Source organism: Phycodurus eques, chromosome 10 (assembly GCF_024500275.1).
Source record: "Phycodurus eques isolate BA_2022a chromosome 10, UOR_Pequ_1.1, whole genome shotgun sequence".
Classification (NCBI taxonomy): Eukaryota; Metazoa; Chordata; class Actinopteri; order Syngnathiformes; family Syngnathidae; genus Phycodurus; species Phycodurus eques.
The window spans coordinates 7979912-8041459 of NC_084534.1; the positions used below are offsets into that span (position 1 = coordinate 7979912).

Below are 61548 nucleotides of genomic sequence, written 5' to 3' on the forward strand. Positions count from 1 at the left end.
AATCCATTACGGCATAGTGTGTTTCCAGCTGCCTTGAGATCATTAACAAGCTCCTCCCTTGTAGTTCTGGGCTGATGTCTAACCTTTCTCATTATCATTGAGAGCCCTCAAGGTGAATCCCGCGAGGAGCCTCAGACCGAGGGAGATATTTTATGTTAATTAAATTTTCTAATTATTGCACTGCGATTGGCTGGCGACCAGTTCAGGGTGTACCCCGCCTCTCGCCCAAAGTCAGCTGAGATAGGCGCCAGCACACCCACGACCCTAGTGAGGATAAGTGGTTCAGCAAAATGGATGGATGGAATTATTGGACCAGCAGCTGTCTCCTTCTCACCCAGCCTCTGGCCACTGGTCTTGTAGCCCATTCCAGTCTTGTGCAAGTCTACAACTTTGTCCCTGATGTCCCTAGAAATTTCTTTGGTCTTGCCCAGGATTGTGAGGTTGGTGTCTAATTGACAGGTGTCATTACACAGGTAACAAGTTGAGATAGGTGTGTTTCATATAGATACCGAGTTTAGATTAGGAGTACTTCCTTCAAGAGAGAGGAGTAGTCTACAGGAGACAGAATTCTTCCACTGTGCAGTATGAAAACACTGTACAGCATATAAAAACTACCAAAAGCTAACTGTGTTGAAATAAAAAAGCATGCCGTCATTTTTGGTTCAGTGTGTCCTGAATTTACCTGAGAATATGGCGAATTGAGGTGGACACGTGGAAGCACTGATGCAACTCATCCTCAAACAGTGGCAGCCCTGCAGTAAGCTCAGTCTGTCAGCTCAGTCACACAAGGACTGTATGATTACAACTGACCATTTATTGGCCGAGTCTTGCCTGCAAACACTTTCTATGTTGGAGGACTCCATTTGTCATCTTATGCTCTTCAATTAAATGTTTAATTCTTTATTTTATCATTTATACAACAATGGCTTTTGTGTACACATACATGATATCAACTGTTTTTTATTTTCATTTAAGTCCATCTCTATCTGTCATATACTTTATATCAGTTACTACTCCTGAAATGCAATGCGTGGTGAAAGTGAAACCATCACAAGATACCAGAGTTGAAAATGAAAGATACATTTTCAGCCATAATTACCGTATACCTAGCAAGAAATTGTTGTCTTGCTGACAATCACATTTACCACTGGAGTGAGGAGCCATGTAATGGATATGAACACAGTGCTGGTGATGGGAGGCGAGAAGACAAGGTAAGAAGCGAGGGATGAGGGATACTGAATTTAAAAAAAAAAGAGAGGAACTTAAATTCCAACTGAGTAATCAATTCACGTGCATCATATTATAAATGATGACAAATGACTCCTCTTTCCATAGCTCTACTACTAAATGTGATTTATGTTTTTTCAAGCTTTTCAGACTCTCCTCACAGGTCTTTATAGTTGCACGGACTATAATTCAGTCTTGTGTGGCAGTGACAAGCGGTTTCAAAATATCAGTATTTCTACTTGGAATGACAGAGATGGGTAGAGGGTGGGGATCATTTACAGTTTATTAGTAAAAGATAAATAATTGGTGATTTGACTTTATTTTTCCTCTGCACAAAGGAGAGAATAATCTATAATAATAATAATAATAATAATAATAATAATATTTGTGAGAAATTTTATACCCTGAATAAAACACCATGTCAGGCTTGTGTCACTGTAAACAAGTATACTAGTACAACCCCAATTTGAATGATGTTGGGACGTTGTGTTAAACATAAATAAAAACAGAATACAATGATTTTCAAATCATGTTCAACCTATATTTAATTGAATACACTACAAAGACGAGATATTTAATGTTCAAACTGATAAACTGTTTAAATTGTTTTTAAAAAAAACAACAACAAAAAACTGATAAATTGTTTTTAGCAAATAATCATTCACTTGGAATTTTATGGCTGCAACACGTTCCAAAAAAGATGGGACAGGGTCATGTTTACCACTGTTACATCACCTTTTCTTTTAACAACATTCAATGAACGTTTGGGAACTGAGGACACTAATTGTTGAAGCTTTGTAAGGTGGAATTCTTTCCCATTCTTGCTTGATGTACAGCTTCAGCTGTTCAACAGTAAGGGGTCTCAGCTGTCGTATTTAATGCTTTCATATTGCGCCACACATTTTCAATGGGAGACAGGTCTGGACTGCAGGCAGGCCAGTCTAGTACCCACACTCTTTTACTACAAAGCCACGTTGTTGTAACACGTGCAGAATGTGGTTTGGCATTGCCTACCTGAAATAAGCAGGGGCTTATGGCTTTTGCTTTGCATAGTAAGAGTTTGAAGTTGCACTTACGGATGTCGCGCCAAACTGTATTTACTGACATTGGTATTCTGAAATGTTCCTGAGCCCATGTGGTGATATCCTTTACACATTGATGTCGGTTTTTGATGCAGTGGCGCCTGAGGGGTCGAAGGTCACAGGCATTCGATGTTGGTTTTCGGTCTTGCCGCTTACATGCAGCGATTTCTCCAGATTCTCTGAAACTTTTGATGATATTATGGACCGTAGATGATGAAATCCCTAAATTCCTTGCAATTGCACGTTGAGGAACATTTTCCTTAAACTGTTCAAACTGTTTTCTACGCACTTGTTCACAAAAAGGTGAACCTTGCCCCATCTTTGCTTGTGAATGACTGAGCAATTCAGGGAAGCTCCTTTTATAACCAATCATGGCACCCACCTGTTCCCAATTAGCCTGTTCACCTGTGAGATGTTCCAAACAGGTGTTTGATGAGCATTCTTCAACTTTCTCAGTCTTTTTTGCCACCTGTCCCAGCTTCTTTGGAACCTGTTCCAGTCATAAAATTCTAAGTTCATGATTATTTGCTAAAAACAATAAAGTTGATCAGTTTGAACATTAAATATATTGTCTTTGTGTTGTATTCAATTAAATATTAATATAAAAATAATAATAATTATAATAATAACAATAATAACAATAATAATAATAATATTAAGTGCTAGTGGACTCTGCATCTTTTTGCACAATTGTTAAAAAAAAAAAAAAAAAAAATTTACCGGCATTACCAGATTCCGGCATTACCAGATAACTAGCAACCCTTTATTGCTCAGTGTCTCAAAAGTGCTCTCTGTCAATTGACTGTCTGTTGTCGTACTCGAGCGGCTCCAACTACCGGAGACAAATTCCTTGTGTGTTTTTTGGACATACTTGGCAAATAAAGATGATTCTGATTCTGATATAGGTTGAACATTATTTGCAAATAATTTGATTGTTTTTCTTTATGTTTAACACAACGTCCCAACTTCATTGGAATTGGGGTTGTATTATGCATTCACATTTCACCATGTTTCGCTATCAGTTTATTTTTTTGTGTGAAGAACAAATATGTGGTCAATTCTAAATACTGATTGATGGTTTTAATCCAGTTTTTTTAGAGGAAATATCCAAGGGTCCTGCTGATGCATTAATTCAAAACTATGAAAAGTAATCAAAACGTAATCAAATGTAATTAGTTATATTACTCTGAGCAAGTAAGTGAAATAGTTACACTACTATTACATTTTCAACTGGGTAACCTTTAACCAACTACATTTCCAAAGTAATCTTCCCAACATTGATTACCACCACCTACAGAATTGGATCTTATCCTGGACTGGTGTCCAAGTCAATCAAAAAATGCATTAAGAAATAAGCAACCACTCACACCATTCACAAGGTGGGACTGAATCCAAGGTGGCTGCTCAGAACTCAGGCGAGTGTAGTTTATTTTCCCTTAAAAGGCACAGAAATCATTTTTCCATTGCTCCACAGAATGATTGAACCCGGAAAAGAAAATTAGTGCTGTGCAATTTGGACAATGGATGACTGAATAGGTACATTTCTATCAATTCCTTAAATAATCAATGACACAGTCACGCTGGAACATTGCAGTCAATGGCCTAACACTTGAAACTCTTACACGCTGTGTCGCATTACATTTTAATAACTTGAACCACCCAATCATAAGAGGGACATCTTCTTACATGTGTTTTTGTTGTTAGCTAAATTAGTCATAATCCTCAATTGGGAGAGTGCATTTCAGATTATCGTAAGTCTTTTCTGCCAAGGACGTGAGGACATGAACATATAATGCACTCACACAATTTAGTTTCCTGGGAGAATTTTCAATATACATGGTCACTCTTCTCCAGCACCATCAGACATCACAAATTACATAATACACCACATTACAATGTTGAATTTAGTGTCCCAACTGCAAATTCAACATTGTCTGCTTTGTTAAAATGCATACATTTTGTGGGGTGTGTTTGGCAAAGTGTTTGATGAAAGCATGTCAAAAACAGGACAACATGCTGAGAAGGGATTAGCACATCTTCTTCACAGTCAAAAGAGTACGAGAGGGTCTGGGTTTGAATCTCAGCAAATACTTTCCTGTGTTGCGTTTCCACGTCCTCCCCATGTTTGTGAGTTTTCTCCAGATACTCTGTCTTTCTTCCACATTCCATAAACATGCATTTTGGGTAAACGGACCAAGTCAACTTGGACAGGGTGGACCAAGTCAACTTGGACAGGCTCCAGCTCACATGCGACCCTAATGAGGACAAGCGGTAAAGAAAATGGATGGATGAATGTTTTAAATTGTGAATGAAAATACATAATCAACTTTAAACACTTGACAGATCAAGTAATTTTGAGTAGATTAGATGTAATCGCCTTGTGTCTTTCTTGTGTTTTAACATGTGCCACAAAAGAGACTGCTTGTAGCCGGATATGGTTGTACACTGTTGTGGCATGATCAATAGTTTGAGTTTCACGTGATCTGTCTTGAATTAAATCCAGTCACCTTTCCCAGAAGTGCAGTCAATGAAGTTCAAAGAAAATGGACATATGATTGGTTAAGTAGAAAGAAATGGGTCTTTCAACTCTTTGACCGTGCCATACTCAAACCAGTGGACCACTCCAAGGCAAACAATGTTCTCCGAGGAAGTATAGATTATAGAAGGATATGTTTATGTCCATGAAAGGCATTGAACAAGGATCCGCTACAATTATGTAAGAAATATCAAATGTAGAATACAAGCCTGGTTTTACAACACTTAGGATTGGACATAGAATCAGAGTAATTTAAAATACCATTAAATCCTGATTCAAATAATAATAATGGTTCAATTCTGTCAGCGCAAACTTGTAAGGACCCTCTGTATTTCATCACAAGATCCCAGGCTAACTCTCAAATAAGTTTCTCTATGAATCAAGTCTCCATGTTATAATAAACTCTAACATTGAGGAGCGGCAATTATTTATCGTTCTAGGGATATTATGCCATAAGGGGTAGTTAATTAATATGTACCGTACTGTAATTGTCCTCCACAAAAAATACACAAAAAACTAAGAGTTGCAGTTTTACATGCAACCGCTTCTCATTGTTGCAATATATCATTATTATTGTGTGTTCTTTCACAACACAATGTTGCATAGAAGGTGATGTAAAAATGGGAATTTGTGTCGTTCAGTGTCCAGACAATAGAAGGAAACACGCAGCCAAACAAAATTACTTCTTTGGCACTGAGTCTCCATTTGTGTGCTTCAATCTACTGTACTCGTGAGGCAGACTGCAAATTAGGAAGAGCTGCTTTATCTAATTAAGAGAGTGTATCATCAGTAGGCAGGCCCTTTGGCAGCAAGCTCTTCATTTGTGTGCCTGAGAAGAACAGAAGTTGGTGCAAGCGATATCTGACACCAACACAAAGGAAGGCCAATCAGGAAAGGAACATAATAAACTGAGTGATATTGTACTTATTAATGTATTAATAAGTGCCACAACTAGTTACATACTCACTGGATTGTTTTTTTGTTTTATTTTTTTAACATTGCTGCCTCATTAAAGTTAAGAGGCAGGCTACACCCTGGGCTGGTCGCCAGTCAATCGCAGAGTTCATATAAACGACCATCCACATTCACATTCATACGTATGGGCAATAGAGAGATTCCGATTAACCCAGTTCTCAGTGAATCAGACTATACAAATGTGGTCTCTTCCAATGACGATATTTCAGACTACTGCCATAAAATCCTGCTGTGTCTCGGTCAGTACACTGGCAACAATACATAACATATATTACAATATCACTGTATCAACCTCTTTTACAGTCATTGGGCTACTCTTGTCAAATCAAGCTGTCGTGAGGACAAGAACAGAAAACGTGTCAACGCTACCGGATATAACCATTACCTTGGCAGCAAAAACAATACTAGTTTTGACTGCGGCAATGTTTTTGAAAAAAAAAGAGAACAAAAAGAAGAAAAAACATATGGTGTCGTCCCTAGATGCGCCGAACAGGATGGTTTTGTCCCTTTTTCAAGGAGAGCTTGCGGTAATGCTCACATATTTTCAATACCATTAGCAAGCAGGCAACATAACATTAATGTGGCTAGCTAGATAGCTAGCTAGTGCTAGCACAAACATTTGTATGTAAATGTTACTGGGTTTTGCCGGCCTTTCTGTCGATTTATGATGTAAAGTTTCGGTAAACATTGGTTTGTACATGAAAATAAATCAGAGAGGCAAAACGCTGTTATTTGTTGTTCGTTGGTTATTGGTCGACATCAAGGTGCAATGTCGGAGCATTTGCGTTGACATGTCACACTACACGGAAGATATCCCAAAAATCAAACACGCGGGACTTTTCATTTCAGCGTCGTAGGGCTTTTCCAACACTAACTGGTTGATGTCATACAATAAGTAGTATATAACAAATAACAAATCGGGCCAGTCACTGGGCTGAAATCCTGGCGTTTGATCCAGGCATAAGTCGTAACATCGTAGCTGATATTTCATTACATATGTGCAGCATGTTCTTTGCTATACGGTTCAACTTGTCTTATGGGAGCTCAGTGATGGCATTTTTTATGCTTTGAGGTTTTGGAACAAGAGGTTTGTCACACGGGCTCCAACATAAAGGTCTCCTTTAAGAACACACATTGCTATAGTGTGTGCATATCTGCCCTGAAAAGATACAGCATGTTGAACATTTATCTTAGTCAATTTAAATTCATATTTCAAAGTCCATACTGTACCGCAATAGCCTGAATACGCTCATGGGTACATTTTCTTCTCTCCCTCTGTATCATAATGCATATTTGTCGAAAAAGGGAAAATGATTAATACAAGCTACTATACATATTCAGTTTTGTGGATCTCAGGATGCCATCTTGCAGCAAACCGCAGGCACTCACCTCAGAGAGTTCAACTGCTTTCAGGTCCTACAAAGCCTTCTCGACAGTGAGTCTTCCCCGCTACTCCCAGTTGCCCCGTCTTTCAGGGTGAGTAAATTAAATCCCCTCTCAATATTATTGAATGCGTTGCGAGAACACGAGATCGGGGCACTTTAATTTCAAAGATACCCCCTCAAGGTTTGGGCCCAGCCTCATCATTCCCTGTTCAAACGCTCAACCTCCCTGCCAAGATGAGAAAGAGCAAAGCATAACCACGCAGTTTTTCCTTCTTGTCCCATCCCGACTGTCACTAAATCCCAATTTCACTCAAATCAGTAAATATTTGAGGCACTGAGAACAATACATTTGATGGATTAACTGCAACTCATGAGGCCAATAAAAGAAAAGATTTTATGAACAAACAGAAAAATTCTGACAATGACCGATGCTCCTCTAACGTACTTCCATAGCGATGAACCCAAGAATACGAACAACAAACACTCTGCTTATAAATACTCAGAACATAATGCAGTTTTAATATCATTTGTGCCCAAAAAAATTATGAGATAAATCGGTGAGCTGTGAAATTGTGTTGTCAGACATTTGCACCATCTAAATGAGACCGATCGAGAATGTGTTTGTGAATAAGATATTACAATGCGCATTTGCAGGCCCGGCATGGGTTTGCGGGACATTTGATATGATTTCAATACATGTAAATATGCATTAAAAATTCAAAAAAATAGGTGCATTGACTTAATTGTGGAGCATGTTACACAATACCTTTTGTCTCCATTTTCAGGTTACAGCTGACCAAAGAGAAAATGATGAAAATCAATGGATTGTTTTCATTCTCTGTGAGGCAAACTAAGTGAGCTTTGGTGCATAATTTAACCTAAAACTGACATGGGGCCTTTTAGCTCATTAATACCAAAATAAGTAGAAGTACTATATGTAAATGTTTCATCATGTTTGTATTCATATTCTCTCCCCTTTATATTGCAGCAGAAGTCTCAGAAGACACATTTAGAAGTTATGTCTCGATAGGAGCTCTTGTGCTTACACATTACACGCATTTGCACAACAGTAGCTAAGGATGCACTGTGAAACTGAAATAGAAAAAACATTTCAGTAAAGGCAAAGACCTGCATTAATTAAAATGCAGTATGCATAATTAAAGTGGGCATAACCTCGCTTTAACTGCAGCTATGAGTAATGCAAATAGTTCAAAAACAAACCCGAAGCTCTTTGCCACTCAGACAGCCTATTATCTTGAGCTGAGGCTTCAATTTGTGTTTTGGAACCTTTAAGTGGTGAGCCGACTGAAAGGGTGTTGGAATTGTTTGGTTTCACTGTGAATTAATTCTGCAGGCCCAGGGTTAAACAGAGTCTCATGAGGTTTATTACATCCATCATGATTTGGAAGAAAAACATTTTACTCTTACTGTTCGCCCTCCAGAAGTGTTGATCAAAAAGGATTATTGCTCTTTTTCATGGTATGAATTCATTTTATCAGCTAATTACTCCTGCTTTTTACAGTTAAGTGATAGTTGTCTTTGAAGACCAAATTTAGATTTGTAGGAAACATTTGGCCACATCAGCCAACTGTGTTGAATTCGAGGTGACAACATAAAAACATTTTCCATTTTGATTAGCTCCATTTGTGGTTATATTCATATTGATTTAGGAGTTGTGTTTTTTCATTTCATTCCAGTTATTTAAACTGGTATATACTATAATCTGGTTTGAAGTTACTGCATTCTAGGTTATGTTCAGCAGGAAGCAAGCCTTCAAGTCCAGTTGTTGTATGTTAACCACATGGCACATGGCAAGTAAATGTTTATTTGTATTTATTTTTTGCTACAGAACTTCACCCACCTCCCGGAGGAGACGAGGGAAACTGAGTCCGAGTGGACCATGTTCCGTGCCTCCATTGTTGAGGCGGCCGACCGGAGCTCTGGCAGTAAGGTTGTTGGTGCCTGTCATGGCGGCAGTCGCCCAACCCGTTGGTGGACACCAGTGGTGAGGGATGACATCAAGCTGAAGAAGGAGTCGTATTGGGCCTTTTTGGCCTGTGGGACTCCGGACGCAGCTGATGGGTACTGTCTGACCAAGCGGAACGCAGCTTTGGTGGTCGCTGAGGCAAAAATTCGGCCGTGGGAGGAAATCAGTAAGGCCATGAAGGACTACTTCCGGATGAGGAAATTTTGGTCCATCATCCGGCATCTCGAGAGGGTGAGTCAGACCTCGTTTACCCCAGGCTCCCCTGCTCCTTAGAACTAAGGGAGTCCTGGCCAGCTCTCCATTTAAAGGGTTAAAGCTCCCCATTGTTCCTGCTTGTGACACAGTGAACCGTAACCGGCGACGGGAGCTTGCTTAAACCGGTGTTGATGGAAATTCGACTAGGTTCTCACAGCCAATTGTGAAGCGCCGTGCCCGCTCAAGTTAGGCTTTACTTTAACAGAGTAACCTTTATAGATGTCAGATAAAGCTCTAACCACGCTCCTTTAAGGCTGGTCTCTCCCATATGGTCTAAGACACTTGTAATTGACTGAGGTAGACTTAGACGGTCTTAATACGAAAGTCAGGACCTGTTATTGTGTTTAAAATCATAGCTGAAATAACCTTTCATAAATAGAGTTAGAATAATCAATGGCTGTGTTGATAATATGTTATTAGGTCTGCTAACATTGATAACACTGAACTCATTACTCTTAAAATAAAAGAAGTAATTTAACTAACAGAATTTAGCAAGGGCAAGGCTTCAATTAATAAAAAATACAAATAAAATTCACAAAATGGAACAAATAATAAAAATGAAAATAATAAAACTCACAAAAAGGAACTGGGTGAGAAACATCTACTCACTTAAAAATGAGACGAAATGTTCCAAGCTGGCCCTTTGTGATAAAAACCAAACCAGTCAGAAGAGGCTCAGAAAATGGATGGATGGATGGATGCTTTGAACAAAATAATGTGGTTTACCTAAGAATGTGATTCCCTTGGTAACAGTAAGACTCACAAGATGTTACTAAATGCCACATGTACTTACAGTATATGCACTGTTTGCCTGCACATTATATCACGGCATCCAGTACTGGTCACACACGCAGCTGAGAGCAGGAGCTGGGGCCACCACCAGTTCAATCGGCAGGAAAGTTACGAGCGCACAACGAAGGGACAACCTTTTTTCTTCTTCCGCCTCTTTTGTTTTTATTTTATTTTCCTCCACATTTTTCTACAACTAAACCTGGTTCGTTTCCCTCCTGAGATGTCCGGAGAACGACCACCCCCACCGACCAACTGACCTATGGTCGTGAGTACCACAACAAGCGTAGCTAGGATGTACAATATTAGTGCCTATTCATTTTGGGGAAATTACGAGCTCCACACAAAATCCCAATTTTGCTCTCTCTCTCTCTCTCTCTCTCTCTCTCTCTCTCTCTCTCTCTCTCTCTCTCTCTCTCTCCCTCACATTTTCAACTTTAGTCCAGCAACACACGGTCCTATCTTTCCTTTTCGTTTAACCTTGGTGTTATTTTCTTTCTGTAGTTAGACCCTGCTGTGTGTTTCCCTATAGATCACTCGTAAATATTCTATAAAATTCCACTCCTTGTTGTGTTTTGTGTGTGTTTTGAGTTTAATAATGAAGCCTCTAATCTAGGATTCATATTTCATAAAATGTAGCAATCTTTAGATTATGAGACTGATAAAAGGTTTCTTGTCGCTTTTCCTACATTTTACACAGGAAAAAAAGAGACGTGGTTCTCTTTAAATACTAAATACTGTCATAACTTTTCTTTGAAAAAAAAAAGGTCACTCTTGAATATTGCTTGTCTCTTGTCATTTGTTGGAATATTAGTTGTGAATTAGCATTTCCATTTGTAAAAGTTAACAGTAAAAATGTGTTTTAATATGATCAGCGGCACGGTGGACGACTGGTTAGAGAGTCAGCCTCACAGTTCTGAGGACCCGGGTTCAATCCCCGGCCCCGCCTGTGTGGAGTTTGCATGTTCTCCCCGTGCCTGCCTGGGTTTTCTCCGGGCACTCCGGTTTCCTCCCACATCCCAAAAACATGCATTAATTGAAGACTCTAAATTGCCCGTAGGTGTGAATGTGAGTGCAAATGGTTGTTTGTTTCTGTGTGCCCTGTGATTGGCTGGCAACCAGTTCAGGGTGTACCCCGCCTCCTGCCCGATGACAGCTGGGATAGGCTCCAGCACGCCCGCGACCCTAGTGAGGAGAAGCGGCTCAGAAAATGGATGGATGGATGGATGAATATAATCACAGTAGATTAAAGGTGTATTTTTCCACGATTTTGTGTGCCACCTGAAGGCATGCCGCACTTAGCATCTGGCTATGTTGCCTAATGGGTGAGATGGCCCTGGTTTAATGCATGTTAACAGCTAGAGGAGAGCCAATCATGACTTTTCTTGATGTAGTGCTTTGGGAACGCATGGAATTGACCATATGTCAATTACTTCTTGTAGACGGTCATGGTGAGCATTGGTGCTCAGGTTATTTTATAATTATAAATTCTACCTCGTTTCATTCATCCGCCTTGTCCTCCTCTTTTGAAATGAATAAAACTGGTATGACTTATTATTATACTTATTGATGGTAATTATTAGTGAGCAATCTGAGTGAAATATATGCATTGAAATGTATATGCATAAATGTATTGGTTTTTTTTCTTGTTTACTCTGAGGAAAAAGTTGACAATATACACATACACATACACATATACATAAACATAGCATTCATTTACATTCTAGAATGCGTTGTGTGTGAAGTGTGCATTTTAAATTTGAATCTCACTTTAGTGGAGCTTTTAATGTGAGCATGTAACCCCTATAAAAAGTACAGCTCTAGGTTTTTTTTTTGTCTCCACGTATATATTTTCATTTAAATGTCTAAATTCCTATTGTGGAATATGTTGAGATAACTGAATAACTAAATACACTTCTGTGTTCATCTTTTTACTAAGCCATCCCTCGCTTCTTGACTCAAACCTGATTACAATATTGAAGTGTACACACAAGTGTTACAAGCACATCAAGTTGAATTTCTCAAGGGCCTACATCTGACAGCTGGACTAACAAACAGCCATACTCCACATCTCTGAAATAAAAAGATAATTACCCCAGAAACATGTCTGCTTGTCGTCTGATTGCAAAAACAAAAACTAATCATTTTAATGAACATCAACATTCTTTGCACCATCAGACCCACGTGAAAAAAATAATTGCCGCAGTATCTTTCGGTAGCAGACAGCATCAACCTTAACACAAAATATGAGCGGTGAAACTATAGAATAGCCCTGTGAACTTAAAACCACTAACTTTGCATTGGAACAAGCCTCAAAGTATAACCGAAAGTCGTGGCTTCTTTTTTATCAGCTCGGAATCTGGAGACTGACGCACAAAACAAGCCCTGATCAGATGACCTTCTGTTAGAAACCAAAGGAGAAGACCTTGGAAAGATTTACCATTGATAATAAGGAGAAGTGATGCCAGAATATGAAAACAAATATACTACATATCATTTAGCATATGAACCCTTGAAGATCCATCTGTTTGGTCCTGTGAGCAGAGCTGCTTAACTGCAAGCCATATTCATAAGCATTCATGATCTTACGAATTGGGGGGGGGGAAGGACTCATGATGTTTACCAAGTGTTTCAATTTGTGCAGCAGTTCCTCTCTTTCAGTATACAATTTGAGTATGTAAGTCCATGTAGGGTGTGTTTGTGGTGGGGGGGGGGGGGGGGGGGGGGGGGTCATGTGAAGCACCTGCGTATTCAGCTTGCCTCTAAGAGAGGCAGACCTAGGGCTCCCAGTTCTTTGTTTAATCACCTCTCCAAGGGATACACAGACCCACAGAGCCAAGTAAGCTTCAGGCAGGACACATTCACATTGTCTCTCACAAACAGACACACAAACACCGAACCACAGTTAAAAAAAACAAAAACATTTTGCCCACTGATTAAACAAGGAGCCATATTTCCTTTTCTTGGTGTTCTGCATCTCTATTGGCTTCATCAAGGTGAAACATTTTCTTCAGCGCTACATAAAATGAACAAATAATTGCTTAACCCTGTGTTAGTACATTTGTTTAATTCATGAATTAATTATATTTATACATTTCTAGTTATTACTGTGTGATTACAAGGAGCACGGGTTTTGTTTAATAAGGTAAGAAGTAATGAGTTAAGGTCTTCAGGGATAGCAAGGCCTTCTCTCAGGGCCTAAATACTATCAGAAGCACTGACCAACATTTGCAACCACGATTCTAACATTTGCTCCATGAAACTGTATTAATTTATTCCTGACAGTCTATTCCAGTTATACTTATTAGGCTCACCGGGCGCCTATTTGTGGCCCCCTTACATACAGTATACATAGAAAATCCATCCATCTATCCATCCATTTTCTTTACCGCTTATCCTCACTAGGGTTACAGGCTGCTGGAGCCTATCACAGCTATCTACAGGCCCGAGGCGGGGTACACCCTGAACCGGTAGCCAACCAATCGCAGGGGACATAGAAACAAGCAACCATTCGCGCTCACATTCACATCTACGGGCAATTTAGATTCTTCAATCAACCTACCGCGCATGTTTTTGGAATCTGTGAGGAAACCGGAGTGCCTGGAGAAAACCCACCCAGGCTCGGGGAGAACATGCAAACTCCACACAAGCGGGGCCGGGATTTGAAACCCCGTTCCCAGAACTGTGAGGCTGATGTGCTAACCAGTGGTCCACCATGGCGGCACATAGGAAATCGTAATGGTAAATTGGCTTTCACTTGTATAGCGCATGTCTACCTTCAAGGTCAATGTCCACATTCACCATCTAATGACGCATCAGGAGCAACTGGGGGTTCAGTATCTTGATCGAACCCACAACTTTCAGGTTGGGGGACAATTGCTCAACCACTTGAGCCATGCTACACCTTTACAGCCCTTCCCAAGATCAGACGAACTCGTGCGAGTTGTAGAAAGCCACACTTCCCTTTGCACAGCTCCTGGTGTATGTGAGGCTGCAAGGCCTGAGGTGGCCGCCTACCACATAGCAGATGTGCCTAATAGAAAAATGTTTTCCTTAAATATGTGCTTTGTTTGCATAATGCAACCCTACAGGTGGCACAAGCCAGTGCAAACTGTAGGCTGGTCCCAAGAAATTTGTTTTCTGTTTTTTTTTTTTTTTTTTTTGTCCTGTTTGGCTGCTAGGTCAAGCAGAATGGAAAATCTGTATCCCTTTCATGCCAGAACAGTTTTACTGTGTCACAGTGGCATTTTTAAGCTTCCACTGTGGTTTCTTAGTATTATAATTTAGGTTTATTGAGAATCAGAGTCGATCAGTCGAACAGAACAAAGTTTCTAGAGGGGAGAGAGAAACAAAGACAAAAGACAAAGCACTAATTGTAAACAGGATGAGAGAAGTAAGTCATTACATTATCTACAACAATGAAACATTAAATATGAGTGTTGCATGGGGCTGTAGTGCTACACCCTGTGAGGGAAGGATAGGACAAGATAGAACAGGACAAGGACAGGAGAAGAAGCATGCAGGACAAGGGTCGTGAACCTGGCTGTACAACTGAAGTGCCGTGGGATTTTTATTTTTTAATTTTTTGTCCTCACTAGGGTCGAGGGCGTGCTGGAGCCTATCCCAGCTGACTCTGGGCGAGAGTACACCCTGAACTGGTCTCCAGCCAATTGCAGGGCCTTCAGTGAATCATTAGCAAATAAAAGTACGAGTCCTGTTTTGGTGCTAGCCAGTAGCCAATCAGCAGTAGACTAGGGCAGGTTATCGTTCCATAAATACAACACTTTTTTATGGACTCGATAAATTGTTGTGGTAACACCCGGCGCGCCGCTCATGAAAGCAGCGAGCCGTTGGCGGAACGGCGTTGCCAACCGCTTTGGGTAAAGTCAACTATTTATTCATTCATAAACCTCAGAACTGTGAGGCAGGCGTGCTAACCACTTGGGCGCCGTGCTGCAGATGGATAGATAGATAGATAGATAGATAGATAGATAGATAGATAGATAGATAGATAGATAGATAGATAGATAGATAGATAGATAGATAGATAGATAGATAGATAGATAGATAGATAGATAGACACACAGACAGACAGACAGACAGACAGACAGACAGACAGACAGACTTACAAGGTGGGGGCTCCTGGGCTAGCTCGCTAGCTCCACTATAGCCAAAGTCACCAAGAGCCAGGATGATTTTGACAGCTCACACTTTTCTTTGTAAATGTTACCCAAAATGAACAAGTCCTCTAAGTTAATACGAACCAAACAGCCACCGAGTGTCCATTTCCAACAAGTCCCTTTTAAACCGGTCGCGTGAGGGAAGTGAACACGTTCATCCATTAGCCTGCGTGTTTTTAGCCGGTCAACATACTGTGACAGTAACTTTCCCTGCGGTCCTTTGCGCTTCGCATATTGTTGTGACCCTTTATTCATTTGTTGTGCTGTGAACTGAAAAGGTTGCTCAGCCCACTAATTTGAAATCAGCCGTGGCTTCTCTCTCTCCCCGCATTAAAAATGTAATTCTGCAAAATAATCCAAATTTGTATTAAATGTACCTGCAATCTGATCACGTTTTTTTCTGTAACTGCACTGGATTACAGTTACCACTACTTTTTTTTTTTTTTTTTTGGGGGGGGGGGGTCCTGATTATGTAACGTACATGTATTCCATAACTCCCTAAGCTTGTGCAATTGCCTGGGGCCCTGAAATTTCCAGGACCCCCAAACGTAATGAGTTTTTTTGGGGTGACAACTCCGACGAATGTTTTTGCCCCAACACAGAAGGACACTTGGCCTAAAATAGGGGCACTTCTCCAAAAGGTGGGGGGACATGCCAAGCCATGCCATCATTCAAAATTTTGAACTATTTTCACAGTTCCAAAAATGATCAACAGTAGTTCATAGCTTTTTATTTTTTTTATTTTTTTTTTAAATTTGCCCAATGTGTTGCTGACGGGCTATTACCCTCAAAATACTGGAATTTCATTTCCCCATTGTTGCCACCCTTTCATTCCATACTAGCTCTCAATCTCAAAAACATGAGGAAAAAAACGTGTTGCTTGAATGGGCTTTTGTCCTTAATGTACAAAAATGCTGCAACATAAACATTAATGGCGGCCGTACTGAATGGGTTGCTAAATATGAGGTTTATCCCCCGACATATGCCGGGTTTTGTCGTGGAAGCCCCCAACAAAAGCTTGCTCTTGAATGAAGATCAACTTTCGTTCAAAAATGAGCAAGTTGTCAATAATGTTCATCAGGCAGAAATGAACTGAGTTCAGTTCACATACGCCCACTATATGAACTAGTTCATGAACTTCCGTTCATTGAACTCGTTCAGGTGGTACAACACTGTATAAAATATGGTGTTCCACTGATCACCCTTTTTGATTCTTACCAAATGATAGGCATTGCCCAAATGGAGCTTGCTAAATATAGTGACCGAGTGTAACGGGACAAATGCCGAGTTCCTGACGGGTAGCTGGTTCTTGTTCTTGTATCATTATTATCATCTAATATCATTAAGCCCATGGTTGTCAACACACGGGAGCAGAGGCTTGTCATTCTTGTCCGTGAAAAAGAAACCGGCACCAGAAGGCGACAAATGAAGGACGAATGTGACGGGCTACTAGTGACAAGGAAATGATCTAGAAGGATGAAACAATGTTTGAGTAAAGGGGCACTGGGTGTTAGCTCAATAACACAGTTGTGCGGACGGTGTGGGGGTGACAACGGGGCTATATCTTTGCTGAATAGGGCTATTAGGTCATTGTACTTCACTTTTACATTGGACAAATGTATTGATTAATTTGACGGAATAAATAAAACTGGTCTTGACATTGAATCTAGTGTATGAGAAAAAATAGACTCATAATGCAATACAATCTGAGAAGGGACCAAAACGCCATATACCGATTTTGAATAGTTCGACACTATTGGAGTCAGTATGACCGTGCAAACTTTACCTTACTTTAAGTAACCTCTTACTGGATGTTCTGCATTAAGAACCCTCCCCAAGCTGTGTGTATTTTTCTCATGCAGTATTTCATCATTGTGTATAATGTAACAATTGTGCAAAACATTAGAAGAGCTTTAATTGCTTTATTTCTGCACAGGACTGATGCTGATGGGATTTTTTTTATTCATTTAAATCATTCACTTTGTGCACTCTGCAGACATGAAAATACTGTATGTGTATTATGCAACTTCCATCCATCCATACATCCATCCATTTTCTGAGCCGCTTCTCCTCAGTAGGGTCACGGGTGTGCTGGAGCCTATCCCAGCTATCATCGGGCCGGAGGCGGGGTACACCCCGAACCGGTCGCCAGCCAATCGCAGGGCACACACAAACAAACAACCATTCGCACTCACATTCACACCTACGGGCAATTTAGTCTCCAATTCATGCATGTTTTTGGGAAGTGGGAGGAAACCGGAGTGCCCGGAGAAAACCCACGCAGGCACGGGGAGAACATGCAAACTCCACACAGGCGGGGCCGGGGATTGAACCCCGGTCCTCAGAACTGTGAGGCTGACACTCTAACCAGTCGCCCACCGTGCCGCCTATTATGCAACTTATTTAAATAAATAATTTGAGTGTCGTGTTACTGCAGTTTGACTACTTCAAGCAAAATCTGATAATTTTGAGATAGCTCTTTTATTGTATTCTACTACAATTTTTATTGTAATAATAAAATAATTAAAATAATTTATTATTCTAGATTTTGCAGTGTCCCTAAAGTTCCAGCCACTTGACCACACAATTTGAATGCAACTGTGCAATGGAAATTAACACAACCTGTGTACCTTATATCAAATCAATATGCCTCTTTGTAATGACCCAAATTTCCATGAATCAATTGCAGCCCCCAAGAACCAAAATGTATTTTGTTATATGTTTTCAATGAAGAAAAATAGCACTTTACAGTGGCGTGTAAAGCCCCAGTGGTGCCTGGGGCGAAGAGATGTATTTGATGCCCCCAAAATCAAAATGTTAATGATAGGTGGTGCTGGTGTCATTTGTATGCCTCGAAAAAAAACTCATCAACGTGGGCGGGAGTTGTCAGATCGAAGTTTTATGCCCCTGAAAACAACGATCCCCACCAAAGTCCGTTTTGATGCCCTCCCCCCCCCAACCCCACCCCAGGTGGATGCCAGGGGCTACTGCCTCGTTCACTCGACCCCCCTCCCCCCATCCCCACCTTTGTCTTTGCACGTCACTGGCACTGTATTATGATAAAATGTAAAAAGGGTCATTACTGCGTGCCTGAGCAGTCTACCCTTAAGGGATTGTGATCTAGTGAGGGATGTCAGGGACATGGCTGGTTATTCTCTTTGTGAGCATCTTGACATGAATTCTGGGCTACTGTACTAGATGCTTAAGAGTGTTTTCATTTTGTGTGTGTGTGGTGTCTATAAAAACACGACACTCAGTTTTTACCTGACATTTCAAGGGTAGGGACTTTTCAAGTTATCCATCCATTTACAACACCGCTTATCCTGGTTAGGGTTACGGGGCGCTGGAGCCTATCCCAGCTGACTTCAGGCAAAAGGCAGACTACACCCTGAACTGGTCGCCAGTCAGTCACAGGGCACATATAGACACAGACAACCATTCGCACCATCACTGAGTGGGAAGTGAACCCACGCTGCCCGCACCAAAGTCAGGCGAGTGTACCACTACACCATCAGTGACTCAAGTTATCCTATGTAGCTATAATCAAACATCCAACTTTGCAGTAAAAAAATAAAAAATAAATAAAAAATACAATTCCCTTGAGAATTTTGCAAGGGGCTGTAGAAATGCAAAAAAAAAAAAAAAAAAAACATCAAATGAGGTTGCCTCACCAGTTCCCATGTCACATCACTGTCACAAAATCAAAACACAACACAGAGCGTAAAATGATGAGATTTGTGGGTGTTTACCCCAGGAAATCTCATCTACAAATTACATATACAATTGGTTGCCTACATTTACATGGCCAGCCCTCAGCGCTACAATAGCAAAAAGAGCATTGTTGTATGAATAGAAATGACAGCAATATCTTAAGTGATTATTAACCTGCATTTAACCTCTAAGAAGTAATAAACATATCTGGATGACATTTTGGGCAGAAATGGGTTCTGCGCCAAAATATTTGAATGATACTTGTAAAGTAGATCTGCATGAAATTTTGTGTTTACTTTGATCTGTTGTATATACTGTAAATATCACACTTTGGCTGCTTGCATTGGACCAAACATGCATAAATATTGATTCAGCGTGGCAAATTTATGTACATCAGGCTTACACACACACACACACACACACACACACAAACAATTCTCTAATTAGATGCATTAGAATTAGAATTAAATGCAGATTAATAGTCGTGGTTGACCTATTTTTGTTTTTTACACTGATATGGCTGTTAATTTCTCCTTTAAGGAACATTGTAACATTATTGTGTATTTTTTACCATTTTGAAACAGTTAAAACTGTATCTTAATAAAACGTCACCTGTCACGGTTAGGGTTTTCGAAGACGAGGAAGGAAAGGCAAAAGCGTGGATGACCCAAGTGCAGGGAAGCAGGGAGGCAAGGCAGGAGTGCAGCAGTCTCAAAAAATTATATTTAATTTCCCCCAAAAAAAGGCAAACAAGGAACATGTATAAAGAAAACTAAATAAAGTCCCATAACAGAAAACCAAAGTAACAAAGAAACACTTGAATAAACCTAAAACTGGAAACAAAACATGACTGGTGAGTAAGATGTGGACCAGACAGAGACAATGACATTTTCATCCCACAGCTGACAAGGACATGAAAAACATGGAACACAGGAAAACAATGAAATTATATTTAACAATTAGTGTGCCGGTCTGTATTACATGGGAAAGGATGACACGCTGTGGCGACCCCTAACGGGACAAGCCGAAAGAAAGTGTGCTGGTCTGTGTATGCGCCACATGCAGCGGAGACACGTCGACAGCTTCACCAGCAACTCTCTCACAAGACACATTTTCAAAAATAGCCAGATAATAGAATATTTACTTGGTTGTTTAATTGCATACTTGATGGGTGGGCAGGCACTCCAGATACCAGAGCTCTCTATCAAAGCAATTAAAAAGACAATTTTCCATGTGTCCCCTTTGAAAAATATCTGTACAATTAATAAAGGTTTTAATGATGGTGTCAGAACCTGTTATGGATTTATTCTATAGCTATAATTTCCTATTATGGAAAAAAAAAATCTTCAGATTCTTCTTTAGATTGGGTTAACACCTCATTTAAGCATTTTCAATATAATCTGAATGCAATTACCCAAAATGAAGGGAGTCCTAAATGCACCGCAGCAGATTTATTTTTGTGTACCAAACAAGTGAGTAGCAAACCCGAATGCCAATGACAAATAAGAGTGTTGGCAGGATGAGGACAATGTTCACACCATTGGCATACCAAGCAGATGCTGATCAGCATCAGCTTTCGGTTTCCTGCGTGGACCTTTGATGATCAATGCCAGGCGCCGCTCAGCTGATGGAAACGTCTGCTTCCTGCTCAGCAGACCAGCAAACACACTCAATGGAATATAAAAAATCGTTATATCAGAGAATGATAAATAAATATCAAAGTGTTGGCTGGCAAAAATAGTGTTGTGGCAAACATTAAGGTGATTGTTCAATATGAATCATTTTACCTGACTAGAGGACACCAGCCAAATCTCATGAGATCCAATACAAGAGCGGTATTAAAACTTCTGGATCAAAATCCAGTCTTAAAAAGATCCATCCATCCATTCATCCATTGTTTATAGTGCCTGTCTTTATTAGGGTCATGGATGGGCTGGAGCCAATCCCAGCTGTCTTTGGGCAAGAGGCGGTGTACACCCTGGACTGGTAGCGAGCCAATTGCAGAACTCCCTCCACTGTCATTTAAGTGCAGGGAGATTATTGTTTTCTGTAAAAGGCATAATTATTGGGTCTCATTAGATTATGTCCAAGCCTTTTCTGAGTGTATATACTGTAACTACAGTATATGCATGTAATTATTATGCATGCATATGTGTATGTATGAATGCAGAAATGCATAATATGTCTCAGTTGTGTTGCATGCAGTACTTTTCTGAATTATTAAAAGGCAAAAGAGGTGCTTTTATTTTCTTTTAATTCTTTGCTGTTTCAGTGCGGGCTTTGAGCAGAACAAAGCGGTACATGATACAATGACAATGACTCGAAAATATAAAAAGTTATAAATAGAATAAAACTCAAGCACTGAGTAGTGAATTATTTAGTGAGGGTTCTGGAGCAAAGATCTGACTACTTGCTCATTTTACAAGATTAACAGTTGTGGCAAATCACTCGGTTGTCAATCCTCACAGTTCTGAGTTAAAGGACTATGAATAAATTGGCTTTTCATTTCTCCACTGGGAACTATTTGTCCCTTTTCCTTTTTTTTTTTTCCTCTGGACTGTACATCTGAAGATTTTTTTCAACGGATGTATTTCTTAGCCAAGAGAATTGATGGCCTTGTGTTTGCGCTTTGCTCTGTGGCCTTATCTCATTCATTCGTATCCAAAGACAACGTTCTGAAACAGTGGTCTCCCAGTGGGCAATCATACATTTTGTACAAAACAGACACCGTCATCTCATCGTGACATAGTTCTTTATAATACCTCATACTCAACTTTAACATCTTTTGCAGTTTGCTCATGTGAACCATTAATTTAATGCTTGCTTCTTTCCCCCCCTCCCCAGTCCCACTTTACTCCTTACTGTCACACCTTTTACAGCCTGCCGTTTACCAGAGGAGCCCACACATCCAACGAAGACACCTTCAGAGTCATTAATCTGCCACTGGCCACAGCCTTGCCTCACGGCCACAGATGTATGAGCCAAGGAGAACAGGAACTGCAACCTCTTCCACCTTTCTTTCTGACATTCAGTGCCACTTCTTAAACTCAAGGCCTTGTGCAAAGATAATATCTTGTCTGTTGTACAAGCGGTACAAGTGATGAAGATACGGATAACCAATATCCTCAACTTTGGGCAAAGGAGGCCATTGGTATTCCTTTAAGCTCGTTCTTTGATATTTCTTAGCCTCATCCGTGCATCTATTTTCTCTTGCATTCGTTCTCATCGGGGTCGCGAGAGGCGGACTAAACCCTAGATTGGATGTCAGCAAATCGCAAACAAACAACAATTTACAGTCACATTCACCCAATAGACAATTCAGTCTTCAATTAACCTAACATGCCAGTTTTGTAAAGAGGTGCAGAGAAACAGCACACAAGCACAGGGAGAATATCACAAGTCCAATCTGAGGCAGACATCCTAACCACTTGGCTCTCATGATTTGTGTGGTAAATGAGATTTTTCAAAAAGTCAACAGTTCCATCTGAATCTATCATACAAGTAAGCTCTTTTATCACTTTTGATTAGTCTTATTAAAGCTTCTGGCGCTCTGGTCATTGCCGTAATAAAGGCATGCACAGCAGTAAGAAGGGAGACAGAAGTCAAACAAAGCATGTTAAGCTATGCAGAGCCTATTCAGAATTGACAAAAAGTTGGGTACAACTCGGTCAGAACAACAGTCGACTGCAGAATATTCATCCAAATCAAGCTCAGACTGAAAAGAAAAACCATCAGCAAACATTTTTTATACAGCTTGCTCTGTTCAGGGTCACAGAGAGGTGGAACCTGTTCTAGATGACTAAGTGTGATAGAAACCCATTTACACTCATTTTCACACCAGATTCACAGTCTTCAGTGAACCTCACATATATATTTTTCGACCGAGTGACGAGGCTGGAGAGAGGACCCCTGGTAAAGGATCAAACCCGAGAACTAAGGCGACAGTGTAAACCAGTGGTGGTCGTGCCCCAAGAACAAAACCCATTCATCTTTTTTCGCTCAATAATGATCCCGTTCAGGGTTGTAGGGTGAAAGAGCCTCTCCCAGCTGACATGCTGCAAAATCAGTCAGAGTACCTCCTGGACGGGTCGCTGGGCGATAATGACAACATAAAGAGGTGGTAACTGTATGTACAAAGTCTATTTGACTCAAGACATTAACTCTCTCAATTGTGGCTCCTTGTACGCTCAGGTGACAGGGGCATTAAAACACCACTACCCCCAATTGTCTCATTGTCATTAGCCACAAAACGTGGAACACAAGTCCAATGAATTAAAGTGCAATTATTCAAACGGGGGATCTGTCGCACACAAAATGAGATAAAGGCAGAGAACAAACAGCCTTTTTTAAATATGTTCCACACAAGCAGCAAATTGGCTGGAAATTAAAAGTAATGAGCAATTACCTTCCCAATGAACTTCTATTACGGACGCTTTTCCCAATGCTGCTCAGTAAATCCTGATTTCATCCTATTTGATTAATCTGAATTGGAAAAAAATCTTGCTTAATCTCTTATTGTGATCATCAACAGCCAAGAGACACAATCTCCAAGTTGCTCTGGACAGACTGTGACTGCAGAAGTCAAACATTTTCCAAAAAGGCAGGTTTGGTTTAAACTATAAAATAAAAAATTATATTTAAACTATAAAATAAAAAAAATACATATGCATTCATGTTGCTTCTTTCCCCACCCTCCCTACCTATTTTAATGTCAGGTCAAAGATAGCGACCCCTTTTGAAAGTTCTTGTTGCCCTCTGCTTGAACTGACAGCTTGCTTCTAATTGAATCTTGCATTGCCGGCTGTGCGACTGCAGATGAAAGACCATTCAGCAGCGGACAGTCATGGCTGAATGTGTTCACAAACAGTAATATCTAACTAACTAATCAATTAGTCACTCACCCGCTCTGGCATGACTGCTGGTGGTGCATTAAAGAATAAGCATGTGTGATGCTGCAATGATTTAATTCTATTAAACGGCTTAAAAGCAGGTAAGTGAAAGATTGTTGTGTTTTTTTGTTTTTTTAAATGCATATATGTGCATTAACTCTCTCTGCTCTTGCGTGGGTTTTGTCCAGGTACTCTGAGTTCCTCACACATTTCAAAAACATGCACGTTTGGTTCACTGAAGACTGCAAATTGTGAATATGAGTGTGAATGGTCGTTTGTTTATGTGTGCCTCGTGATGCCCGAAGTCGGTTGGGATAGGCTCCGGCTCAGCCGTTACACAAAACGGTATAAAAAAATGAATATTCACTAACTTTGTCTATCGAGGGTACTTACTGGCTTGTACATGGAAATTTGCAAGCAAAACTACCAGATCACTACCGCCACCTGCAGATCACAACCTCTAACGACACTTATTAGATTCAAAAGGAACCCTCACTGTGTAAGTACCCTTTCTGTTGTTGCACTATTAGTTGGTGATTCAAAGACCGTGCAGCTTGTCCTCACTTATCAAATACTGTTTAGTCCACCACTTGAAGACCGTTGTCACACCATAACAGTAAGAAACAGGAAAGAAACAGGCACAATCACATTAATTAAGGCTCCATTTCATATTAAGAGTAGCAGCGTGGAAGACAAACACTAAATAATTGTCATTTTAGCAAAGATAAACAGTCTCGTTATTTTATTTTTTTTCTGGGTGTCTTCTAAAATAATGACTATGATATTCTGTTTATGGATGGTCATTATAGCATTGCAAGGACTGTACACTGAACGGCGCCACGGTGGATAACTGGTTAGCACATCCGCCGCACAGTTCTGAGGACCGTGGTTCAAGTCCGGCCTCGACTGTGCGTAGTTTGCATGTTCTCCACGTGCCTCCGTGGGTTTTCTCCAGGTACTCTGGTTTCCTCCCACATCCCCAAAACATGCATGGTAGGTTAATTGAAGACTCTAAATAGCTTGTAGGTGTGAATGTAAGTGCGAATGGTTGTTTGTTTATATATGCCCTGCGATTGTTCGGCGACCAGTTCAGGGTGTACCCCGCCTCCCGCCCGGAGATAGCTGGGATAGGCTCCAGCACGCCTGCGACCCTAGTGAGAATAAGCGGTGTGGAAAATGGATGGATGGATGGATGTACACAGAACATTATGAACAGTGGCAATCTAGCTGTATTAAGAAAATCCGTTTTTAAAAGACAATGTTGACTTGATTGAAACTATCGGGGAGGTTTTCATTTAAGAATATGGTTATCATTGTGGTTGTAATTGTAAGTGGTGCAATACTATTCCATCATACTGAGAGCCGTTTTAGTCTTACATCATTGAGCTCTTTTGAAGGTCAAAATGTTTAACTCAACAGTAAGGTGGAGTCGCGGTTAACACATCTGCATTACAGTTCTGAGGATCAAGCTTGGAATCTAAGCACTGCCTTCATGTGTGGAATTCACATTCTCCCAGTGACTGCGTAGGTTTCCTCCAGGAACTCTGGCTCCCTCCAGCATTCCATATCACGTGAATTTTAGGTTATTTGAACACTCTGAAGTCTAAATTGTCCTTGCGTAGGAATATTTGTAAAATATTTTTTTAATATTTACATATTATATATCTATAATATGTGCCCTCTGCCCTGCGGTTGGGTGTCAACCAGTCCAGGGAGTACATCTCGCCCAAAGTCACTTGGGAAATGTTCCTTCTCACCCGTGACTCAAACGAGGACAAGAGCTATGGACACAGCAATTCGGTAACAAGTGGGAGAGACACAGGCACAATCATATTACTGTAATTAAGGCTCCGTCCCAGATTGAAATAGGGATGTAAAGGAATATACAGTAAATAATTGTCACTTTAGCATAGCGAAGCATTTTATTTTAATTGACAAAATGGTCATATACAAATTGAAAGAACGTGTACGGCGTATAGTATACTAGATAAACTGTTTCATTATGTTGTTTTTCTGGGTGTCTTCTAAAATAGTGACAATGAAATTTCATTTTAAAATGTTCATAATAGCAAAAACAACAATGTTCCTGGTGGCCAAGAACTTTGAAACAGTAACCTTGTGACAATATAACCACTTGAAATCTAATGAGATCCAGTAATTATGAGTTGATTGACCACTATAAGGCTGGTTTCATTTCAACATCCATCTAGCCATCCATCCATTTTCTGAGCCGCTTATCCTCACTCGGGTCGCGGGCGTGCTGGAGCCTATCCCAGCTGTCATCGGGCAGGAGGCGGGGTACACCCTGAACTGGTTGTCATTTCAACATATCGTTTAATATTTTTTCTTGGAGCTGGCAGTGGTGCTGCATTGCAAACTTCATTGCATCATACTTTCTGAGTCCTGCATCTTGGTTACATCATTCAGCAATTTAGGAGGGTCAAAATATTGAACACAACCCTCAGTATATATAATGCAGTGCATTTCTCCACTCCAAACTACCAAAAAAACACAATATTAACACACTCTGTTGTTTAGATTTGATACATCTTATTAGAGACACCAGGGGAAAAAAAAAAAAAAAAAAAAAGTCAGAACAAACACTACCTTACATACGACAATGCTGCGCCCTAGTGGTAAAAATTGTAGTGGTTTAAAAAAAAAAAGGGGGGGGGGGGAGTATGTGTGTGTGTGTGTGTGTGGGGGGGGGGGGGGGGTGAAGATGATCTTTTTATGCATTATTGTGCTTTAAGACTATGCATCCTTGGCATATATGGTAACTGCATGCTGTTACCCTTTTCATAGATTAGCTACACAAATCATGTATTTTTTTTTTCACACCTTTGATTGCTTGTTTTTCTCACTCCCTTTGGTGTTTAGGCTTTGTTAGTATTTACTTACATCATACATGAAAAAAGGCGGCACGTTGGACGACTGGTTCGCACATCCGCCTCACGGTTCTGAGGTCCCGGGTTCAAATCCGGCCTCGCCTGTGTGGAGTTTGCATGTTTTCCCCGTGCCTGCGTGGGTTTTCTCCGGGCACTCGGGTTTCCTTCGATCCGCCTGTCGATCTCCCCTTCCATTCTCCCCTCACTCATGAACAAGAACAGATTCTGATTGGGGGGGGGGGGGACGATGGAGTCCCCCTCCAAGGACTCCAAAAAGGTTGGGTACTCTGAACTGCTGTTTGGTACATAGGCAAAAACAAGAGTCAGGACCCGTCCCCCCACCCGGCGCCGAGCCGGGGGGCAATAAGTATGCCCACACCTGCTCGGCGCCTCTCACCGTGGGCAACTTCAGAGTGGGAGAGAGTCCAACCCCTCTCGAGAGGACTGGTACCAGAGTCCAGGCTGTGCGTGGAGGCGAGTCAGACTATATCTAGTCGGAACTTCTAGAGAACTCCTCACAGACCAGCTCGGGCTCCTTCCCTGCCAGAGAGGTGACATTCCACGTCCCTAGAGCCAACTTCTTTAGCCAGGGATCGGATCGCCAAGGTCCCCGCCTTCGGCCACCGCCCAGCTTGCACTGCACCCGACCCCTATGACCCCTCCCACAGGTGGTGACCCCATGTAACCCACGTTACCCTTTTGGGATGTGGGGGTGTGTTTGAATCCGTTTCCTGTACATGTGGGAGGTGTAAAACGATATACCGGTACAGTATGGCAAAAGGTGATCCCTCCATAATTGCAGAATTTCACCTATTGCAGGTGGGTCTGGAACATTTCCCCATTTTTGTATTAAACGAGGGTATTATTTTAAACTTTTAACGATATTATTTCTACAATTCTACCCAACATTAGCATGATTATATCATATTATTAGTGAGAATGTCAATAAAAATTGAATATTGTTAGCTTTGTACAGGCAGCTTTTGTAGATGATCTCACAAGGAATGTTGTATAGAGTTTATATTCCGTTTTCTGCTGTTGTAAACGTTAACTTGGTGTAAAAACGAAGGACTTCATGTTCTAAAGTTATTTACCGACCGTAAATAATTCAGTTACAGATGATTGTCTTGCACAAAAAGTCACACTTAAAATAGCAACCATAAGTTCAAAATAATTCTTCCGAATACACATTGAGACAGTTCACATGATAAGATTTATGGCAAGGAAACAGCCATAACAGTGGTATCACCAATGGACTTTTCAAAAAGCGTTATAAAGACTTTCTCCAAGGCTGATTCCAGTCCTGGAAGAGAAGCATGCTGCTGGGGGAGTTCTGTGATGACATGATGCACGAGCTGCAGGAGGCTTGCTGTATGCTGTAGGAAATTGAGTTGTAAAAGACAGGGTTGCTGTGACTACCCTCCTGCTCACAGTGGTACTGAGGTGGGCTGCTCTTAATGTCCAGGCCACAGCACAGGCAGCAGACCAACACATGGAATGGTTTAGTTTGCTTGGAGTCCTCTGCGTGCTCAGATAAAACAAGTGGGTGCTCCTCATCGGGGAGTGGAGGAGGCTGAGGCAGCTGCTGCCCACTTCAATGGGCAAACTCAGATTGCATTGGCTGCTGAGGCCAGCATCACATTCTTTGGTCTCCCTGTCAGATGTTTCAACGTCCCCGTGTGGTTGTGCAACTCCCTACTCTTCCCCTGCCACTTCAGGTGGTACGTGAGGATTCTCAGTGCTAACAGGGAGAAACCTCAGAATCACCAGGTTAAGAAAAGCTCCAATAACTGTCAGCCCAACCAGGATGTACATGAAGCTGAAGGCCACAAATGGGGAACGCTTTTGGAGAGCATCTTTTTTTGCAGAGCCACAAAATCCCCAAAACAAATGGTGGTGAGTGTGATGAAGCCGTAGTAGTAGGCATTTAAGAAAGTCCAGTCCTCAAAGTGAGCGAAGGTTGCTGCTCCAATACATAATGTGATGATGCAGGACAGCAATCCCACCAGGACCATGTTGCCCATGGATACATCTGTGTTTTGTAAGCCCAGGCTCTTCTTGGCTCGGCGCAGAAAAAAAGCGGACTAAAGTGTTGATCCTCTCACCGAGTCTCTGGAAAATGGCTAGTGCCAGAGGAATACCCAAGACAGCGTAAATCAAGCAGAAGGCTTTGCCACCGTCAGTACGTAGAGCAGCATGACCGTAGCCTACAAAATTCAGGACACATCATTGTCAATGATTATACTAAACTTGCATAGAGCTATTATCACAGTCGTATCATACCCAAATCAATTTACACATCACTCAGCACACATCAATAACAAAATAGTCGCTTTAGTCTCGTGTGGCCGCATTCATGTTGCCAAAAGCTGAGGTGCTCGCTTCGTGTGACATCACTGACATATAAGCCTTCTTGAGAGCCACAGCCAAACTCAAGCTAGAGAGAAATCCAGCCATCCATCCATTTTCTGCACCGCTTATCCTAACCAAGGTCGCGGGTATGCTGGAACCTATCCCAGCTAACTGTGGGCAGGAGGCGGGATACACCCTGAACGGGTTGCCAGCCAATCGCAGGGCACATAGAAACAAACAACCATTCACATACACATTCATAACCTACCGACAATTTAGAGTCTTCATTTAACCTACTGTGCATGTTTTTGGGATGTGGGAGGAAACCGGACTACCCGGAGAAAACCCACGCAAGCACAGGGAGAACATGCAAACTCCACACAGGCAGGGCCTGGAATCGAACCCCGGTCCTCAGAACTGTGAGGCAGACGCTCTAACCAGTCGCCCCCCATAAAGACATTGAGACAGTCACTGAGCAATAAAGGGTTGCTAGTTATCTGATAATGCCGGTACAATTGATTTTATTTTTTTATTTTTTTTTTACAATCGTGCAAAAGGCAAAGTCCTCTACCACTTAGAGCTAGTTATTCTCTCATTTTGAATTTGATGCCTGAAACTTGTTCCAACAAAGATGGGACAGGGGCAATAAACAACTGGGAAAGGTGAGGAATGCTCAAAAAACACCTGTTTGTAACATTCCACGTGTACTGGTTAATTGGAAACAGGTGAGTGTCACGAGGCGGCACGGTGGCCGACTGGTTAGAGCGTCAGCCTCACAGTTCTGAGGACCCGGGTTCAATCCCCGTCCCCGCCTGTGTGGAGTTTGCATGTTCTCCCCGTGCCTGCGTGGGTTTTCTCCGGGCACTCCGGTTTCCTCCCACATCCCAAAAACATGCATTAATTGGAGACTCTAAATTGCCCGTAGGCATGACTGTGAGTGCGAATGGTTGTCTGTTTGCATGTGCCCTGCGATTGGCTGGCAACCAGTTCAGGGTGTACCCCGCCTCCTGCCCGATGACAGCTGGGATAGGCTCCAGCACGCCCGCGACCCTCGTGAGGATAACCGTGCCGCCAGCAGTTCTTATTATTAGTCTAAAATATCCATCAAGTTGAGTCTAAAATGAAACCTATTTCACCATTTTAAAGTTATTACTCAAGACAAAATCCTTATACTAACATGACATACTGGGGGAAAAGTGATTTCAGTGCTGTACCGTCCTATTCTTAGTCACTTGGATAAGAACCTTGTGGTTTGGTGACTGTCGAAACGAGTTGTCTTTTCTCATATTTTTGCATTTTTGGTCCTGCAGGACAGCTCGTGCATCTGTTTATCTGGCACAGGAAGACATTAAGGGCAGGATGTCTACAAGCTGGAGTCGAGACCCTCATCCATCCAATTGCTGTTCTCTCAGAAAATGAGGCACTGCAAACACAATGCTATCTTTACACAGATAAGAGGAGGTTATTAGGGTGGCTATATAAAGACTGACATTACAGCTGGCATTTAGCACATCGAAGAAAAAATGCTATACTTCCAAGTTTGTTCAAGCAAAAAGAAATGGAAGTGAGGCTTTTATTATTGGACTGTATACTCCATTTCCTTTTGGATCATCCCCTGTACTGAACGTAGCCTTCCATATTTGGCGGCAAAGATGGCTAAATGTGATTGCAAAGAAAAGGTGCTACTTTTCATTTCATCATAAGATTTACTCGAAAATGGAAGTGAGTATTATCTTGAGAGCATTAATTAGTGTCAAATTTGGTCATTTCTTGTGTTTGATAACAAATAGAAATTCATATGGATTGGGCTTTTTTTGTGTGCCATGCAGTATCATTTCCTCCTGAGCATGTGCAGACGATGTAAAAGAAGTGAAAGCAAACACTGAAAAAGGATTAACACTTTAACAGTCTAGATTTAGAGGAGGGAATAGTCAAAATTTGTTCAAAAGTCTGTTATTTAAGTACAAATCGAATAACTACATGCTGACTACGAGATGGTTTATATGGAACCATCATTTTTAAGTCCAGGCCCTCACAACACAGGGATAGCACTTGTGGCAGATTTTTTATTTTACAGTTTTTAATTCGAGATTTTGCCGTGATTATTTTTCCACACTGACTGATACTGCAGACTCGCGTAGCAATAAGCGTGAGCCAGGAGTAGAGTGCTAAAACAATGTCCAAAGTTTGGGATAATTTCCCACTTAAAGGACCTATAGCGTCTACAGTAGATGACTTATATTTCACCAAGAAGTTAGTTTTATTTCAAATTGTTTTCAAACATTAACGGCCTTTTTATGCCACTCCATTTCAATCGGATTCAAGTCTGGACTTTGACTAGGCCACTCCAAAACCTTTATTTATTGATTTTTTTAAATCCATTCAAGAAGTTGATTTGCCGGTGTGTTTTGGATTGTCATCGTGCTGCAGAAACCTAGTGCGCTTCAGCTTGAGGTTACAAACTGATGGCTGACGATTCTCCCTCAGGACTATCTGTGAAAGAGCAGAATTTATGGTTCCATCAATCAGTCAGAGGTGGGTAGCGTAGCCAAATATTGCACTCAAGTAAGAGTAGTTACTTTAGAATAATATGACTCAAGTAATAAGTAGTCATCCAAATAATTACTTGAGTAAGAGTAAGAAGGTACTCAATAAAAAAACTACTCGATTAATTTGTGAGCAACTTTCGAGTTTTTGTTTTTTTCAGAGAATGAAGATCAAATAAAAGAAAACAAGATATGGGCGTCGACACACTACTGCCACCATTTCAATTTTTAAGTCCCCAAAAACCAACAGCACATGGATTGGGCCGTACAGAAACATTATTTGCTTTATTCACTGAAATGACTTCATGAAGAAGCTGTTTGCTGAACAGACTTGATTGTGCGTGTGTGCAACACCGTAGGGATAGTGCTAATTTTGCCATATCCACTGCCAAAACAACAACAGAAACACCTGCAATTTACCGCAAGGTGTTTTCTCAAGTTAGAAGTGGGTTGAAATATCCAAGTTCAGGCAATCACAATTGTAGAGCTGCATGACAAAGCTGTTGTGTTTTGGTCTGTAAACACACTTGCGCGGCTGCCCCCCCCCCCCCCTCCAAAATGAGTAAGTTTGATTGGCTCGCAAAGGCTACGTGCGCGGTCATGTGACTGCCTTGTGTCGACTTATTGGTGAATTGGAGTCACATGACACTAGTGATCCCGTTTTATTGACGCAACGGCCGCCCTATGCGGAAGTCGAAGATGGAGTCTAAAAATAGACACCCACACGTATGCGTGGATAAATAAAAGTAGCGAACGGCCTGTCGATCATTGTAACGAAGTAGAGATCCTTCTTCACATAAATACTGAAGTACAAGTAAAGTGTACTGTGCATTTAAAGTACTCTGACAAGTAGTTTATCTAAAATGTTGAGTAAGTGTAGTGTGTTACTACCCCCCTCTGATCAGTCATTTGTCCAGGTCCTGATGGAGCAGGGCAGCCCAAGACCAGCAAACTAAAACCACCCTGTCTGACTGTCAGTATGTTCTTTTTCTGAAATGTTGGGCTCCATTTACTCCTGAAGTAACGACACACACACCTTCCAAAAAGCTCAACTTTTGTCTCGTCAGTCCATATTATACTCTCCCAAACGTCTGGTGAATTATTCAGGTTTTTTTTGCTCAGCAGTGTTCGCCTTGGAAATCTTCCATGGATGCCCTTTTTGCCCAGTCTCTTCCTTACTGTGTCGTGAACAATGACGTTAACTGAGGCGATACAGATAACATTTAAATACAAATATTTGGCATTTAGATCTAAATGTTACATATACAGTATGTGTAACATTATTTGGCTTTAACTATTTAAGTTGACAAATATTGTTGCAAATTCTCAAAAACGTGACTCTCATAATTATGACAAAACGTTACTGTTATATTCAGCCTGAGTCGACACCACACATAAAAGTCCGTAAGTATAAAGACAAAGTCTTTGTTGCTCTTGCTTTGTTGTACCGGCCACACACGTGCAGTTCATCAATAAAAGCACCCCGTATTTTGTTTTGACTTCATTATGACGACAAGGGCTGGTATCAGACTGTGTGATCCAAGCTTGGGACATACGTTGCAGATTGGGGTCAGACTATAAGGGTTGTTTTTTCTAACATCTTGTCTGTTTGGAATCACGTATGAATCTGCCAGTTTGTGGTCTTTTTTGGGAGCAAATCCAACCACCCCATGATGTAGCCTATAATTCTCCTTGATTAGGAAAATGTTTATTTTGCGTTTTTAAGCAAGCTTTGCCTATATTAGTAAACACATTGACATTGGGCAACATTAGTCAGGTAAAAAATTGAGTCAAATCCATGTGATCAAAAATGTTTAATTGATTTAGTTGCAACAAATGATTAGGTACTGCGCTGTAGATAAATTTAACTTTTTCCTCATAGTGCGCTATAGCCACAGTTCTAAGCAGTTTAGTTTCAGATCGATCCAGGGTATATGGCTTTTATTTTGTCTACTTAGAAAAGTATTAAAAACATCAGTATGTACAAGAATACATTCATATTTACATTTGTTGTGTGATTCAACACAGAATTCTTTTTTTAAACTGGGTTTGACTCAGTAGCTATATCACACACTCCAAAGGCATGTAACTCAAATGTCCTTCAGTTATGTTTCGCAAATGTATTAAACAACTTAAGACAGAAAATACAAATGCTGGAACCTATAGAAATGAAATACTGCCATTGTCATTCACAACAAAGATTTTCAGTGGTTATAAATTATGTCGCTCCAAGGTTAACTAGTGTAGATGAAACACACTAGGATGAGTTTTTATCACTTCCTGCAGTCTTTTCTTTCTCCTTAGATTTTTCGTGTTTGCTATTTTTCTCTTCTCTCCTTTCTCTAGTTCTGCTCGTTTCCTGGCGGTCCTTGCCACGGTCTCTTTCACGGTCTTTATCTCTGTCTCTGTCTTTCTCCCGGCCTCTGTCTTTCTCCCGGCCTCTGTCTTTCTCCCGGTCTCTCTCTTTCTCCCGGTCTCTCTCTTTCTCCCGGTCTCTGTCTTTCTCCCGGTCTCTGTCACGGGGTCTGTCTTTATCTCGGCCTCTATCTTTTTCTCTCTCTCGGTCACGGTCTTTCTCTCTGTCTCTATCTTTCTCTCTTTCTCTATCTGGATCTTTATCTCGGTCTCTATCTTTTTCTCCATTTCTATCTTTGTCTCGGCCTCTATCCCGGTCTCTGTCTTTATCTTTGTCACGATCTTTTTCTCTATCCTTGTCTCTATCCCTCTCCCGGTCTCGCTCTCGATCCCCGTCTTTGTCTCTGTCCCGCTCCCTTTCTTTGTCTCTGTCCCTTTCTTTGTCTCTGTCCCTTTCTTTGTCTCTGTCACTGTCCTTTTCTTTGTCTCTGTCTCTACCTCTATCTTTCGCCCGATCTCGGTCTCTGCTTCGGGACTTGTCACGTCTTTTGTCTCGCTCATGGTCCCGTTCTTGCTCTTTGTCACGGTTTCTTCCCCTTTCACGATCGTAATCCCTTCTATCAGACTCCCTGTCCCTGGCTCTGTCCTTTTCCCTCTCTCTGTCACGCTCTCTTCTCTTATCTGTGTCTTGATCCCTGTGTCGCTCGACCTCTGCCTCCTTGTGTTTCTCGCTCTCCTTCCCTTTGCTGCGCTCACGTTCTCGGCTAGATTCACCATCGATGTCCCTCTCTCTACTTCTGTCCCATTCTCGTTCTCTACTCCACCGCTTGCCCTGACTCCTCTCCCACAGGGATCTCGCAGAGGGAAGGATGTCCCGGTCTCTGTCTCTCCTGCATTCACCGGAGAGTTCCTTGAGTCGTTCTTCTAATAATTGGGAAGAACTAGAACTCTGTTCTCTGAGTCCTACATCAAAGTGACTGAAGGGTTCTGTGCTTCGCGGTTCTGAGCCCTCTCGGTTGGTGCTGGTTCTCCTCAGGACTTCAGGAGAATGTCGGCGCCAGTAGTCCTCTCGCCGTATATCTGGACTGTGACCTCCCATGCGACCTTGAGGACCAGTAGGAGCCTCTGTGGGGGTCGGTAGCAGTGGGCCACTGTGACGAACAGGTCTTGCCTCATCTGAAAACCTATCAAAGCGGTAACGTTCAGAGCCACCAAAAGGCTGAGACTGATCTCTGACCGCTCTGTTCTCCTGAAGAGGAAGAGCCATGTGCTCATTCAAAGCTCCTCGATGTGGTGGTGAGTGTAGCCTGGGAACCCCAAACGTATTATGTGGATTGATGTGTTGTCCGCTAATGTCCACACTAGAAGGTGGGCCTCTTGACTCGTCGTACTGGCTAGGTGGAAGACCCCGGTGAGCTGCAGCATGGCTGTCTTTGAAAACATTCTGAGGATGATTTTGGTGTTGGTCCACCTGTGTGAATGAGTGAATATCTTTACTATACTGCTCCCGAGGGCCACGGCTTTGGTCTACCATTTGGGGTTGGATTTGGATTGGAGTTAGATTTTTATGGTCACCATACGGCGATGGTAGGGGACCCCTTGGCGCTGAGAAGTGAGACAAAGGAGGAAGCCTGTTATCAAAATGTCCTGGTGGAGGCCCTGTAAAAGGTGGAGGAGGACCTCTGTTTCCTGGGAAATTAAATGGTGGAGGTGGCCCGGTAAATCGTGGAGGAGGCAGCTGATTTGGGCCATCAAAAGTAGGTGGGTTTGGAAAGCCTGGAGGAGGGCCTTGTTGTCCACGATGCTGCGGGGGGACTAGAGGATCAAAAATTTGAGGTGGAGGACCTCTCTGGCCAATTGGTGGGTAAGATGGTGGTGGTGGTACTCTGGGTGGAATAAGGTTCTGGGGAGGTGGTCTTGATAGTGGCTGTTGTGGTGGTGGTAGTTGGGTGCGTGTCCACTGGTTTTGATAGGGAGGGAATGGAGCTGGAGGCAGGCCATACGGACGGGAGCTGTCAGCTTGAATTGGAGGACCAATTACCGAGGAAGGACCACAGATAGCTGATGGTGGTCCTTGCATAGACTGCGGTACAGTGATTGAAGAAAGACCTTGTATGGGTGGTGGTATTGACATTGGTGGAGGCCTCATCATGGGATTCTGTCCGTGTATCGGTTGAGGTGGTAGAAAATTGGATGGTGGGGGGATGTCAGTTGGCGGTCTATACTCATTGTCAAAGTCTGCTGTTGACCTGTGATGTCGCGGATGATGGGAATGAGTGTCACTGATAGCTAAACTTTGAGTGAGGACTGGGATTGTGGAAGTAATTGAGGAGTTTGGTGGCTCATTGTACGAGCTACAAATTGCGGTGTCTTGGCTATTGTCATCATATTCTGAATCCTCACTGCTTTTTAAAATACTTGCAGCATTTGGCCAAATACTGTACTTGTCTGTCTCTATTTTAGCCTGGACCGTCTTGGTTTGCTCTTCTCTCATTTTCACTTCTTTTTCATGAATGTAGTCATACTCCAGATCAGGTTCCATAGTCTCTCCTAATAAAGGAATTGACACTTCTGCCTTTACAGTCTCCATGAAGGGCAGTGTCTCATATTTCTCTTCCTCCATGGGTAATGCAGTCTCTGGGCTTTGTGAGGCGTCTGGAAGGTGAGCAACAGAAGGCAACTGTGGCTCTTGAATTGACTGCGGTCGAGGAGAAGAGCCATCTGATGACAACTCCTCTTTATCGAGCGGTTCATCTGTTGTTTTTGTTGTGCTACATGCTGTCTGGTGAGATTCCCGGCTCTGTCGAGGATCTCTCCTCTGGTTGATAGTGGGTACAGCTGATGAAGATTTCACAAGCTCTTCCACTTTTTTGCCTAGCTGCAGTAACTGACTGCTGCCCAAAAGCTTTGGAGGAGTCTGTGAAGCCCCAGTCGACTCAGTGGATGGCATATACTCGTCATCCTGTTTCTGGAATGTCGAATTTCCTCTCTGTTCAAGGCTATTCGGGATCTTTTCAGAATCTGTTATATCTTCAGATGAAGCTTTTCCAGTTTCATCTGATACAGTAGTTTTGACTTCATCAAATATTGAGTCATCTTCAGGATCATATGCAATATCATCACCTTCACTTGGTACCACTTCAGGTTTGTTTACTACCTCAATCGGTTGATTAGGAATACTGTAACCCATACTTGGGTCATACTCTTCCTCTGGGTCATATGGTCGGTCATCTTCATCCTCCTCTACCGTTTTTTCTTTTGAAATCTGTGCAAACTGCTGCACAATTGGATCTAGCATTGTCGATCGTGGGGTAGAAGATTCCGCAGCCTGATCAGATGGAGAGTTGGAAGCGTCCGAGTCATGCTTTTTCTTCCCAAAAAGAGTGTTGAGGATAGTCTGAAGAGGAGTGGCAGGGGCTGCAGTGGCAGGCATAGAACCGGATGAGGATGGGGATTCCACACCTGTGACAGAAGATGCGGCAGGTGCTTTAACAGATGACAAAAGAGTAAAGACAGATGGAGTGGCCATAGCAACACTTGGTGTCTCAGAGGAGCTGGCAGGAGGCGACCCTGGAGGAGTCGTACTGAAGGGAATTTCCAAACTTTGACGTGTGCTTCGCTCTACTTTGACAGAGAGAGGCGGCTTTGGATGACCCGGGTCATCAAGGTCTTTAATTTGGATCTTAGACCGTTTCTCATCCATTTCCAATGGAATACCAGCACGCTTTCTGTCCTTTTGACAGATGAGGAGCCCTAGTAGAAGGTTGGGCCGGGCTGGCTCAAGTCCTGCAAAATAAACAGGAATGTTTAATATATCCAAGTCAATTAACGAACATAAGATTACCCTCCAATCTCCAACAAGCAAGAGACACATGGAACTAAAAATGTATAATTTCACATTTCCTTTCTCAAAACCGAAGTACTGTACATAATCTGCTGTTTTAGACAGCTGAAGACTGATACCATTTTTAAACTTTGCATCCCTATGATGGAGCAGGATCCTTTTTCGCAGGGGTACTCAAATACAAATCTTTCTTTAAATGAGTGAAAGATCCATTTGTTGAGGTCAAAACAACAACTCAAATACGAATTACAATAAAATGTCCATTTTGACAAATTAAAATTAATAATTGACTAAAACAAAACATGAACCCTGTCATTAATCCTAAACAAATGTCAGGAGGGGATTAAGAATGCTTTTCTTGTTTTTAAACAAACACAACAAACCAAAAGAAATAATTCCTGTCCTATTATTCAGGAGCTTCACAGTGTGTGCGTGCGTGTATGAAGAGAAATAACCTAATACAGATTGGTAAGTAAATCCAAACAGGATAATAATAATTACAATCAAATCAGTGCACTTACAAATGATATCTATCAAGAACGCTGTGATCAACGTTCACACAGTAAACATAGCACTTCCTTTATTATGTTCTTATTCTGAAAGATAAAGCCCACTTCCGGAAGTGCATTGTGGATTAGTGATTGACACAGTAACTTAATTAACATCATATAAAACACTCTAAATAACACATTATGGTGCAAAAAGTAATTGCTAATGCTAACAAGTCTCTTCCAGGATACTTGAATTGTGTCTGGCTACTCACACAGCCAAACAAACTTAGAAACGAGTAGACGTACTATAGACCGAGCTGCACCAACTCCAGCTACCATGACGTCACTGCCCATTAAAAAGCTAAGTTAAACAGCCCGCTCGAATAACAAAAATACAAATGAACACAAAAGTTAAAATTGCTTAAGGTACCTAAAATATAGGGATGAACATAAATAATTACCGCAATAATGAATAACTGAGAATGTTTTCAAAGACAGCCATGCTGCAGCTCACCAGGGTCTTCAACCTAGCCAGTATGACGAGTCAACATACATATTCACGGCAAAAATTGAGAATGCAATGTAGTTTAAAAAAAATAAAATAAAATTAATTTATACCAAATGCCATCGCGAACCAGAACTAAATAAAATGACCTGAAGTGCTCCACGCTGATGTTGTACTTATTTTACTAGATCTAATTAGGAACATGACAAATGGCCAACATTTTTGTGGAATTTTGTAAAAAAAAAAACATGAGAGGATCACTTCAAACGCCTTTAAAATCCATCCATTACAAATAAATGTATGAAAAAAACAATTGACCTACGCTACAGACCACACTGGTCCTGTCACCAATAATGTTCCATTTTTAGGGCAAGCAACGCCTTTTGAACATGTCGACGTCTCTGAATTTTGGCCCGTACGAGCGATCGGTGGATATATTTAACTGAAACTTGTCAGCCAATCGGAAAAGGGATTCCCTGACTAGTAGACTAAACGAAAGGGTCAAGGAGATATATTGCCCAAAGTATTTGCTCACCTGCCTTTACTCACATATAATTTTAAGTGATATCCCATTCTAAATCCATATGGTTTAATACAGGTTTTTCTAAATCCATATGGTTTAATACAGAAATGCAAACACCAAAGGCATGACAAAGATGACAAAAAAAAAAAAAAACATTGTAGGGGTGGTCTGAGCGGATCTCCGAGCCCCCGCAGATAATTTTTTTTATTTTTTTTAACATAAATGAAGCAATCTTGAAGACTCTAAAGAGTACAATAAGGCAAAAACATAATAATAATAATAATAATTCTTCACGCAGAAAATTAATTAACCTACCACGCATGTTTATTTATACCCACCCCCCAGGAAAAACTCACCGGAGCTATACGATTTACGTAAATGGCCTATTTTGAGTTCAAAATGGCGAAATAACAGCTTCAACTCTTGTGGGAAGGCTTTCAACAAGGTTTAGGAATGAGTTAATGGGAATTTTTGCCCATTCTTCCAGGAGAATATTTGTGAGGTCACACACTGATGTTGGATGAGAAGGTCTGGCTCACTGTCCACTCGAAATTAACCCAAAGGTGTTCTATCAGTTTGAGAGCAGGACTCTGTGCAGGCCAGTCAAGTTCGTCCATACCAAATTCTCTCATCCAAGTCTTCATGGACCTTGCTCTGTGCACCAGTGCACAGACATGTTTGAAAAGGAAGGGATAATCCCCAATTTGTTTGACTGCCTAAAATCTCTTGCTGTGTTGAAGCATTCAGAGTTCCTTTCACTGGAGCTCAGGGGCCAATATTTTGGACATTTCCATTTTGGAGATGGCCCCTTCCTGTTCCAACATGACTCTGCATCATTGAACAAATTAAGGTTCATAAAACATAGAGATAGATGAGAGTTAGATGTGGATGAACTTGACTGGCCTGCACAATCCTGACCTCAACCCTACAGAACACTTTTGGATGAATTAGGGTGGAGACTGAGAGCCAGGCCTTCTCCTCCAACATCAGTGTGTAACCTCACAAATGCACCTCTGGAAAAATGGTCAAATTCCCATAAACACGTCATATTGAATGATACAAATGGATTAAGAATGAGATGTCACGTAAATTCATATCTGAGTCAAGACAGGTGAGTAAATACTTTTGGCAATATAGTGTGTGTTGAGAAATAATCAAATTGTATTCTTTTGTATAAATCTGAAGACACTTTTTAACTGGATTTTCTATCAGCGCTATCACTCAAAAACATTCCTAAAAAAGGGATTGTTTTTTTTCCCGACGGAAAAAACTCAAATTTCTCCCAAACCCATAATATGATTTTTAACATTTTTGGTGCGTTGTATACAAGTTGAAGTGAATTACACCCAGATGCAGCATTTTGACAGACTGTCGTTTCTGGCAAATCTTGTCCCAATGATAAATTATATCATCCACAGCACAGAGCAAAACATATGCTATGTTACAGCATATGCTTAGAATTAGAATTCGCTACAGTACAAACAATTCTGACAGCCATCAAGTCCTATTAAAACCAACAAAAAGGCCACGTAAACAAAACTCCAGTTGAGTCTCTGTGTAAAAGCATACCTGGGCCATCAAATGGTAAGAGTTTGGAAGGTAATGGGTCCTTTGAGCTCAAAGGGATTAGATAAAGGTCTTTGATCCGCCTATTGCTGATGGCTACGACACCAAATCTTTTCCTGCTGCTGAAGTAACAGAAGAGAGACACGTAAGCTACTTCCTCTTCCTCTGTAGCAGGCTGGAATCGGATCAGACAAAGCTCCTGTGATCAGCAAAAGTGACAAGATCAATGCCCTGCATCAAAAATATTATTTTTATAATTAAACATTTGTACAAACCAACCTTGGACAATGAGGTTTTCAACTTTCCAACATAGTCCCACACGGTGCTTGGAGAGATACGCCCTCCAACATGAATGGTGTCTGGCAAATCCTGCATGACAATTGACAAGACATGAGTTACAATTTTCAAAACACAAACATAATAAATATTAACTAAAGACATGAATAGAAAATGTAGACTTTTACTAACCTCTTTTAGGTACTCAAAAGAGCCTGAAACCAGGTAAGCTTTAGTTACAAACTTGGCCACAGATTGCATGTTGATGAACCCTTTCCAAATCTTCTCTTGACCATGGAGGAAGATTGCAGTCTCCCCCTCAGGAGGAGGCTCAAAGGTACTGGGAAAAGCAATACCATTTTTCAAAAAAAAAAAATCCTTTGTTCGTTTAAAAGAAGAAAGCATCATTTTCTAAGGTGAAATGCAAAATTATTAATCAGGTTAGGGAAACTAGGTCAGGCAGCTTTAAAACCACCTTAATAATATGCAGCTTGTCACAACATATAACTCCAACACCACACCTCAAAATTCAATACTAAACATTCTCAAATTAACTGAGAAATTGATACATTTGAGTTAATCAGTTTTTGACAACTGTAAAACAAGTTAGTGTAATTAGCTCATCTTAATAAATTAGCTTTTAATTTGACTAAGTACCTTGTTTTAGATGGTTTGGACAAAACCAATGAGGGTGGAGGAGCAGGAGGCATAGGAAGGGGTGCCTTTGCTCCAACATCCAAAGGAACAATGACAGGAGCTGGGAGTTGCTCTGCCATGTTGTTTGTAGGTTTTTCTGGGGCAGTGTAAGTGACAGTAACACCGGAGCCATGTCTGGCCATGCGCGGGTCTCGGCGTGTGATGCTAACAGAGGAAACAGTGGGGGCGATGGTCGGGGGGATCTGCAAAGGTGAGGCCAGATTATTAGGGTCCTCTTGGTAAAGTTGTGGCTGTGACTCTAGGACAGCCGGTTCTATGCCTGACTGATAGGGTGGAGGGATGAGCTGGTGGTGCTGGTAGACCGTGGCCACTTGCGGTTGGCTGACAGCACTCGCTGAGTGTAAGTCTTGTCTGGTTGGGTCGGGTTTCTTTGTGGGTTTGTTTTTTTTGGATGCAAGCTCATCTTCAGTCTTCTGACCTAAATAAAAAGAGAGGTGAGAAAGACATTAGATGGACACACTGTTGGTAGTAATGTCCTACAAAAGTAATGTTACTTGCAATACTTTTTTGCTATAATGCTGTAATGTAAGCAATTACTAATATTATAGTAATTTTATACCCATTACTTCCTGCAGTCTGACTGTAAAGTCATAGCAGGCTTTTCATTATTGACGCATCATTGCAATAGATGTACAGTATACCATTAAAGTCCCACCACTGATTGGTTGTGATGACATTCATTGACTGTACATAGTAATTATTGCGAGCTCAAATTGTAATGCTTACATTACTACATAGTGTCAGGCAAATTGTTTTTTGGCTACGCTTTGAATAGAGAGAAAGCTTCTGTAGTCAAGACATTCTGGAATTTGGCGTTTGGTAAGCATATCAAGAGGAATGAAACTACATGTATTTTAGCTAGTAGGCCTAATAAAATTGTTCTCATTTGTAAAATATAAGTTCAGAATTCCAATTGTTTTAGTCCAAATAATTAAAAAATAATGTGCAAATGGTGAAACATTCCAATTCGGAGACAGTGATATTTTAAATATAAAAACATGACTAAATACTTTGAAATAACAGTAAACAGTAATAATTAATTGCTACAAACTATCCCCTTCTGACTAGACTCATTTACCTGTGCATATTTTACAGTTGAGGTCAAACAGATGAGTTCTGTGCTCTGATGTTGTGTCTTTGAGCATGCTACTGAAAATATCATGCATACTACTGCTTCCCTCAGTAGCAGACGGCTGTGGTGCAGCTGAAGGAGTGAGGCTAGACTCATCTTGGTCCTGAGAAAATACAATAGGTTTATGTTAAATCCTACAAACAACCACAATAACTTCCCAGACAACCACAATTAATTGCAAAGGAGGTGCAAGTATGTTGAGTGTTTTTTTGTGTAAAGATACAAATTTCAAGAGGAAGCCCAAAAAGATAAAAGAAAACTACACCCGGGCTACTGTATTTACTTATACATGTGAAGAAAAAGTGTGAAAGCTGTAGAAAGACAGTGTGCCACCACTTACTACAGCAGAAGCCATGCGAGAAGATGAAGCTGTGGCAGAGATACATACATCTGTATCTGATGGGGGTGGTGCATCCTCCACGTCCATGCTATGAGGCTCGTACCTATTGCCGGGTTTGGAATGACCTGAATGGGACCTTCCACCTGAGGACTGGCCCTGTGGGTAACAATGTGTAATGTTACGATATTTCATCATGTCATTGACTATCTTTCTTTGGAGTTTGAAGGTTAAGAAACATTTACTTGATGCGGATCAGGCTTCTTCCACTCAGATACCTCCTTGGAAATCATTTCTTCAGCACTCAGCCTTACAAGTCGGAAAGGGGATACCTCACCTCCAATTACCCTGTAGAACAGGCCCTGAAACACAACCAACTCATTTAACTTCTCCAATCAAAATCTGAAAAGTATATATTTTTTTAACACGAGAGCAAGCTTTACAATCATGTTGACTCACCTTGTTTTTTGGGTCCTTGAGGTTTAACATGAGCAACCGATACTTGTTTTTGTACTTGCTATCAGTGCTGAGGCAGAGGTTAAACATCTCTTTTTCAATGGCAACAGCAAGCCGCCCGACTTCACTCTCTGTCATTTTCAGATCATCGCTGTCACTCACCCTGGTGGTAAGAAGTAAAACAGTTATTCTAACTAAATAATTGCTCTACTAGAAAAACTTTTTTTTTTTTTAAAGGACTCTCACCTCTTGTAAAGAATGTCTGTCAGAGAACGACGGATGTTCTGTCTCATCTGGTGGTTGGGGGGCTGTGGTATAGGGGATGCAGAGGCTGCCGAGACCGCAGAATGGTGAGGCCTTGGGGATAAAGAGTGACTGGGGGGAGCTGAAGACACTGGAGATGATGGGACTCTTGAGGATGGATGACGGGACGGAGAGTCTTTTTGTTGAGGCTGCTTCTTTGGAATGGTAAAGTTGGTCTTTGTGACTCTTAGTGCCCCTGTGACATGGATTGGGCCTGGAGGGTACGGAGACGGGGGAGGGGGGGCTGCTGTCCGTAGTTTCTTGGACCTTACTGCAGATTTACTGGGAGGAGTCGCAGACCTCTTGGGTCCCTTGGAGCTGCTGGACTGAGGGGATGGCTTCTTGCCCTTTGGAGACACCTTGGACCCTCGAGTGGTCATGGTCTTCTTCACTTTGGTAGGGGTCTTGGAATCACAAGAAGGTTTTCCACGAGATGAGACTTGCTTCTTTGTCTGCTTCTCTTCTTTGGGCGGAGCTGCAAAACAAGAAAACATCAGACACTTTAAAATATGCTACTAATCACAATATTGATGAATCGTTACGGTGGCGTCATTTTTATTTTGCACAGCTGAGAGCACTCAAACCACATGAACAATTTCAGAGACTTTAGTCACTTGGTAAAAAGATGAACAACAATAATTGTATTTTGATTGCATATTAAAATTATAACTACCTAAGGTTTTATAGGCCACATTGGTGATGTCAGCCATGCTGTACATCTCCCCTTGGCCAAAAATACGACATAGAAGAGCTTCAATCTCAGTGGCTGAGCAGCATTGGTTTCCACATAACGAGCTTTTCCAAATTTAGTATTACGTAAACTTGTGATTATTAATCAATAATGTTATCAGCATTCACCAGTTAAAAAACACTCCACCTACATTACTTTCTAAAGCTGCACTGGTTTGGAAGTCTGAAATTATATATCACGATTATGAAAGGTAGTCTTTTTATAAAAAAATTTAAAAAATCATTTCGACACTGATGAGCTCAGCTAAATTCCATAACCATCCTATTAAATCTGTCAATCAAAGTGCAATTATTGCTCAATCACGATTCCGCAGTTACACATTGCACATTTTCTTACAAATTATCATATGTAAAGCAACACGTGCCCATAATTCATCAACAAGGTGCACTTCTAAACTTTATACTTGCACTGCAAGAAAAACGATTTAAGAATTAAAAGCCAAGTAAACCAGTGGTCACATTTTTCAAACACAAATATGTCCAAAACTGCCTTGTGACAGTGGGGAAGAATGACTTATTCTTTTGAAAAGTGCCCTAATTGCTCATGGTCTGATAAAATGACCTGTGATGTCCCTCGTGGCACTCAAGAGAGAAAATGTGAACACAACCATACTGAGGTGTAGACAGTCTCACTCATTTTATGCCATAACCCCTTCAGTTAGTCTTGGTGGAAATCTCGTGAAGGTAAATCAGCTTCAATCTTCTAGCATCGCCTCTGAACTCCACTCCAGCCTCTCTTCTTTCTTTTCACCACCCTGGATAGGAACACCTGGTAGATTTGTTTCAGCTGCTTGCCATCTGGGACACCATCGTCTGCACAATCTCCACCGCCACGGTTTTTCTTTTTAACCAGATGTAATGCCTTTTCGTTGAACTTCATGATATCCAGTAGCAAGCCAACACTACTCAGAAACTCAATCAATGAAGGGATCCAAAAATCTGTCTGTCACATCATCTTTTATTTTAAGACAATTTCCCACTATAAATAAATATTTAATGCGTTGAAGAGGTAAAAAAAAGATCATGTTAAACTAGGGGACAGTAATTCAACTATGTTGACCTTAAAAGGTTAATGCAGCATGATGTAATGGTTTGGGGATGGTGGAGTAGCAAGACGTACCTGCTGGAGATATTACCCGGTGTGGTGATGAACCCATGGAGGAGACAAAGTGGTAATTTCAAATTACCCTACACACACACACCAATCTTATCAAACAATCTAAGCGTGATTTAACCATAAAATGTAAATTTAATGTCTGAATTTAAAACACAGGGATATCCCAGTATTGTGCTTCCCCCCCCCTCCCCTGAAACAGGGATACCCAAATGATGCAGCAAAGGCCAAAGCATCCTCATTTAGCTAACTAGCTAAACCCAGATCGACAGAATCTTCAAATACCAAAGTGTAATTTAGCAGGACAATTACGGTCACTGCCTGATGTGCACTGGCCTATTCGAGGATTCCCCTAACGACACTACCAGGGATCAATTTTGCAAATTTGGCCAGTCCTTAGAAGGGACTGACATCACCTCTACAGCTTTTCAATTAACCTGATGTCGAGACTGTGGAGTGCTTCTATTGAAAAGTTTACTATTCACCAAAAAGTCACCTGACACACTTACCTTTTCAGCAACTGCCACTATTCCATTCCAAAGCGCACATCATTAAATCACACTTTAACAAGTCATGATTAAGGCTAACACAGAAAGTTCATAAATGTCCTGTTTTAAGTTATGCTAGCATGAAAGACACCACTATTAGGGAAAAAATTAACTATTTTAACAAGAAGACCCTCAAAGAGATACATACACTTTTTGTTTAACACTGTTGCTGATATGGATGTAGTCTTTTCTGGTGGTACTGCAATGTAATTATGGTCGCTGCACCAGGACGCAGTGGCAGGCGCGGGTGGCTCTTCCACAGCATGTGCATCTTCATCATCCTCATCTGGAACGTAGTTGTCATCTTCATCGCTGTCTGAATCCTCCCTGCGGTCCTTGTGGGCCCTCGTCCGGCTGGCAGCTCCCCTCTGACCGGATCAAAGAGACGCACATTAAGGCAGTTTAGTGACGGCATCCACTGGTCTAAACAGCACAATCCATTCATGTAATCCTGCAATTTGTGACCATGTCTCTTTACTTAACTAAATCTATTCTGCAGTAAATCAGCTCTCTCTCATTCACCACGGTGCAATTATAAGGTCAATGCTAGGCAGTTTGCCAAAACACTTCAGGTATTGTTTAAACGGAATGTATCGTAGGAATTTAATTTGGTATTCATTGTTTTTCTGTAGTTAAAAAAGGTTAACAATGTCCAAACAATAAATCAATAAGTGTGCATTTGCAAGTATGCATCATTGACCTAATTTTGCACCAGGGATATTAGTATTATATTTATAGATCTATTCATTTTCTATACTGCTTGCTTTTATTTGAGTCACAGGTAAGATGGAGCCTACCCAGCATACGTTAGATGATTGGCAGGGTACATCCTGCACTGGCCGCCAACCAATTGCAGGTATTATATTTATGTACAGCACTTTGTTACAGCTGCAATATTTTTTTAAGGGCTCAACAAATTGAGTTTTTATACTTAAGACAAATAGATCACACTGAAAACTTGAAAGCTATGTCATAAGCCGTTTTAAGAATCTTATGATATTCCTTGTTTAAAATATGAAAATCCACTTGCACATCAAAACCTCCAGTCACCATTATCTAGTACAATTGGAATGGTAATTTCTTTGTTCACGTTTGAAAATTAGCAACCTCATGTTTGCGATAACATTCAAAGAAAACAACAAAAACCTATGGGCAGTAATCAGGTTGTTGGTGAAACAACCACTTGATATAAATGCCAACAGTATCGATCCTTTTGGACCGCTGTGGCTCAGTAGGTAGATCAGGTCGGCTAGTGACCCAAGGGTAACTGGTTCGAACCGGCCACGACTGTCCGCATGTCGAAGTGTCCTTGGGCAAGCCACTGAATCCTAATTTGCTCCAAGTGGGCCTGGCAGCAGTCGCCCATTGGTGTATGAATGTGTGTGAATGTAAGGCTTTGTAAAGCACTTTGGGCACTGTGATGGTGTAGTTATAGCACTATATAAGTGCAGTCCATTTCCCAATTTTTTTTTTTTTTTTTTAAATCCTCGACTACACTGGAGCGGGTCCAAATACAGACGAAGAGTGTGCAAACTGCACACAGCCAGATTACAAATGGTGCACATTTTTACTAACAGATGACCATTCACCCAACACTAACAATAGAGCAGCATGAATATTGAACAAAGGCTGTTGTAAGATATTGTACTACAATTTGCAATCAGAATGATCAAAGCACATTCTTCATCACAAAGCGCTTGTTCAAGGCATTTAGTCATGTTATACTGAAAATTTGAAGTATTACCAATACACAATAAAGATTAGATATTGCTAATTACACCAGTACAAGTTATTTTTGTGCTAAAGCTTTACGTGGCTATGACTTTGTAGTTCATGTCCACTAAATGTGTTAGTAAATAGGCTTGAGCGGAGCTGCCATCTTGGTGATGACATCATCATTGAACACAACTGTTAAGCAACATGAACACTGTATGTACCTGATTCACAATTCAACAAAGACAACTGGTTTATAAATGTATTCACTTCAAGAAGCTCTACTGCAGATCTTTTCTCAATTTAAGGTAGTCTAAATTACCTTTGATGCAGAGGTGGATTTCTGAACTTTGCTCTTAGGCTCTTTGACTTCAGTGAATGACTTCATGGCCGCAGCAGCATGTCTCAGGATACAGTCATTTCCACAGTACACAGAGTCTGGCTGGGCATTGCTCTCGCAGCCAGGACCGATGCATTTAGGAAGTGAAACATCCTCCGGTTCCAGTGACTTTCCAACCTCTTCCGCCTCAGTCGTCGTTTTCACCTCCACATTTGAAGCCACTTTCTCCTGCTCCATCTCTGGTGGTGCTTTCAGCTCTGGTGTAGGGCCCGCAGTCTTTTCTGGCACTGGCGCCCCCTTCTGGTCAGCGTTGAGTGGTGTTTGCTGCTGTATTGTCTGCTTCAAACCAGTACACAATAGCTAATGATGAGCAGTCTGATTTAGGTGGTGACAAGTGTTTTGTCAGCCATCTTAGAAATGTCATTATTCATAATTTGACAGTATGCTCATTCCCACAATTATTTATGACACCAATCAAGTCGTTTGAGAGTATGCAACATGAGCAACACAACACAATACACAGAGAATTGTCTTTTTACACTTTTCTGTCATATAGATTGAAAGAGGTGTGTGTTCTGTAAGAAACATGAATCAAATTTTAAAGCCGTGATTATTAGTTGTAAAAATGTTCAGATTATTTGTCAGACCTACCGGCTGAAAGATTTTTATCTTCTTTTTTCCCGTAGGATTTGTGGCTTTCTCGATTCTGCCTTTGATCCCAATATCCTCCACTCCTTTCTCGTCTGAACCGGCAGATGTTGAGGGTGGTTGTGCTGCTACCACTAAACTTGCCGTGAGACCAGAGTCAGCAACAGTGGCACCAGCAATAAGTGGAGTTGCAGCGCCGGCATTGGTCTTCACCATGTCTGTGCTCAGAGACAGCATGGGGGTGGCAGGCCTGATCACCTGGCTTTTTTTAGCTGTGCAGTTGGGGCAGATGTAATCCTCGGCATTTCTCTCCATCAGACGCCCCCGAGCCTCGGTGATGCCCACACAGTCTCCGTGGAACCACTCCTCACAGCGGTCACAGCAGATCATGAACCTAGTGAGCAAGGACACTTGTAATGGCAACCTAGTCTGAGTCCCCTCATTATTATTCCTGCTTCTTAATATCAGTGGTGTACATTCTTACCAAAACATTAAGTGTTAGTAATGCTTGTCTGATTTGATTATGTTATCCAAGTTTATGCTTACAAATGCTCATGGGCTAGCCGAACATTGTCATTTATTCGGATACCACAGTATCCCGTCTTTTCCGATCACTGGACCGTATCTTGTCAAATCAAACTGTGTTGGGGAGGCGTCACCTTTCACCACAACCGTTACCATGGCGACAACAAGTTATCAAACAATGGATCGCCGTGGCAATGTTGGGAAAAACTAAAAAAAAAAAAAAAAAAAAAAAGGGAAAAAAATGCACGCCATGACCAGGTGCTCGGCAGAGGACGTGTTGGGTTCTCCATTCAATGATTTCTTGAGGTATGTTCACGTAACCTTAACACGATACGGCTCCCAAGAAGGTGACAATTGTTATGGAGCCTAACAAGCTAGTGCTAGCACTAACGTTTGTTGGTAAACAAGCCAGCGTTCTGTCGAATCATGCTCTAAAGTTTCAGTAAACAGTTTGTGTGCGGGAATAAACGTTGCCATCAGCGACCAAGTATGTTGACAACGGCAAGCACCGGCAGCGATGCGCCTGTCACAATACGCACTCCTAATGGTCGACGTCAAGGTGCGCTGTGGGAGAGTTCTCGTTGATATGTCACACTACACAAAAGATACCCCCCCCAAAAAAATAAAAAAATAAAACATGCTAGACTTTTCGATTGTGGCATCGTAGGGCTATCATAGGGCCAAATCGTTGGTCGTGTACTGTCAGTTGTGTTGTTCCCGCCAAAATATGTTGTTCCCGAAGTGGGAAATCGCCCACAATAGCAAGTCGGTCATATATCGGGCTAAAATCCTATAGTCTAATACAGGCATTAAGATGCTACCCCTGCAACACACCACAGATGTGCAGAAGAAAATGGATGGATGGATGTTAACTCAGATTCATTAAAGAATCCCACCAAAACTCTGGACCTGGCTGCTAATGTTTTTAATGCATCATACTTTTACTAGTTTGGTCATGGATTTGGTCTTTTCACGTATGTTAAATTTAACATGAGAAAATCAGATTTCGCCTCACCTATTATATTATCAACTATGATGTTCACTTTGTGGAAATGATGAAAGAATGCACAATGTAAAGACAGAGTGTAAACCAGTGTTTAGTGGACCCCCACGCTAGGGGACAGGGACCGAGCCCAACCGCGAATATAAAAAAATTTGCAAATTCATGCTCCCCTATAATTGCCATGAAAACAAACCAAGAAAAAAAAATTCTGGGGAAAAAGCAAATAAGCAGGGGTTTCGACAAATAACGGGGTAGGTTTGTTTCGTTCCCAAAACAAATCAGTGAATAGGGGCTTTTGCGACTGCCATGTAGTCTTAATGTTTCGTCAACAACAACAACCACGCTAATGCATTCCAAGAGAACAACTTCCTCTACTAATACATATTGACTGTAATTCACTGTAGGGCTATGGGGAAGGGAGAGGGAAGAAAAATAAAATATATAAAATCATCTACACTGTCTAAGTCAACCACAAAAATTGGTAGACACTAAAATGTATGCCTCGAGGCAATACAAAAACAATGAAAGCATATTTGCGCTGCCCGGAACCATGTTTGGCCACTGTCCATGTTTACTACACACACATTTGTTGCAGATAGACCCCATGTTGAACAAGTGAAAACATTGCCAAAAACGATTTTGAAGACACTGTCAGAAAATGGATGGATGAATGTTAGATTTGTAATGTATATATAACATGATGTATGAGTGACCTGAATGGTAGTTAGTGTTTTTTTTACCTAAAATGGTAATCGCTAGCATGCTAATGGTAATTGCGATTGCTAACCATTTAGCAAAAGCTAACTTTATTGTCTCAAATTCTGTAGTTTATACCATAAACTCAATATCAACGTATGCAGTATAAGGATCGAAGTCCAGTCCTCATAAATTACAATATAATGAATATTAGTCGTAAAAATATTTTTTGGGGGTGGAGTTAAATCAGAGTACTCGATGGAGTAGTCGATAGGATAATCGATTCAAAAGATTCTATAGTGACAGCGTTAATTTACTGATTAAAAAAAGGTGTAGTTCAACTTACAATCAAACTTATTCTTTCCCACACCTATTTTTTACAACTTGATTTTATTGATTTCTACAGAACCACTTATTTGATTTATTTACATTTAGAATAGTTAAAACATTGTGAGATTTGCCACGCAATGAAGCATTCAAAACAAACCTCTTGTTGTGTTTCTGCCGACAGATGCAATAAAGTGCATTGGGGTCATATCCTCCATCAGAATCAGATGACGAGGAAGAATCATCATCATCATCACTGTCCTCCTCTGCCCGAGGCTTGTTTGTCTTGCCAATAGCTAGCACAGGATTCGATGCTTTGACACCTGTAGTGTTCACATTTGCGGCCTTTTTTTTATTAATGTATGTTCTTATTGGGCCGCGCTTTACCAACAATTCAGGTTTTTCTGTGGTCTCCTCATTTTCTGGGTTCTCCTGGGTTTCCCCTTTGATATCTTGCTTCGTTTCCTCATCTTTTCTCTCCAGATCCAACTCGGGCTGTTGCTGTTCCTTATTGGTGTTTTCATCATCTATTTTAGCAACAACAGGCTCCTTGCCTGTTTTCTCAGTATCTTTTCCCTGCAGCTCGGTGCCATCTCTGCTGTCCTCATTCTCAGAGCTCCCTTCATCTTTGACTGTGGCGTTGTCACTTTGCCGTGTCCACCTGCCAAGTTGAGATGCTTTTCGAGTCTGCTCCCTCGTGCTACTTCTAGTTCTCCTGTCAGACGACTCATGCTTGTCCTCCACCGTCTTTGTGTCTGCATTACCATCAAAGCTGGCCTCAGAGGCCGTTTCTGCATCAGTTGGGGTTTGCGAAGGAGGATCACCACTTTCTAGGGTTGGGGGAGCGCTCTTTCTCAGCACTCTTTTAGTAGTGGAGAGGAATTCCTCCAATTTGTCAGTACGCTTTGACTGTCTGCCACTACGGCGTACAGGATAGCGGCTCTCGGCAGTGTCAGTTGCTGCCTCCACTGGCATCTCTCTTTTAGCAACAGTGGACCGACGGAACGCCCACGTTTTCTTTAAGTTGGCTTTGGTAGATTTTTCTCGTTTCTCTATTGTCTCCTCTACCACCTTTTCACTTTCTGTTGGGAACGTTTGCTTTTGCTCACTGGGCCGCTCTTCTCCATCACCTGTAGACACATCACAGAAGGCAATGGTAAAATTAATCACGGGACTAACTCCAGTTTCAGAATATCTTAAAGAAGCAACTTCAGATTATTTTAAAAAAATCTATTTTTGGTAAACTACAGACGTGCTCAACTAGATTTCTCTCGTGTGCCTTTTATTTCCACCCACCTAAAGTTGTCTAAGCATTATACAACCCCAATTCCAAAGAAGTTGGGATGTTGTGTTAAACAAATAAAAACAGAATACAATTATTTTCAAATCATGTTCAACCTATATTTAATTTAATACACTACAAAGACAAGCTATTTAATGTTCAAACTGATAAAATATTGTTTTTAGCAAATAATCATTCAATTACAATTTTTGGGCTGCAACACGTTCCAAAATAGCTGGGACAGGTGGCAAAAAAGACTGAGAAAGTTGTGGAATGCTCATCAAACACTTATTTGGAACATCCCAGAGGTGAATAGGCTAATTGGGAACAGGTGGGTACCATGATTGGGTATAAAAGGAGCTTCCCTGAATTGCTCAGTCATTCACAAGCAAAGATGAGGTGAGGTTCACATCTTTGTGAACAAGTGTGTGAGAAAGCAGTTTAAGGACAATGTTCTTCAATGTACAATTGTAAGGAATTTAGGGATTTCATCATCTACGGTCCATAATATCATCAAAAGTTTGAGAGAATCTGGAAAAATCACTGCATGTAGGCGGCAAGGCCGAAAACCAACATTGAATGACCATGACCTTCGATCCCTCAGGCGGCACTGCATCAAAAACCGACAGCAATGTGTAAAGGATATCACCACATGGGCCCAGGAACACTTCAGAAAACCAATGTCAGTAAATACAGTTTGGCGCTACATCCGTAAGTGCAACTTTAAACTCTACTATGCAAAGCAAAAGCCATTTATCAACAACACCCAGAAACGCTGCCGGCTTCTCTAGGCCCGAGCTCATCTAAGATGGACTGATGTAAACTGGAAAAGTGTTCTGTGGTCAAACGAGTCCACATTTCAAATTGTTTTTGGAAATTTTGGACGTCGTGTCCTCTGGGCCAAAGAGGAAAATAACCATCCGGACTGCTTTGGACACAAAAGTTCAAAAGCCAGCATCTGTGATGGTATGGGGTTGTGTTAGTGCAAATGGCATGGGTAACTTACACATATGTGAAGGCACCATTAATGCTGAAAGGTACATACAGGTTTTGGAGAAACATGCTGCCATCCAAGCAACATCTTTTTCATGGACGCCCCTGCTTATTTCAGCAAGACAATGCCAAACCACATTCGGTATGTGTTACAACAGCGTGGCTTCGTAGTAAGAGTGCGGGTACTAGACTGGCCTGCCTGCAGTCCAGACTTGTCGGCCGTTGAAAATGTGTGGCGCGTTATGAAGCGTAAACTACGACAACGGAGACCCCGGACTGTTGAACAACTGAAGCTGTACAACAAGCAAGAATGGGAAAGACTTCCACCTACAAAGCTTCAACAATTAGTGTCCTCAGTTTCCAAACGTTTATTGAATATTGTTAAAAGAAAAGGTGATGTAAAACAGTGGTAAACATAACCCTGTCCCAGCTTTTTTGGAACATGTTGCAGCCATAAAATTCTAAATTAATGATTATTTTCTAAAATCAATAAAGTTTATCAGTTTGAACATTAAATATATTGTCTTTGTATTGTATTCAATTAAATATACGTTGAACATGACTTGCAAATCATTGTATTGTTTTTATTTATGTTTAACACAACGTCCCAACTTTATTGGTATTGGGGTTGTACAACATCACACCACAGTACTGCCCAATGCAACGCAGACATCCCCAGCCTTCACTAAGTGAAAAACAAGCTCATTCAAGGTACCTTGAGAGCAGCTATCCATATGGTCTTGGCTCTGTTCTGGCTCATGAGCTACAGGGAGCTCAGGGCTCACATTCTCCTCCATGGATGGAGTCAATCACTACTTTGAAACTGAATCACTACAGCTAGGAGAAGAGCACAACAGAGTCACTAATGAAGTGCAAGGGAGGTACACCAGAGCCTTCATCATCAGGAATCAACAGCAAATTTGAAAATCTACTTTACGGTTGTCAAACTATATGTAAATTTGAAACCATCCAATGTTAATAGCCAGAGGATATTACGAGGAAAACTTTGTAGAAAGCGGGCCAGTTTCAACAATCCCTCATCATTGTTGCCCCAATCATCATGCAAATCATTATTTGTGAGTCTTCAAAAATAAAAGGATAATCCAATATTTGAAGAAAGCACAAGGAGGAGTTAACAGTGGATTAGGGGCGGGCGATATATATCGCCTACGACATAATCGTGAACATTGCTTTAACGATGTGCAATTTTACATACTGTCTCTAAAAGAACAACTGTACGGGTGCATGGATGGCAAATGAGGAAGTGAGAAAGGTGGAAGTGCATGAAAGTCCCCATTTGTCAAATCAGCGGAAATGATTCAGTCATGTGACTCAATGGCAAGCAAAATAAACTCTCGCTCTCAAACTAGTGGGCTGAGCAACCTTTTCAAGAGTTTAGCAGCTTAACAAGTGGGTAAATTGAAACAATGGACCTCAATGGAACGAATGTATAGTTTTTTGTAGCCCAACAGGAAAATGACACAGGCCACCGATGTACGTGCTGGGTTCCTTAACGCGGCCAGTTTAAAAGCGAAACAAAAAGAATGGACGGCGCTGTTATGATCGTATATTCACTGGAGTATTATTTAATTTGGATAACATTTACAAAGAAAACTGCACATCATCAAAGTCATCCCGACTGCTGGTGAGGCTAACGGATGAGCTAGCTATCTTAGCCCTACTCCTGCTGCAGTTGTTTCTAAGTCAATACTGTATTTCACTATTTCGTCACCGATCACCCACTGCTTTACCTTTTTGAATCCTGTACTGTATTACCAATATCAGCCGCTATACTTGTCACCGTGAGAATAAATAAATAAAGGTTCCACGGTCATGACGTAACATACCGTTTCAAAATTACGTGTGCCTGCGAGTGTACAGCCTGATCTTTTTTCCATTTCACTCTTCATAAGAAACACCTAGTCATGTGGAAAGGTTTTAAAACTTTATGACACTAGTAAATCCAATTTCCTTCACGGGATGAATAAAATATCCATCCAGCCATCCATCCACAACTTCTGCAAAAGAAGATAAAATCGACAAAACACACTCAGAAAACCCTTGACGAGTCATTTAGCAAACAGAAACTACATGACAAAAACAAGTAAACGTTGGCAAGACAAAGAACGCCATCAACTACATTTCTTTCTTTGGCGTTCTAGCCAAATTTGTATGCCAGTGTGTGCTGTAGTGACAAACTTGTCTATTTAGTTTAAATTACTTAAGGTTAGATTTTGTTTTTAAAAAAATTTAACAAAAGCTTAACTAAAATACTATTGTGCAAACCGGATTTGGCATATTCTCCTGTATACAGCCTGGACATAACTTGTTAGTTGTTGTAAGTTATTAATTGTTAAATATTGCCATACGATATTCTTGTGCAATGTCCTGGATAAATGTCCAGGGAAGCAAGTAGAGATTTACACTGTTTTTATAGGATATTGTCAAATTATCATTATCGTAAAATAAAAATATAGCTATTTTAAATAATATAGATATTTTTATTTGCTCATATCACCCGCCGCTATCGTACATCTATTTGTACTAGCTGCAATCTATACAAAAGCTTATCAGAAGTCTTGGACCTGAGTGCAATGCAAGTGGCAAGGTTTTTGTACATTCATATCACACCTTTTATATTGTCTAATCATTAGACAATAGACAACAATTAAAAGGATACACAAGAATGTGTCAGCTGCAGAACAATTTAAATCAGAAAATGTGATTTAAAATATTGCTTTCACTACTATTTTTTTTATGCAAGTGCAACAGTTTTATTCTTCATTCATTAATATTAAAAATATACTTAACTCGTAAGAAGAATACTACATAACTATGATTTCAAACAGTTGCCCAAGTCAAGGGCAAATGTCTGAAGAAATAAAATTGTCTAACATTGTGAAATCCATACCTGCAATTCTTCAACAAAGGCAAAAACAATCATCAGGACTTGAAGATCTGCCAGAAGATAAAAAAAAAATGCAACTTTAGGATAAAGAACATGTTGCACCTTATAAGCAAATGTTTTTTTTTTTTTTACAATTTTAAAAATGCATCAACCAGACATTATACACAATAATATGCTAAACATTGTTAAAGTCAATGTTAAGGGACTTCCAAACTTTTTCCAACTACAGCACTTGATTTCAAAATGTGTTATTTGATGACAATAAATTCATGAATGTTTGGTCACCATGAAAGGCAATAAATTAAATAGCATAACACAAAAAATCCTTTAGCAGCATACAAGATCATGTGCTGGTATGAGGTATCCTCATGCAGTAGTTTCCTCCACCAGAAAAAAAAAAAAAAAACATCCTGGCGGGATTGATTACGCCACTGAAACTGCGCCTGTGGCACCGCACCGTGCCACGTGACTGGGTGTGATAACAAAATGGGAGGACAGGCCCAGATGGACAGAGACCTGTACAACATCAGCATCACAACTATGGACACGCAAGAATATGCGGCAATGACGCATTTTAAATTTGTCAAAATGTCAGGAAAGTCGTTTACGGCGGTGCTATGCGAACTGGCGACGTTACGTTATTACCTAAAAAACGGCTACACACGGCCCTGAACAACCATAATGCAGGGCCCTGGACATATCGCACCACAGCAACAATTATCACGTAAAATGTCGAACACATAAGAATTGAACTCAGACACTTTACGGATATTTTCCCACAGGGTCATGGCTGCTGCTATTTGGCAACCTGTAATGGCCGCAAAGCCTCATTTGCTAATCGCGTTAGCTACCACCACAACGCGTTAACACAAAATGAACATCGCTAGGTTTGACATATGATAGGTCGCCGTGTTTTAACCGAGAAAATGTAATCGCTTCATATGTAATTTCCACTCGATTGCCGTTAAAAAAGGTAGGCGTGTAATGAAATGTTACATTTCAACAAATCCTCTTGTGGCTAGAAAGGGATCGCTCACCACGAGCCTCAGCTACCTAGCTAGCAACTTCGGTAATTTGCCATACGACTCCGAGCCATTTGGATGCGCACATACACCTCTTAGGATATTAAAATGGATAATAATATTCAAATACGATCAATATATAGATAAATAGCCTTTAAATCCGAGTTGTTTGGCGAGAATAAGTAAGCACGTACAATCTTGCATGGCGTTACTGCAGTAGGCGTCAACAGGGGGAAAAAAACAATAATCCTCCAACTCGTGGGGTGGTTAACGAATCCAATGCATTCGACAAATATTGACGGAAAACGACGAATAATGAACCCCGCAATACTCTACTCACCTACACGGCAGAAATAGGGATGACGTGCCCTCGCTCATTCTTCGGTCAAGCCTCCATTTTCCGAAATCCTGCTGGAGCTAGCTGACTGCGCCAGATGGCTGACCTGACCGTCGACAGGACATTCGGCGCCGTGACTCACTATCGCCCCCACGGGCCTGGAGTGGGGAAAATCTGTGAGTACAATCGTAAATGCTTGCAAAATAAAATAAAAATACCAAGACTGGTAAAAACCAATACAGATACAAGATGCATTTTTTTGTCTTGCAGCATATGCGTTTTTATTTTTTTACTGTGTGTGTGAGTGTGGTGACCTATCCCCGACGTCTCTGAAGCCCAAAAATGAAACAAACAAAAAAAATAATGACAAAATGGTATTTTTAGGTTTTTATTATGACTTATACCATTATGTGGAGCTTGATGGATGGATCGATCGATAGATAGATATCTATCAATATTCACCATTAAACCAACAACAAAAACAGGAGCAACCAACAAAGAAGAATACACAGAAAAGACAATACAACAGCAACATTTGAGGCATGCAGAAATAACTTGGCGCCCCGAGTACCTCCCAAGGCTACAGCATAGCCGCTATGGCAATCGATTGGGTGGGAGGCACCTTGTTGTTTGCAGCAAATGCTGACCCACAGGCCTCATCGGCTGCTAGTGGACCGCCACTTTGCAAAGCCACATCGCAGCTGGTGGCGGCCCCACTGGGAAGACCCACTAGCCGGCACTTCGCGGGCCACCACCACCACTCCCCCTCGAAAGGATGATCCGGCAAATTATTTAAGCATATTATAACAGCAGCACTTTTTAGTGGTATACTAGTGAGTTTTTATCTCAAGTCGAAAGTCGTGGGTGAAAGAGCATAAGATAGTGAGAGAATAACAATTCGACTCCCCATTACAATGACTTGACTTGAATTTTGGAGTCAAGCAAAGAAATCGCTGTTAGTAGGCAGTATCCAATTTCTAATTTTCTTTTATTTTTTTAATTAAAAAAACATGACAATACAGTTAATGCTGTTAAATAATTGAACAGACAATTTCTCAATGAACAGTTGTGTTATTATGAGCATATATAATTGATGCAGTAAAAATGCTGTTTTGGAGGTAGAGTACATTCACGTCTGCCTCACTGCTGAGGACCCGGGTTCCAATTCGGCCTCGCCTGTGTGGAGTTTGCATGATCTCCCCGTGCTTGCGTGGGTTTTCTCCGGGTACTCAGGTTGTCTCCCACATCCCCAAAACATGCATGGTAGGTTAATTGAAGACTCTAAATAGCCCGTAGGTGTGAATGTGAGTGTGAGTGGTTGTTTATGTATGCCCTGTGATTGGCTGGCGCCCAGTTCAGGGTGTACCCGGCCTCTCGGCCAAAGATAGCTGGGATAGGCTCCAGCACACCCGCGACCCTAGTGAGGATAAGCGGTACGGAAAATGAATGAATGAATGAATTCTTAAAGCTGCATTTTATTTAAAAAATATTTTCACCCAAGCCAATACTAGAGGAGATGACAAAATGCTCATTAAGACTATCAGCTCCTCTAACATCTTGCTGTTCAATACATTTTTTATATTTATTAAATGGAATTTATTCATTTCCCGCGATGGCACCAAAAATGACGTAGAAGGAAATGACGGCATGGAAATTAGGCATTTTGCTGAGCAATGGGCAGAGCGTAGTTGTAAAACGCTCACAAAATATATGATTTTGCTTTTCTGTAGCATAAAATAGTCATACAATAATTACTGTGTAAATGAAAACAATAATAAAAATTGCTGCAAATGAACAACATCTACCTCTTTTCGAGGAGCCGTTGGCTGCCAGCAGCGGCTTGGGTGAAGCCCACGACCCAGCACACCTCTCATCCTTACTGATCTGTTTTTATTGCTTTTGTTGATCATTGCCGTGAAGTGACGGAAAGGCCAAAGTATACAGAAAGAAAAGATCTGCTTATGATCCAAAACACACAAGCTCATCTGTGAAGCATGGTGGAGGTAATGTCATGGCTTGGGCTTGCATGGCTGCTTATGGAACGGGGTCACTAGTCTTTGTTGATGATGTAACCCATGATGGTAGCAGCAGAATGACTTCTGTAGGCTACAAAACCATTTTGTCTGGCAATTTACAGAAAAATGCATCCAAACTAATCGGGAGAAGCTTCATCATGCAACGAGACAATGACCCAAAACACACTGCCAATACAACAAAGGACTTCATCAGGGGTAAAAAGTGGAAGGTCCGGACCTTAACCCAATAGAGCATGTATTTTACCTCCTGAAGAGGAGACTGAAGTGAGAAACCCACAGAAACAAACAAGACTGAAAGAGGCTGCAGTAAAAGCCTGGAAAAGCTTTTCAAATGACGAATGCACCAGTCTGGTGAAGTCAATTTGTCGCAGGCTTGATCAGTTATTGCAAGTAAGGGTTATGCCACCAAATATTAAATGTTATTCACTTTAAATTAATTTGGTGACATCTGTTCCAATACTTTTGCTCACTTGAAAAGTGGGTGGATTCAATCAAAAGGTGTTCTGCCCAGAGTTGCTTAACACATCTAGATGTAAATACCATCAAATAAATAAAAGCTGCAATTGTGAATCAGTATACAACAAAAACAAAGGAATTTACCTTGCAGTTCCAATACTTTTGAAGTTGACTTATAGTGGGTACGGAAAGTATTCAGACCCCCTTAAAGTTGTCACTCTTTGTTATATTGCAGCCATTTGCTAAAATCATTTAAGTTCATTTTTTTTCGTCGTTAATCTTCACACAGCACCCCATATTGACAGAAAAAACGGAATTGTTGAAATTTTTGTAGATTTATTAAAAAAGAAAAACTGAAATATCACACAGCCATAAGTATTCAGACCCTTTGCTGTGACACTCATATATTTAACTCAGGTGCTGTCCATTTCTTCTGATCATCCTAGAGATGGTTCTACACCTTCATTGGAGTCCAGCTGTGTTTGATTATATTGATTGGACTTGATTAGGAAAGCCACAGATCTGTCAATATAAGACCTTACA

At 41.1% G+C, this 61548-nt stretch overlaps 1 protein-coding gene across 4 annotated transcripts; it reads right to left on the reverse strand.

Moving 5' to 3' along the window:
* Positions 1-33601: 33601 nt before the first annotated feature.
* LOC133408703 (death-inducer obliterator 1-like) lies at positions 33602-58649 on the reverse strand. Of its 4 annotated transcripts, XM_061687856.1 has the most exons (16): positions 58517-58649; positions 57158-57204; positions 52132-53101; positions 49424-49814; positions 48755-49111; positions 46868-47087; positions 44251-44782; positions 44008-44167; positions 43794-43910; positions 43552-43707; positions 43158-43314; positions 42020-42497; positions 41555-41702; positions 41366-41455; positions 41090-41285; positions 33602-37943 (listed from the first exon to the last, which is right to left on the reverse strand). In XM_061687856.1, exons 3-16 carry the CDS (start codon positions 52944-52946, stop codon positions 34060-34062), a joined length of 7701 nt encoding a protein of 2566 aa, XP_061543840.1. In that variant the 5' UTR covers positions 52947-53101; positions 57158-57204; positions 58517-58649; the 3' UTR covers positions 33602-34059. The 4 variants fall into 4 exon arrangements, with proteins under 4 accessions (XP_061543840.1, XP_061543837.1, XP_061543839.1 ...); XM_061687853.1 differs by lacking the exons at positions 57158-57204; positions 58517-58649 and adding an exon at positions 54962-55058 and having other exon boundaries at positions 48755-49108; XM_061687855.1 differs by lacking the exons at positions 57158-57204; positions 58517-58649 and adding an exon at positions 54962-55058 and having other exon boundaries at positions 43600-43707.
* Between the last annotated feature and the right edge of the window lie 2899 nt (positions 58650-61548).

What these genes read in the sequence shown, in the direction of transcription:
- LOC133408703 (XM_061687852.1), bottom strand. Translation starts at nt 55,043, where the DNA reads ATGGAGGAGAATGTGAGCCCTGAGCTCCCTGTAGCTCATGAGCCAGAA. An exon ending in TATGGATAGCTGCTCTCAAG is followed by an intron (nt 53,102 to 54,961) that starts GTACCTTGAATG and finishes ATGTGTCTACAG; the next exon opens with GTGATGGAGAAGAGCGGCCC. An exon ending in AGAAGCCTGATCCGCATCAA is followed by an intron (nt 43,708 to 43,793) that starts GTAAATGTTTCT and finishes TGTTACCCACAG; the next exon opens with GGCCAGTCCTCAGGTGGAAG.